Genomic DNA, 72,089 nt, shown 5'->3' with positions numbered 1-72,089 from the left:
AAACCTAAACCTAAACCTAAACCTAAACCTAACCCTAAACCTAAACCTAACTCTAACCCTAACCCTAACCCTAACCCTAAACCCAACCCTAACCCTAACCCTAACCCTAACACTAACACTAACCCTAACACTAACACTAACACTAACCCTAACACTAACCCTAACACTAACCCTAACACTAAACCTAACACTAAACCTAAACCTCAACCTAACCCTAAACCTAACCCTAAACCTAACCTTTACCTTAAGTTAAATCACCCTTCTGTCGATGTGCTGTTGTAAATTGCCCTTCTGTCGCCACGCTGTTGTCGGCGCGTTGATGACGTCGCGGTTTTAGCGACACGGTTTTGTCATGCGCGCTTTTGTTGGGTCACGTCCTGGGAGGGGCATGGTGGGCGGGGCCAGCCAGAAGTTGCATTTGGGGGTTCGCCAAACTGGGCAGAGTCCTAGCTAGAAGATCACTCAAACCCGTGCGAACCCCCAGCAGCCGAGCCCTGAGTTTAGGGGAATCTCACTGTCAGTGTTCTGTTGATAAGAGCTTCAGGTTTCGGTGTGTGAGGTGAGGGTCTTGTGCCAGGTCTCGTGATGGGTCAGCTGTGAGTCCTGAGGGAGTCTTGTGATGGGTCTTGTGATAAGGAGATTATCTCAGGTCAATGTCGTTGGGAGGTGAACTGCTGGTGGGGGAGAATTGTGTGGGTTGGTTGAGGATCAATGCTATCTGGTTCATTGTGTGGTTGATTTGGATTCTGAGGGGTTCGCAGCCTGGTTGTAGGTCAACATGTCTGCGAGTGGACTTGCTTGTGGAGTGCCAGGCTCCAATGAACTCACGAGTGTGGTGAGTGGTAGCGTGACCAATGATTTTTGTGTTGCTCCAATCGAACTGATGCTGTTCGGTGTCCGCGTGGGTAGAGGTTAACCATTTGGGATCGTGGCATTTGGCTGCCAGCTGGTATTCATGGATCCTGGTTTTTAATTGATGTGATGTTTGTTGCATGTAGTATTGGCTGCATCGGTTACAGTTGATTTTGTAGATTACATCGTTTCTTTCATCCGTCTGGCAGAGTGTGGCTGTAGCAGTGGTGAAATTCAAATTTGTTTACTACCGGTTCTGTGAGCATGGGTGTGGTTTGGTGGGCATGGCTTGGTGGGCATGGCTTGGTGGGCGTGGCAGAGGAAGGATACTGCAAAATCTCCATTCCCTCCCTGCTCTGGGGCCAGCCAGAGGTGGCATTTGCTGGTTCTCCGAACTACTCAAAATTTCCGCTATCTGTTCACCAGAACCTGTCAGAACCTGTTGAATTTCACCTCTGGGTTGTAGGTTTGTGGTGATTGTTATTCCTATAGTTTGGAGGATTCTGGCTGTCATTTCTGACATCCCTTTTTTGTATGGTAGGGTTAGTTTGGGACCTATTGGATAGAAAACCATTTTGGTCTGGGTGGATGAAGCTATTTAAATATTTTTTGAGTCTCTCTCCTAGTATAGATGCAAATAGCTTATAATCTGAATTTAATAAAGAAATTGGTCTATAATTCTTAGTTTGTGTTAAATCGGTCTCCTCCTTGGGTAGCAATGTAATGTATGCTTCTGACCATGATTTCGGTATTCTACTCTCATATATCACTTCGTTCATGACTTCTAAGAGTGGGAGGTTCTGTTTGGTTTCATTGCTTTGCCTGTTTCTCATTCTCTCCCCCCCTCCCTTTTTTTTAGAGTTAATAAAATTAGCACATTTCTTTAAAAAAAAATAGAAAAAAATGGAATTGAGTGTGGGAGAAAGTAAATTGGAGAGATTTGTCCACTGCTAGGATGTTATGGGACTTGAAGAGGATGTATAAATGTACGCAACAAGGGATTCCAGGCTAAAGTGAGAAAGTTGCCTTTGAAATCAAGCTTTCAAGAATGGAAATCTCTCCTCCTGCCCCCTTTCAAATTCCTTCATTGGGATCCCTTTGAGAACAGATGCTTTTAAAGATTGGGTTTTGTGTCTTTTCCTATTGTCATATTATGAGAGAGGGAGAGAGGGGGAGAATAGATAGAGATAATGATTTGCAATCATCTGCTCTAAAACAAATCCCTGTTAAAAGGGCACCACAACTTCTGGGGGAAATGAAACATATAAAAGGATAGAGTGCGCTTGTCAAAGATCATAATGGACCTTTGTAGCAGAGCTGGGAAGCAAAGCCAGATGTCCATAGTCTTGGATTTCCTGTACATCAATGAACACATTGAGGTTTAAAAATAAGGCAACGAAGAAGGGAAAACTGCCATCTCTAGATCCTTAGGGGGACAGTGGTAGGTTTTAATGTGCTGCATGATGTTCATGGAAAGTAAAGCTATCCCTGTTGTAAATCTGCCTGTCATACCTCTTATGCATGAATGAATTCAAAAGAAAGAGGTGGAGTGACAACAGCAATAAATATAAAGCCATTTTAAATCAGTTTGCCGGGGGGGGGGGGATCTATACACTCAATCATAAGTGTGCTATCATCCCTTAGTTCTATGTGTGAGAGAGAAAGAGAAAAGGAGAAAGAAATGGGGGGAAATGTGTGCTGTATCAGCATTCCACTTTCAACGCTAGAATACAGAGCTATTATATGAGCTCTCTGCTACTTTGCAACACAAAGTAGTACAATATTTATTTGTTGCCCTACGATTTGAAAAAAAAAAGCTTCATTCAATTTGGTAGAGGAAAAAAATCTTTCACGTTAGCCTGGCTCCTTCCCCCTCCCCCTGAGGGATTTTGGAAATGTCTGGAGCATTTTAGAGAAATTTATTTGAGTGGGATGTAAATGTTTCCCCAGTTATTACGAGACAAGGTGGCTCAGCTGTGTGTTGCGGCCCAGCAGGAGCCGTTGGAGCTGCTACCAGACTCTGTCAGCGAGGGGCCCTATGAGTTGGCTCTGGAGGATGTGGAGGACCCTGGACAGGGTTCCGACTCTGAGCAGGGCGCAGAGAGGCTGGTTGGCCACCAGGAGGCGCCTGAGCCTTGGACCAGTGGGGAGGAGACAAAGGAGAGTGAGCCAGATGCCAGCAGTGAGTTGTTCCTGGATGCATGGCATCAAAGAGCTAATAGGTGTCAGGAACAGTTGTGCAGTTACAGGAGGTAATTGCACTCAGCTGGTGGTCATTAGGCTCCTCTCCAGACTATAAAAGGACTGCTTATGCACACACCCCTCTTGCAGAAGTCAACACAGGAATTAATGTCGGAGAACATTATTGTGAGCTTGGCAGGCTGGATTGCTGCCAAGCCTTATCTGTGCTGGATTGCTGCCCAAGCTTGTCTGTGCCGGTTTGCTGCCAAGGACCTGTCTGTCTGTTAATTAAATGCCGTAACTTATCTTTGGCTCGGAGTGTGTGTTGGTGTGGGACGAGGGGGGTCAGAACAGGTGTGCATGTGTGATCATAAAGCCCTCTCCATTGTTGTAGAATCATCTCTCCAATGGTCAGAAGCCATCTTGGCTTCTTTGCTTTAATTAATTTCCAAGGAAAACACTGAGAAACAACACACACACACACACACACACACACACACACACACACACACACACACACATATATATATATATATATATATATATATATATATATATATATATAAAACCATTTGTATTAAAGTTTTAAAATACAAAGATAAAAATGAATGCTAAGAAAAAATAGCAATAGCAATAGCAGTTAGACTTATATACCGCTTCATAGGGTTTTCAGCCCTCTCTAAGCGGTTTACAGAGTCGGCATATTGCCCCCCACAGTCTGGGTCCTCATTTCACCCACCTCGGAAGGATGGAAGGCTGAGTCAACCTTGAGCCGGTGAGATTAGAACCGCTGAACTGCAGATAACAGTCAGCTGAAGTGGCCTGCAGTACTGCACCCTAACCACTGCGCCACCTCGGCTCTAAACATGAAGAAACAGACAAGGACAACGTGCAGAGGAAAAAAGGGGTGCAGAGGAAAGAATATTAGGAAAAGAGATACATAAAGAACTGACTTCGCTTTTCATCACGTCAACTGGAAATAATTTCAGGTTAAATCACCTTATTTAACATTTCAACCAAGGTTGCAAAGGTGCTTTTTTTCAAGAGGCAACTGAACTTTCTAGTTTTCCTTTGAAGCTGTTTCGCTTCTCATCCAAGGAGGTTCTTCAGCTCTGTAGCTCCTACATTCAGCTTCCTCTTCACAGCTGAAGAAGCTTCTTGGATGAGAAGCGAAACGTCTCCAAAGAAAAAACAGGAAGTCCAGTTGCCTCTTGAAAAAAGGCACCTTTGGGGACAACTATGTCCTGGATGATTGAGAATCTCCATAGATATTTAGTTCTCCATTTCAGCCAAAGACCTTTTCACCCAAATCTCATCTTTGAGAAGTAGAACTTAATTAGATCAGAAACTAGTTCAGCTAGGGAAGATTAGCAATAGCACTTAGACTTATATACCGCTTCAAAGTGCGTTTACAACCTTCTCTAAGCGGTTTACAGAGTCAGCCTCTTGCCCCCAACAATCTGGGTCCTCATTTTACCCACCTCGGAAGGATGGAGGGCTGAGTCAACCTTGATCCTGGTGGGATTCGAACTGCCAAACTGCAGCTAGCAGTCAGCTGAAGTAGCCTTCAATAGTGCCCACTAACCACTGTGCCACTTCGGCTCATCTAGTGTGGTGCTAGTGTGGTGTGCAATGGAAAGAAAAAACACACAAGAGTTCAATAATTCCACCAGCATTTTGATACTAAACTCAGCAATGAAAAGAAACTTCTAAGGGAAAAGAACATTGTCGAATATCAGGCCAGTATTCAGAAGAAAATGACCTGGGGGCAGCTGTATGTTGCCTATCCCACTCTGTAACAGATAGTATGACTTCCCTCACCAGCTGACGTGATTCTTCACCAGGCCCTCGGACACCATCAGGGCCGGATTTAGATGAAAAGAGGCCCTAGGCTATTCCACTTATGAGGCCCTTTCACCTCCCATTTTTAAGTTTGTAAATTACATGAGAGACAATAAAATACATCATTACTGTGATATATATCAATATATATCAATATATATAGCTGGCCTCCCGACGGAGGGCGGCTCTGCTCTGCGGCAAAGGCAGCGAGGCCAGCCGCCTCCCCTGCTGCGCTCAGCTGCCCGGCTCGGCCCCCTCGCCCTCACCTGCCTGGCCGCTGGTGGGCTCCGTGCCGACGGGGCGGCTACTGGGAGCGGCCGTGCCTCTCGCCCGACCGCCGGTGCCGGGAAGGTGGGCGGGCTCCCCAACTGCCGTGGCGCTGGAACGATCTTAACCAATACATTTTTATGTTTGTTTATTAGTCATATGTGTAGAATTTCTCCTTATTTTCGGTTCAGTGTTTTAGTGTTCACTGTTTTTAGAATAGTGTAATTTTAATTTTGCTAACAATTTGAACGTAGGCCCCTCTTGATCTCGAGGCCCTAGGCTGAAGCCTAGTTAGCCTATAGGAAAATCCGGCCCTGCGTGTGGGGAATGATGGTGAGTGTTATGTCTTCAGACCTTCTGCCAAAAGAGAAATCAGAAGCCTCAAGACTTTCCTGAAACTCAGAACATGCTTGGCTTCTACAAAATATTTTTTTCCCTAGTTATGTAAAAGAATACCAGATTAGAGCATCTCTATTTATACGTAGCAAATAGGTAATAAACAATAGGTAGAAACGAATCACTTCCGGTTTGCTTGTAGGGTCGTTTTTAGTCCTCCAGAGGCTTCAGGGAAGCCTCCTGAAGGTCCTTGAAGTCTCCTGGGGCCTTAAACTGACCTTATGAGCAAACCAGAAGTGGCAAAAAAGGTTTGCCATCACTGCTATATGAGCTTCTGAGAAGTTCCATATTCCAAACTTTAGTTTCATTTTTCAATGCTCAGTTGTGGTTTAGCTTAATCACCTTCACTCAAACTGAAATTAAGGGAGACAAGTGGTTATTTGGGCAAGCAGTGTGTGTGTCTCTCTCTGTGTGTGTGTGTGTGTGTGTGTACATGCGCACGTAAGCAAATTGGGTGTGGCCTAGTAAGTTGAAGAAACCCAGTGCTATATATAGTACTTGTACAAACTCACAATTCAGTAATTAGGTTTAACTTGTTCTGTAATGCAGTACATCCCTATCAGGTTTTATATACATCTGTGCATATGCGTCTCCAATTTATGTTTCAAGGAATGTTACTTTAAATTTTGCAATATTTTTTTTAATATTCAAAGGATGAAAATGTCACGGTTCATATTCCAAGTATGGTTTTATATAGAAAGAAAAAAAAACTTCAATTCACCAAAAAGGCCTCCCGTTCCTTTGTTTCCCCCCAGTCTAAATATAAACAATAACACCAAAACAAGTCTTTTCTCTTCATATGACTTCTAGCATCTTTTTAAAAAAAATCAGAAAGATTTTTCACGATTAAATATATTCCTGGTTATTTATATATTATGATCCCGCCTTTAGCGGGAAATAAATGCTATTCTGTAGATTGCAGCTATGTTATGCCCGTGTTCTTTTCATGGTGCAATCCAGCTTGGATGAATGTTTTATTTCAATGGTAGGTAATTGTCCTACCCAAAGGGGAGAATGTTCAGAATATAATCTAACGGTTGGGTTGGCAATATATAAATCATGTAACAATGCTATACCTGTTTCTTTAAATCATACTGTAAAATGTGATTGGTTGCTGTTTCCTCAATCGGCCATAAGAGGGAGCCAGGATGACTGTTAGCTCTCTGTTTGTTCGATGCTGGGCTGATCTGATCTGAGTGTTTTGGAAGCTGGCTGTTAGAAAGTGCCGTGAGCTATTGTAAGTTTCGCAACTGCTAGCAAACTTTGAGTGCTGAACTGATTATATGATACTGGACTACGTTATTTGGATTATCCCATAACTGAAAGACGTTGAGGACTGACTGTCTTATCCGTGTATGACTTGGACTGTTTGATGGACTCTGATACCTCTATTTCCACAAAAGTAAAAGCCTATTTAAACTGCAGTGTCTCTGTATGCTGGTTTGTGTGTTCTCCAACACAACTCTCACAACACTTCTCTGAACGCACTCGCTCTCCCAACACGGAGTTTACCCAACAGGACTTGTAAAAGAAAATAGCTTAAATAATAAAATATAGGTAGGATTTGGGTTTCTTCCTGCAACAGATATGTCAGATGTCTTTTGCTTTTCTCTCCCTCAATATGTTAATTTGGCTCCTGCGTTGACAGGTGTATTTTTTTTAAAAAAAGAAGAAGAAGAAGAGTGCCGTGGAAATGAAAATGCAGCTGACACGCTTTTCCTTTGAAACTTCCCACTTCGACGAGCGGGTCCTGATCTGCTCCCTTTGTGAGGAAAACTTCAGGTCCAGCTGGTTCATAAAGGCAGTGGAGCAGGGAGCATTCTCAGAACGGATCAGGAGATGTGCCTCCGCATGGTTGCCCCTGGCTACTGGCCCTCCAGAGTGGGCATTGTAAGGTTGGATAATTATCCCTCGCTCGCCCAGAGCCCCCGAGAAGCAGAAGAGAAGCAAAAAAAAAAAAAAGAGGCACACCTGGAAGAGAGGGCCTTGCCAATCACGCAATCAGACGGAGGCTATTTTGGCTTTGATCGCAACCCAGCAGCCCTAAAGGAAGAAGGCATTCTGAGTGCTCGGAGGAGATTGTCTCAAGCATCACAGCGTGGTGTGGTTTTGAAAGACTCCCTCCCTCCCTCCGCACCTTCGTCTCTGAAAAGACAAGTGGGGAAAAAGATTTCCTCCTTCTACACAATGATCTGAAATAATTATGCTTCCCCCCCTCCAAAAACAGCCTTAAATTTGATAATGCAGGTGAACAAGTCTTTTGTGAAGCATTCACAGGATGAATCTTAGAGAGGAACAAAGGGACCATATTTTCATCCCTTGTTTCATCCAAGAAAATCTTTCTTTCTTTCTTTCTTTCTTTCTTTCTTTCTTTCTTTCTTTCTTTCTTTCTTTCTTTAATTCTTTCTTTTTTTCTTTCATTCCTTCCTTCCTTCCTTCCTTTCTGTCACCATAACTATCTCTCTATCTTATTGTATGGACAAGGTTGTTTTCCATCTGATACATGCCATGCTATCTCTTCCCATGGCTGATGCTTTCTATAAAATTTACCTATATTAATACGCATGTCTGACAAACACCAGTGTTTTATATGGCTCAACAGTGCCCCCAAGAGCATTTATGACGTTGACCCCAGCTGGGAAATCTGAATAAATTAGAATTCATCCTTTCTATCCCAATATTCCTCTCCAGCAATCATTTCCGTACAATGCCTTCGAACAAAAACAAAAGCCAGCTAAAAATGTTATTGTTCAACAAAGAGCTTTAGGCAACTAGGTTCATCAATTTGATTTACTACATAGGTATCTTATATGAGGGGTGGGGGGAATAACTCTCCCCCCACCTATAGAAATGTGAAAAAAAAAATCTGTGGGGATTTCTTTTAAAGAAAAACCAAGAAGGAAACTAATAGCATTCAAGCAGGAGGCTAAGAACCTTCCGCTAAAGTAATGTTCTTTATACAGGTTTTAAAACCCATGGTCCTATTAAAACAAGTAATTTGCAATTAGGTTAATTGACTGTTGTTTTTGCTTGGGATTCTGTATGATTGTTGTCTTCTTTTTCTTGGTTTCCACCCCCCATAAATTTCTTTTAATATTTGCATATTTGTCTATATGAATGGAGGGCTTCTCATCAAAAGTTGCATTATATGTAGCACTACCCAGTTCAACAACAAAAACCCGTTTCAAGATCTGCCCAAGGCTGCTAAATTCCACATTCGGTAAAATTTCCTTTTGGGAAGATAAGAACAAAAAAGAATTGTTGTTCCTCTGAACAATTGAAAGAAGAGATCCACTAGTCGGAAAATATTCCAATCACAATAGCATGTTGACAACCCTGATTTCAGCAAGAACGTAATCCTGCAATGTTTTTCTTCTGCATCTTTATAATCAAGATTTCAAGTTTTTTTTTATAACAATTTTTCCCTACTGTTGACAATATACTTAAAGATTGCTTTTTTAACATCCCATAGATCCATCTTATCTTACAACGGTCCTACTTCTTCTTCCCTCCCTCCCTCTTTCCTTCCCTCGTTTCTTCTCTCCTACTCCCCTTCCTTCCTTCCCTCCTTCCCCTTCCCTCCTTCTCTCCTTCCCTCCTTCCTTCCTTCCCTCCTTTCTTTTCTCCTTCTCTCCTTCCTTTCCCCCTTCCTTTCCTCCTTCCTTCCCCCCTTCCTTTTCTCCTACATTCCCTTCTTCCTTCCCTCCTTTCTTCTCTCCTTCTCTCCTTCCTTCCCTCCTTCCCTCCTTGCTTCCCTCCCTCCTTCCCACCCCCTTTCTTCTCTTTCTTCTCTCCTTCCTTCCTTCCTCCTCTCCTTTCCCTTCTCTCCTTCCCCTTCCTCCCCTTTCAAGATTTAATGAATTTTTATGCCGCCCAATCCTGAAGGACTCCGGGCGGCTTACATAAAAACAATTTAAAAATACTAAAAAATACTAAAAAATTTCACCTTTGTCTCATCATTTCTATCTTAAAGAGTCCTTAGCTGTCCCCATTTTAAAGTGGTGTTTTCCCACTTTTGATGCAATTTTGGAGAAGGATACAATTTAGGGTGCTTCACTAACAAACACAGACAAGAGTTGGGCTCTGGCCAGCTCCTATTAGCCCTTTTAAATGAATACAAGCATGCCCCGCCCCTCCCCTTTGATCACTATGGATTGCTCTTTGTGGACCTATTGGTTAGAGCTGCAAGAGAGGCACAGGCTAGAAACTGGGAGACTGTGAGTTCTAGTCAGTGGTGGGTTCCAAATTTTTCTGGAACCTCTTCTGTAGGTGTGGCCTGCTTTGTGGGAGTGGCTTGCCGGCCATGTGACCGGGTGGGAGTGGCTTGCTATCCATGTGATGGGTGGGCATGGCCAACTTGTAAAATGTGGTGAAACTCACTTAACAAAGCTCTTGCTTAGCAACCAAAATGCTGGCTCAGAAACTTTGGCATTTGAAGCATGCAAGTCTTAAAGCTGTCAAGTTACAAGACCCTTGTACCCCTCACCCTTTAGAACCCCCCCCCAGGGGTGCTCAAACTTGACAGCTTTAAAACTTGTGGACTTCAACTCCCAGAATTCCTCCTCCAGTCATGTTGGCTCAGGAACTCTGGCATTGAAGTGTGCAAGTCTTAAAGCTGTCAAGTTACAACACCCTTGCACCCCTAACTCTTTACAAAAAACCCTCCAGGGGTGGGTTGACAGCTTTAAGATTGTGGACTTCAACTCCCAGAATTCCTCCTCTCGCTCTTCATCTTGATGATGTGTGGACAGGCGGGGGGAGGGAGCTGGAACCGGTTCTAAACGGGCACTGTAGATTTGTGAAACCTCTTCTATAGAAGAGGTTAGAACTGGCAGGGACCCACCCCTGGTTCTAGTCCTGTCTTAGCCAAGAGAGGCAGCTGCATGACCTTGAGCCAGTCCCTCTCTCTCAGCCCAACGAGAGGTGGTATTCAGCCAGCTTGGACCGGTTCAGGTGAACTGGTAGTGGTGATTTGCAGGTGGGCCTGCCCACCCACCCCAGGTCTATGCCGTCCTATTTAGCCATGTTTTCGAAGCCATGCACACAAGCAAAGCACATGCGTGGAAGGTACGCACGTTCACAAAGTGAAACTCACCTCTGAGCTCAACCCACCTCAGAAGGTTTCTGTCGTGGGGAAAAATTGAAGGAGGACGATTTGTAACAAACAAACATCTAACTTCTACGCAGACATCTGACTGGTGTTTTCCAGACAATTGTCAGATTGTGCAGAGGATTTTTAGTGCTTCTGTGAAAAATGCTAGACTTATCTCTCTTTTTTTAAAAAATCTGTTGTTTAAAAACATATAGTTTTTGCAAGAGACCACTAACAGGGTCAGTGTAAACCTGGAAAGAGTTGAATTCTGCCAGCTAAGTATTGCCAGTCCTGTCATCATAGAGGAAAAGTTTTCCACTGCTTCTGCCAACAAAGGATTTCATGTGGCTGTTTCCTTATTTCTTCTTCCAGCTTTGGTGGCACTCAATGCCCTGGTGATGACAGCTGTCTGTTGACGGTCTACTTCCAGGTGTTGCCAACTACAATGCCAGAACGAGTGAAGGACAAAGTGTGCTCATTATCGATATGTATATCTGCTTTACCTTCACCCCTTCTCTGTCCTTGTTACTTGTTGGCTGGGCTGTTTTTTAAACATGGGCTTGAATTCTTTTAGAAGAGTAGAAATTCTCTTCTTCCCCTTCTCAGAACCTGCCTGATAAACAGAGTTGCAGACAAGTGGTTGGATTGGGCAGGAGCATCCCCTCCTATCTCACCTAGCATCCTGTTCTGCACCTGCAACCAGTTGGGCACCTGGATGGGTGACTCAAGCTGCTGTTCTAGGATGCTGGCACCCCAGGTAAATGGCCATTATCAATGGTTGCTTGCCTGACAATACCTGGGATGAATAAGGAAGCCGGGAGACATCTTCTCTTTAGCAATAGCAATAGCAGTTAGACTGATATACCGCTTCATAGGGCTTTCAGCCCTCTCTAAGTGGTTTACAGAGTCAGCATATCGCCCCCAACAACAATCCGGGTCCTCATTTCACCCACCTCGGAAGGATGGAAGGCTGAGTCAACCTTGAGCCGGTGAGATTAGAACCGCTGAACTGCAGATAACAGTCAGCTGAAGTGGCCTGCAGTACTGCACCCTCACCACTGCGCCACCTCGGCTCTTTGACGTGCCCATTATGGCTGTGTAAAGATAACATCCTTCATCAGCCTAGTGCAGTGTTTCCCAATCTTGGCCCTTTGCGTAGACTTCAATTCCCCGAATTTCCTAGCCAGCCATGCTGGGGAATTCTGGGAGTTGAAGTCCACAGATCTTCAAGAGGTCAAGGCTGGGAAACACTGGCCTAATTTTTGTTGCAAGGATGGGTAATTGGGGGCAGGGGGGAGGTGTCAGAACAATTTATGCTGGCATATCTTTCCGCTGGCTCAAGAAGTAATGAATAGCTCTTGAACGCAGCCATGGGAAAGAGCCCCTCAGAATGTAGAATCTCTACATGATATGACAAGAACTAAGTAGATGTCACCATCCTGACTTAACAGTGGGGGGTTGTCTTCACTTGACTACGGTGAGAAATTCCTGCTTTACCTCTGAGCCTTGCGTTCAACGTGCTGTTTTTGGAATTATATTGGCCTTCTTTTCGCTCAAGTTTTTTTTTCCCCCTAGCTGTCCTAATTTTCAAAGACCTCGTCCCAGGCATGCTTTGCATGGCAGGCAGAGGCAGAAAGTGAAATACGAGAATAAGCGGGGTGGGGGGATGTAGCCAGGAAGACCTCAGAGAGGGAGCGCTTGCCAAAAACATGTTAATGCTGACAGCGTGCTCATCCACTCCCTGTATGCTAATAAAATGCCAGCTCAGCCTGTGGAAATGTTCAGGAAGAGATAAGCGCTGGTCATAATTCTTAAGAGAGGCACCAGACAGAAAGAATTATCATCAGCACAACCTGAAGCACAAGGCTATCGTCAAATTCCCTCATCTTGAGATGCTCAGGCTGGATCCGTGATTTTTACATTTAACTTGATGGATTGTTCCAAAACTATTCGAGAGTAGCCAGAACTCAGAGAACAAAGGGCCGAAGGCCCTCATCTTCCATGTAGGAGATTACAGCCCATATGGCTTTTGTTTTATATCACCAGGTTGAGACATTGGCACACACCCACAGATAGGATTAGGCAAGAGATAGAGGTATATCAACTACCATCAATATAAGCTTCAGAAATCCTCCCCCCCCCCAAAAAAAACAAATATGTGTTCCATGTTTTGCACATTTGGATTTCATCCTGAGCTGGGAGGGGCAGAGAGAAATAACTTCATCAGTTTTGCTACGGGAGATTAATATAGACATCCCTCTGGGAAAATGTTAAAGGGAAAGAAGTAGAGAAAATGGAAACTGATACAGATGAACAGATGAATGTTGGTTTAACATGCAAAGATTGGTTTTTATTCATCAACTAGCTCAGAGGTAGTCAACCTTTTTATACCTACCGCCCATTTTTGTATCTCTGTTAGTAGTAAATTTTTCTAACCGCTCACCGGTTCCACAGTAATGGTGATTTATAAAGTAGGGAAGTAACTTTATAAAATTTATAAAGCAGAGTTATAGCAAATCCCTACCGCCCACCATGAAAGCTGGAACGCCCACTAGTGGGCGGTAGGGACCAGGTTGACTACCACTGAACTAGCTGATAACCTGGTGTTACCCAGATATTTATTTATAGGGGGAAAATGTCCAGACCAAGCATAATTTCTAATGTTGGATTTTCCCCCTTACCAGAGAGAGCCCCCTTGTGGAGTGCTGTGAATCCATTACCATGGTAACTCCATTGTGCTGTACAGTAGAAGCCATTTTACAGCAGTACAGTAGAAGCCATTTTAGGGCACAACAGGCTGTATCTTAACAGAACACACAGCCTGAGGGGTGTTAGGGGTGACTTAACCCCACAATGTATGTATGTATGTATGTATGTATGTATGTATGTATGTATGTATGTATAAGGTTTGAGAATAGGAATGTTTTCACTTTCTACCTCTTCCCATTCTTTTTTCTCATATTGTGTTCCAGATGCTCTCCCCAAAGAACAGATGGATGAAGTTGGATCCAGAGTTAGCCCTGCAGATGCCGAGGGCCCTTAACATGAGAAGCCGAGGCATAAAATCAGAGAACTGTACAGGTAATCTTCAATTTACGACCACAATTGAGAACAACATTTCTGTGGCTAAGTAAGACATTGGTTTAAAGTAGTTTTGCCCCATTTTACAACCTTTCTAGCCATGGTTCTTAAGTGAATCACTGCAGTTGTTAAGAAGTAACAGGGTTGTTAAGTGAATCTGGCTTCCCCACTGACTTGGCGTGTCAGAAGGTCACAAAAAGTGATCACGTGACCCCGGGGCACTGCAACCGTCATAAATATGAGTCAGTTGCCAAGTGTTTCAATTTTGAACATCTGACCATGGGGATGCTGCATTGGTCATAGTGTGAAAAATGGTCATAAGTCACTTGGTTCATTGCCATTTTAACTTTGAATGGTCACTTAATGAACTATTGTATGTTGGGGGACTACCTGTTTTACACAAGGCACAAAATGTTACTTGCCCTGTAGAAAAACAAACTATTTCTATTTCACAGTGGGAGCCATTATGTACTACTGAATCATAAGAGTAAGAAATCAAAATAAAGGAGAGGGGAAACAAGGAGTTGTTAAACATACTTTCCCTCCCACCAATAAAAGCTACAGATATTGCAAACATGTGCTACAATTTAGAATTTACAATTTTCAAAATACAGCAATTTGGAGTTCTATCCCTGTCTTCATCGTGAGTTCCATTGCTGGTTCGATCATTGACTCAATCATTAACTTCATTGCTGGGGGCATCTTCATCACTGGTTCCATCATCCCTTTCATCACTGGCTCCATCATTGGTGTAGACACAGGCGGTGATTCCATCATTGACTCTGTACCCCCTTCTATTTTCCCCATCATCCTTTCCTCATCATTTCACTCCTCCATCAGTCTTATTCCACCACATCTTCCGGCTCATCTCATCTGAGCTCATTTCATCCTATCTCAATTGGAGCATTTTATTTAATTTGTCATTTTATTTCAAATTTTATATAGGGGCCTGTTCTGACCCCCCCCTTCTTTGCTCATTCACAGATGACAGTCAGACAGACTTAAAAGGCAATAACTTTATCAGTCCTGGCTCCCGCTGGCTGCGAGCCCAAACTAAACATAAATAAAGTCTCTGGCAAGAAGATAACAGAATGCAAAAACAAAGATCTCTTACGGCCAAACCAGGTGTACAGAAAGAAAGCAAATCACTTCTCCAAGTGTCTCTTTGAATCAGGGTTACAGAAAGCAAATCACTTATCCAAGTGCCTCTCACAAACAAACCACGACCGATGAACGATGAACCACGAACGAACGACGAACGTTGACTTCTGCAACCAGGACGTGGCACCATCAGTCCTTTTATCTCCAGAAGACGACACTAACGAGCCCCAGCTGCATTGTTATTCCTGCATCCCGACTCAACTCACAGCAAACTTCTGCTGAGTCACAACAGGGGCCCATCTTGTGTAACATAACTCAGTTCACGAACAGTTTTAAAACCTATAAAAATGATTTTTAAAAACCATAGAACCGACAGAGAAACTCACAGCACCTCCCCATGCAACATATCGCTCGCGCAGCCTCACCATACCCCAAAGGCTGGTGGGAAAATCCAGGTTTTCAAGGATTTTTTGGAAGATGAGGGGTCTGCCATATCTCAGGGGAAGAATGCCTTAAAGCAGGGATGCCAACAAGAGGAGGAAATAATTAGGAAAACCCCGACTTGTGTTGGAATGGATGAATTGACGTGGGGACTGAAAAATAAAGACGAATCAGAATATTATAAGATCTGGGACCAATTTTATCAATGGTTGGAACAAAAAAAAAAAAAGGAAAAACCCAAAATAAGAAATCACCAAGATTTATAGAATGGAGATTAGAATTATGTATGAAACTATAACAGTGAAAATGTATGAGATAAAAACAAAGCAACATGGTTGGAAATACAATATTTTTTTATATTTGTACATACAGGATAGACCAAATGGTGGTTATAATGTATAACTTTACATCTTGGTATGTATGTCAAAGACTTTGCCAGGATGGTTTACACGGTGTCCCATGTTTTAATTTGTGTTCAATAAAAAAACTTTTTTAAAAAAGCAGGGATGCCAAACTTGCAGCGACATGTTGTCATCACATGACATATCACAACTCCCCCCCCCCCCGTTTGCTAAACGAGGGCTGGACATGGTCAGGGTGTGAGGCATCCGGCCCGTGGACCACGAGTTTGACATCCTTGCCCTAAAGGAAAGAAGCTGCTATTGCCTAGATCCCATTAGATGGCAACAGTGATGGGATTCAGCCGGTTCGCACCTATCCGGGAGAACTGGTTGGTAACTTTCTAAGCAGTTCGGAGAACGGGTTGTTGGAAGAAATCTCCTTTCATTTTTTTCCACTTTACAGGGCTAATCCTGTAAGGAAGGCAGGAAGGAAACATTCTGGTGTTGTTTCTAGCCTAATCTTTATTGCCCTGCTTACAGAAACTGCCTCTCCAGTTAACCCTTATTACCATTGTAACAGCTAAGGTGAAGCACCCATTGACGTGAGTGATGTTGAGTTGGCCACGTCCACCCAGTCACATGACCACTGAGCCCCGCCTACTCAGTTGGTCATCAGGGCAGAGAACTGGTTGTTAAATTATTTGAATCCCACCACTGGATGGCAACATGTAAGGGATCTTGAGAATTCCCAGCTTCTACTACCTAATGGAAAGGTCGACTCTTTCAAGGAGAAACAGTCCTAAAAGTCACGTGGCCTTGTGCCAGGTCATTTCTCTCTCCGTATAGTTAAGCAGCCTAAGTTAACGCCTGACTGGTTCTCTGAATCAGCTGCTGAGTGCAAAATCAAAGAGCCACGGAGGGAAGTCATGAGAAATCAGAGGAGAGGGGTGTAACATAGCCATGATGGTGAGCCCATGGCACATGCGCCAGAGGTGGCACGGAGAGCCCTCTGTGCTGGCTTGTGTGCCGTTGCTCCAGGTCAGATCTTTGTGGCGTTTCTTACATGACCTTCTGTTTCCCTGCAAATAACGAAACAGAAGCTCGCGAAAGAAAAAGTTCTTACCTCTTGCCGCACTGGCGGGGTTGGGATGTTCCGCCTCCCGCCGGCCAGCTGGTCATGCATGCATGTCCTCCCACATGTCCTCGTGCATGTCCTCACATGTGCACAGTCGCACATGCGCACACCTTTCAGTTTCGGCACTCGGTCCCTAGAAGGTTCGCCATCGCTGTACTATAGCAATCCAAGGCCACCAACAGGAGCGCCACAGATCCCAGGCCATTCCACGTGGTTACCCTGCTCACGGCCACAGCAGCCTAAGAAGCCTGTTGGTCAAATTTCAGCTGTTTTGTGGTGTGGCCTGTTGGTCAAATTCCAGCTGTTTTGTGGTGTGGCCTGTTGGTCAAATTCCAGCTGTTTTGTGGTGTGGCCTGTTGGTCAAATTCCAGCTGTTTTGTGGTGTGGCCTGTTGGTCAAATTCCAGCTGTTTTGTGGTGTGGCCTGTTGGTCAAATTCCAGCTGTTTTGTGGTGTGGCCTGTTGGTCAAATTCCAGCTGTTTTGTGGTGTGGCGTGGCCTGGTATTTAATTGAGATTGATAATTCGTTTTCTTGTTTTATTCTTTTATTATGCACTACCAAGATCCTGGTAATTGTATTGGGGTGTGCATATGTGGATTTTTTCTTTTAATTTTGATTGCCAAAGGCTGTAATAAAAAATATTCACCCATTCAAGTTTATTTTATGTTATAGCTTTTTAATTAATGGCTGGCTGGATTTTTTTTTTTAACTGTTACTTGAAAAACTATGAAAGTGAACAGAAGACATCATGGTCTGGTATTTCCCCCCAAAATATTTGGTTTCAATCATTTTTAAAAATGTTATGTTTATGTTTTGTTTTCTTAAGCTAGAATAACAATAGAAAACACTTTGCTATTTTTTGTTTTGTTGCTTTCTATAAAGAAAGCAAACATTCTTGGAAAAAAGTTTTAAATTACCACTATTTAGTATGTAAAACACCATTAATTAGTAAAGAAAATATATATCCATAACACACCCAATCACCATCAATGATCACTCTTACCTACCAATGCATTGCTCTATGTACCAGTATTATGCATATATTTGCATGTTGCCTGTTAAATATTTCAGTAGGAAAGCTATTTAATATCCTTTTATATTGTGTGTAAAGGCTGCACCCTGCTGGTTTTCAATAAAATAAAGTGGAAGTATGAGGGATGCTTTGTTTTTTTAAGTTGCTTGTAAAAGAAATAGGATATATAGCACAATTTAAAAAAAATTCCGTTGGGATCCTAGCTATTTGCATTACCAAATAAATTATAAAATAACTAAAATTTATTGAAGAATTAAATACATACCTAAAGGCCTTTGGTTGGAAATGTTTTTCCATGTTTCCCTGAAAATAAGACAGGGTCTTATTTTCTTTTGACCTTTGAAATAAGCGCTTGGCCTTATTTTTGGGGAGGTCTTATTATTTTTGAGGTGCAGGAAGCGGTGAGCGTGGTCACCTCATGGCTGCTGTTGTGTTGCCATATTTTCAGAGAGGGCTTATTTTTGGGGAAGGGTTTATTTTCAAGGGAGGGCTTAATTTAGCGCATGCGCCCAAAAGCCCGATTGGGCTTATTATCCGGGGAGATCTTATTCTCAGGGAAACAGGGCAGCATATCAGTTCCCATTCAGAATATTTATATGACCCACCTCCCATCGTGCTGAAATAATAACTGAGAATCATATTCCAGGCTCGGCTTTCTTCTATGGCTGATAACAAACATGGCTACATCTTCTCAGCAGACATTAAAACAATGTCTTTTTCGGCTTCCTTCAACTCAATAATGAGCCGGAGGAGGGAGAAGAGGTGAAATTAAATCCAAAGAGGAGATGATATTGTAAAAAGCAATTGGACTTGGGGGGGTGGGGAGGGGAAATGGTGAGGCCTGTTTGGGATGGAGTTGCCCTCTTGTGTAAAGGACAGATTTGCAGTTTGGGGGTGCTTTTACACACCCAGTTTTCCCTGGATTTGATTAAGGTTGTGTTTGCAAAGCAAACCAGTTGTGGGATTCAAATGTTTTTACTACTGGTTCTGAGAGGATGGCTAGGTGGTCATGGCTAGGTGACTGGGTGAGCATGGCTAGGTGGTCATGTGACTGGGCATAGTTGGATGAGCATGGGTGGTCATGTGACTGGGTGGACGTGGCCAATTTGGGGGTGCTTCTTGCTGGCACCAGCTAGAATTTTACTACCAGTTCACCCAAACCGGACGGGACCGGCTGAATCCCACTACTGTCTTTTCCTGAACTGGCTGGACTTCTCTATGGTTATCCCCACTTGGTTACATTCTGTCTTGACAAGGGCCCTACATGCTCTGTGCAAACAGCTTTTTGAAGGGATCAGAATCGGCTGTTGCGTAAATTGCAACGGCTTGTTGACCAATCCTAAGTACAGGGATAGGATGCTCAACAGAGTCCCATTATTGAAGGGACTGGCTCCCCTGCTATGTTGTTACTTGCTCGGTTTCCAAGGTCTGTAGGGCAGGAAACTTTGAATACTTTCCCTGTCAAAATCTCAGCTATCTAATACAGGGAGTCCTTGTTTAGCAATCACAACTGAGACCATGAACTTGGTCATTAAGCAAAGCCATCACTAAGTGAAACTGTGACTGTGCTTATGATCTGACTTCAGATTTCCTTCACTGTACAGACCTGCAAAGGTCATAGATGTGGGGATTGGCCATAAAGTTGACTGTTTCATTACCCTCATAACTGCAAATGGTTGCTAAATGGAGCCGTCACTAACAAAGGCTATCTGCATGCAGAAGATGACCATTTCCTCAGTCTCACTCTGCTTCGTCTCTTGGGGTTTAGAGAAATGTCAGAAAGTTTTTTTTCCCCCACTACGCTTTTAATTCTTAGCGGAACGGATTTGATTTTAATTGGGTATTGATTTATTTCCGCCTTAATTTTAATTGCGCTTTTATGCCTAACGTTTTCTAATTCGCTAATGTTAATTATTGTAAACTCTCCTGATGATGTAAATGATACTGTAGCGTAAAGTTATGAATTTCATAAAGAAAGTGCAAAATGAATAAATAAATCTGTTCTGACATTGCAGGGAAGATACCCAGTCTAGTACTCGTACTTTTTTTCTTCTTTAAAGAGCTGACTGAAAACTGACAAACTTTGTCTGAGCCAGAAGTAAATGCAAAACAGGCCGATGCAAAATGTTTGGCTACGTCAACAGAAATGTGACTTCTGCTTCTGCTTTGGTCAGGTCTTGTTTTGAGTACTCTGTCTGTTTCTTGCTTTACACTGTAAAAATAATTTGGAGAAACCGAAAACAGATTCAGCAACTGGAGATGATCAGGGGACTAGGACTTAAGGAAAGTTGAAGGGGTCTTGGGGGGGGGGGGTAAACTGAAGTGGAAAGGAATATGATTTCCATACTCAAATGTGAAAGTGGTATGAGATCAATTCCAGAGTGCAGAACTCAGAATGGAAGGGTTTAAGTTACACGAAGAGAGACCCCAATAGAATGCTAGCAAAAGCTGAGAACAATTCGACAATGGAACCAGCAACCCACAACACAATGGACTCCCCTTGCTTGGATGTATAGGTAGTCCTCAAGATACAATCTAGGTACCTGCCTGGCTGCCAAGATCTGCAGGACAGGTCCATGAATATCGCCCCTGACAAAATCTGTTAAAAGAGATACTCCTCCTTTAATAGCAATAGCAGTAGCAATAGCAGTTAGACTTATATACCGCTTCATAGGGCTTTCAGCCCTCTCTAAGCGGTTTACAGAGTCAGCATATCGCCCCCAACAACAATCCGGGTCCTCATTTTACCCACCTTGGAAGGATGGAAGGCTGAGTCAAATTCTCATATGAGGCTTTTTTCCACACATGATTTACATACATCTCTTAATTTTTCTTTGAATAGCAATAGCAATAGCAGTTAGACTTATATACCGCTTCATAGGGCTTTCAGCCCTCTCTAAGCGGTTTACAGAGTCAGCATATTGCCCCCAACAACAATCCAGGTCCTCATTTTACCCACCTCAATTCAATTTAACCACTGCGCTCAAGGTGGCGCAGTGGTTAAATGCAGCACTGCAGGCTGACTGCTAGATCAGTAGTTCAGCGGTTCAAATCTCACCGGCTCAGGGTTGACTCAGCCTTCCATCCTTCCGAGTTGGGTAAAATGAGGACCCGGATTGTTGTTGGGGGCAATATGCTGACTCTGTAAACCGCTTAGAGAGGGCTGAAAGCCCTATGAAGCGGTATATAAGTCTACTGTTATTGCTATTATTGCTATTACCTCGGAAGGATGGAAGGCTGAGTCAAACCTGAGCCGGTGAGATTTGAACAGCCGAACTGCAGAACTGCAGTCAGCTGAAGTAGCCTGCAGTGCTGCATTTAACCACTGCGCCACCTCGGCTCTACAATTAATGATTGTAATTGGGACTGGGAACCTGGTCGTTAAGCAAAGAATTGACTTGTGGTGTTTTTTTTTTATGATAAACCTTTACTAAGTTAACCATTCAAAACTGAAACGTGCCTCAAAACACTGTAGATCATACTGGTCAACATTCCTTCCTCTTATTAGAGAGCAGTGCTGGCAAAGAAGTTAATTGTCCTCTTTCACTCCTTTTAATAATTGTCATTTTACAACTGAGAGTAGAAATATGGTGGCTGTTGATCGCCAAATATGCTCAGAGCCTTTGAAGCAGTTCTTCTGTCCTCCGTTAAAAGTTATTTCCCTGAATTCATTTTCATTTCATTCATACATTTCATTTTATTGGGTTTGTATGCCGCCCACTCTCGAGAGACTCAGGGCGGCTTACAGATAAAAAAGGAAGGGGGAACATACAAAAAATTAAAAAACAACTTTAAAATTCCACAACATTCACAACTTAGGATGGGGCTGGACAAATTCAACAGCCCCAGGCCTGCCGGAACAGCCAGGTCTTGGTCGTTTTGCGGAAGGCCGGAAGGGTAGTAAGGGTCCAGATCTCCACGGGAAGATCGTTCCATAGGGCCGGAGCAGCTACAGAGAAGGCCCTCCGCCGGGGGGTCGCCAGCCGACATTGACCGGCAGATGGAATCCGGAGGAGGCCTAATCTGTGGGATCTTATGGGTCTCTGGGAGGTAAATGGCAGGAGGCGGTCTCTCAGGTAGCCAGGTCCTGTACCATGTAGGGCTTTAAAAGTAACAACTAGCACCTTGAAGCGTGTCCGGAGACCAATGGGCAGTTATTGTGAGAGGAAATGACACAGAAATGTGCATATTGATTAAGACCCTCCCTTGTATCTTTATCCCTTGTAACACAAGCTAGGGAGGGGGCTGGCGGTTACTTCATCTCCATGATGAATCTGTTCCCTGCATATCCAAGCAAGCCCATACATGGATTTCCATGCATGCAAGCTGATGTCACACAGTCCATGTCCTTAGAAAAACTACTGGAAGGCTGAGGACAATGCAGGGAAAGCTCATTTCAGTTGAAGGGAAGCAAAAGACTGGATTGGCCAAGGAAACCTTCACTCTTGCTCCTGACAGTTGGGTAGGTTAGAAGCCACATTAAGGAGCCAAACTTCATTGCTAAACCATTCTTGGTTTATTTTCTCCTGGAAGCAAGCAGACAAAATGCAGTTTGTGATAGAAGGTCAAGCTAAAAGGTAAGGTTCAGGTTCTCCTCGCACATAGTCATTCCTGACTCTAGGGGGCAGTGCTCATCTCCATTTCAAAGCCGAAGAGCAAGCGCTGTCTGGAGACATCTCCATGATCAGGTGCCCGGCATGACTAGACACCGAAGGCCCATGGAGCGTTGTTACCTTCCCACCAACGGTGGTCCCTATTTTTCTACTTGCATTTTTACATGCTTTCGAACTGGCAGAAGCTGGGACAAGTCACGGGAGCTCACTCTGTTACACAGCACTAGGGATTCGAATGCCAAACTGCCGACCTTTCTGATCAACAAGCTCAGTGTCTTAGCCACTGAGCCACCGCGTCCCCCTGGTCAAGATACAATGGAATAAATTGATAGCTTTCTGGTTTATGAGCTTTCTCTTGCAACAGAATGGGAGTCTAATCTGAGGGGGGGGGGAACGGGACTCCACTTTTTCATAATCCAGAGAGGGGGAAAAGTCACAGAATGATTATTTCTCCCCATTTCAGACAGCTATTGGTGGCCTTATGCCAATTGAATCATATCTTTTTGGGCAAGACAAGGTGCTGAGAAGCTAGAGAAGGTAGCAGAAAGTGAGAACAGAATCACTATTATCTTTGGGGGCTTTTGTAAACAGGGAACACTGTCCATTACCAATGACATCACCATCCCTTAAGAGTATGAAGTGACATCACTGGCCACCACCACTTGAGCAGTAGTGGTTAACTCCGGTTGCACATAGGCACACTTCCAGAGTAGAGTAAGTTAAGGGCAGGGGGGAAGAACCCAAACAGACAGAAGAGAGATTCGTTTAAAATATCTATTGAAATTACAAATAAAACTCTTCGATATGATTCCAAAGTACAAAACAACATTCAAAGGCATTCAACAGCTCTTTTATACATCACAGTGTTAGTGGCACAGAATGTAGTTACATTTCAAATACAGGAACAAAATGTATTTCTTTTACTGTAAGTCGACATTGTTTATCGATATGTTAGGACTCTTCCATGCTTCTCTATACAAGATTTAAAAAAATAATAATAATCGTGGTTCAATGAGCAGGGATGATTCAACTGTATGGCACACACCTGGACCTAATATTTTTGGACTCCAATAAAACAGGATTACATGTGTAACAAAGCAGGAACCAGCAGGGGACTTTAGACACAACAGATGAGTTTTGTCGTTTGCAGAATGCATTAGCAAGCACGACGGCTAAAAAAATCCCTTAATGCCACTATTCCCATTGCACTCTGTTTTGCTAGGACAAAACCCTTTGTAAAACTAGTTTGTGGGGTATTTTGCATATGCACAAATTTACAATAGCTCTCAAACTGGCTCATGCTTTGGAGGGCCCCGGCATTCCTGCAAAATGATTCAAAGAGAAGCTACTGCAAATGCCTCTTGTTTCTTTACACAGGTGTCAGGAGGAGTGGGGACAAGGGCTGGAAGGTTAGTCACAATGGCCTTTGTGAGCTTGTACCGTGATATCCTGACACACATTTCATCGTCTTGACCTCACTGCGGGTAAGTAGCTCCTTGGTTTGCTTCTTAAAACAATTCTTTTTTTTTAAATTTATGCTAAATGTCAAGAACGTGGATGAGGTGCAAAGATTCCAGTTAGGATCACAATAAGAATATTTCATCTCTCCGATTCCCACTACTATTTTGAAAGGGTTGCTGTGTCTTGGATGGCAATTATGGCTAGATTTTTTCCCACTGGTGCCAGAGACAAATGTCACTCCTTACCTCTGCTAATCATCTAAAAAAAAAAAGATAAATGGGAAAACGAGGAGAAGTGATTTCATTTTTGTTACTAGCAAAAAAAGAGAGAGAAAAGATTAAGGCAATGCAACCAATGGATTAATTTGTTTGTTACGGGAGAACAGAAGTGGCCAGAATTGCATTAGGTAACGAGTACAAATCCTCAGCCCAATGGTTACGTCTTTATTATGCCACAAAAATATTTTATCTTTCAATTGTCTTACATATGTATGAAATATTTTTTTTTTCCATTTCCGGGTTTCAGTTGATGATAGAACATTTTCAGCTAACGCTTTCTCCTAATTTAATATCTACACTTTACAGTTCTCACTCAAAACAAAATAACCGATGGCGAGTTATCAACTGCAGCCAGATATCCGTTTTATGGCCCTTCAGAATAGGAAGAGAATTATTAGTCAGAATATAAGGAAAGGGGGGGGGGGCTATTCAAAAACAACGTTTGCTGTCACAATACGTCACAAAACAGAAGTAGTTTTTTTTAAAAAAAAAAGTGAATTGAATACACTTTTTGAACAGCTTTTAGAGCATGTATTATCACTGCACACTTTCTAAATAATTGAAGGAAAATAGAAGGGAGAAAACAGAACCTTAGATGGAACTGTAACATCTGTATATGATCCTTCTACATCCAGGCACAGCTTAACGAATTCAGCTGGGAGATCATAAGGTGTCCCTCTCTCTGGCTGATCATCAATACCCGCTGGAGAGTAGAATAGATGGGGGGGGGCAGGGCCGGATTTAGATGAAAAGAGGCCCTAGGCTATTCCTCTTATGAGGCCCTTTCACCTCCCATTTTTAAGTTTGTAAATTACATGAGAGACAATAAAATATATCATTACTGTGATAGATATCAATATATATCAATATATATAGCTGGGCTCCCGACGGAGGACGGCTCTGCTCTGCGGCAAAGGCAGCGAGGCCAGCCGCCCCCCCTGCTGCGCTCAGCTCCCCGGCTCGGCCCCCTCGCCCTCACCTGCCTGGCCGCTGGTGGGCTCCGCGTCGACAGGGCGGCTACTGGGAGCGGCCACGCCTCTCGCCCGACCGCCGGTGCCGGGAACGTGGGCGGGCTCCCCAACTGCCGCGGCGCTGGAAGGATCTTAACCAATACATTTTTATGTTTGTTTATTAGTCATATGCGTAGAATTTCTCCTTATTTTCGGTTCAGTGTTTTAGTGTTCACTGTTTTTAGAATAGTATAATTTTAATTTTGCTAACCATTTGAATGTAGGCCCCTCTTGATCTTGAGGCCCTAGGCTGAAGCCTAGTTAGCCTATAGGAAAATCCGGCCCTGCGTGTGGGGAATGACGGTGAGTGTTATGTCTTCAGACCTACTGCCGAAAGAGAAATCAGAAGCCTCAAGACTTTCCTGAAACTCAGAACATGCTTGGCTTCTACAAAATATTTTTTTCCCTAGTTATGTAAAAGAATACCAGATCAGAGCAGCTCTATTTACACGTAGCAAATAGGTAATAAACAATAGGTAGAAACGAATCTAGGTAGGTAAAAGGAAGGCACACTTGGACCAGGCTGGCAATCAGGGCATGGTGCATATCCCTGCCTTCCTCAACGTGACATCTTCCCAAAGTGGCATATCCTATTGGCCAGCCCCCAATCCTCCCAGCCCCTTCCCCTTCTCTTCTCCCTTGCTATTCCTCAACTGCCACGGTGCCAACTCCCAGCCTGGCATATTCCTGTTCTGACAACAGATTTTCTCTGTTAAATCCGAAGTCCTCTAAACTGAGATCTGTTAAATTAAGGATTTAATATCACCTTGATGTTTAAGAGAGTCTTGATTATGTAACAGTTCTGGGCCATATAACTCAACCATAAAACGTTAAAATCCTCCCTCCCATCCCTCAAGCAAATTTAAAATTAAAAAAAAAAAGCAAAATGCAGACATATCCACTTATTCAGCTTACATAGATTTTCAAATACTGGTCGGCAGGAATGGCACCTTTTAGTCTTGAAAATCTGAGGCCTGGGGCACCTATCTGGATGCCGTTGCTTTGTGTGAGGAGGAGGAGGATGGGAAGTGGAGATGAGACAAGAATGCTTAGACCTTTTCCCAATTGCAAATATTAAGAAACTGGTTTTAATAAACAGATATCGGAAGTCACATCTAAAATGAACATATTATAATTGGTAACGGTTTTGCAAAAACCACCTCTGCCGTGGGTAAGAACCTCTCCAAGTTTAATGTGAATAGATATGTGAAGATTTTCATCTGGGTAAGTGTCACTCAGTTCTCCAGAGAATGCTGTCCTCCAGAGAAGAAGGAATGACGCAGATCATCGATGCACATACTTCCAAGGTTCAAGCTTGTTTTTTTTTGCCAAGTCCTTAAACTGTTACCCATAATCTGACTGGTGGATAGGAAACTCTGGTATCAGTAGTTCCTGGAATTCTGGTGCCTCGTCTCTCATTCAAAGTGGAATAAGGCAAGACGCTAACAAGATTAAGTGCAAAAGGGGGGGGGGGGCGGCGCGGAGGGTAGGAAACTGACAACGATGATGAGCAGGTCCCTTCTTCATTCTCTCTAAGTAGGCAGAGGGTCATCGTCTCCTTTACTACACTTGCATTTGCAGCAGAGGACAAAGGGAGTCGCGAGGAGAAGAAACGGCGATGCCACTAGTAACAGCAGGCCAAATCCTGCAAAAATCCCCACAACCTGCATTAGGGAAAGAAAGAAAGTAACACAGGTGAAAAAAACGTTCTTCTATTCTGCTTAACAGGATGAGAATTGATAGAGCCCTATTAACTGAGGGCCGAGGTGGCGCAGCGGTTCGGGTGCAGTACTGCAGGCCACTTCAGCTGACTGTTATCTGCAGTTTGGCGGTTCTAATCTCACCGGCTCAAAGGTTGACTCAGCCTTCCATCCTTCCGAGGTGGGTGAAATTAGGACCCAGATTGTGGGGGCGATATGCTGACTCTGTAAACCACTTAGAGAGGGCTGGAAGCCCTATGAAGCGGTATATAAGTCTAACTGCTATTGCTATCTATCTATCTATCTATCTATCTATCTATCTATCTATCTATCTATCTATCTATCTATCTATCTATCTATCTATCTATCTATCTATCTGGGTGAAATGAGGACCCAGACTGTGGGGGCAATAATGCTGACTCTGTAAACCGCTTAGAGAGGGCTGAAAGCCCTATGAAGCGGTATATAAGTCGAACTGCTATTTTTTTTTCAAGAGACAACTGGACTTTCTGCCTTTTTCTTTTAAGATGTTTTCATCCTTCCATCCTTCCGAGGTGGGTGAAATGAGGACCCAGACTGTGGGGGGCGATATGCTGACTCTGTAAACCGCTTAGAGAGGGCTGAAAGCCCTATGAAGCGGTATGTAAGTCTAACTGCTATTGCTAACGGTGATATTTTCATCTTCTGGTGGAGGGCCACGTAAGAATAAGAGTTAACTGGAAAATTTGGTTTCCAATTGGAGGGTGCTCCCATTTCTTCCTCTGTCACCGAAGGTAGAGATGGAGGAAGACTAATTATATGTGGGGAAGGAAGCTTTGGGGCGAGAGGAAACAATTATTTCTGATATTCAGACACGGTCAGTAGAAATGCAAGAGGAAAGTTTTGAGATTCCTTTACACAAGGAAAACATCTCCCTTTCCCTTTCATTATTCCCTTTTCAAACATAAATTGTTCCCACTAGTTATGCACATTTCCAGGGCTCCCCCAAATCCCCGGACTTCTGGTGGACAAATGAAAAGGCATTCTGTGACGCCAAACTGGCCCTTGAGTCCTATACTGCATGAGTCGGAAAGAGGGCCGTAAAAATATTTACAGACCCCTCGCATCCTGGACATAAATTGTTTCAACTCCTACCCCCCAAATGATAGCAATAGCTGTTCGACTTATATACTGCTTCATAGGGCTTTCAGCCCTCTCTAAGCGGTTTACAGAGTCAGCATATCGCCCCCACAGTCTGGGTCCTCATTTCACCCACCTCGGAAGGATGGAAGGCTGAGTCAACCTTGAGCCGGTGAGATTTGAACCGCCGAACTGCAGTTAGCAGTCAGCTGAAGTGGCCTGCAGTACTGCACTCTAACCACTGCGCCACCTTGGCTCTATGATGCTATAGAACACCAAGACAACCAGACACAGGACAGTTTTTCCCCACACGCCATCGCTCTGCTAAACAAATAATTCCCTCACCACTGCCAAACTATTCAGTAAGTCTGCATTAGTCTCCTCATCGTTCCTATCGCCCATCTCCTCCCACTTATGACTGCATGACTGTAACTTTGTTGCTTGTATCCTTACGATTTATGTTGATATTGTTTCCTGATTGCTTATTTGTACCCTGTAACTATCGTTAAGTGCTTATGATTCTTGACAAATGTATCTTGTCTTTTGATTTGATTTGATTTGATTTGATTTATTTGCATTTCTATGCCGCCCTATTCCCGGAGGGACTCAGGGCGGCTCACAAACCAAAATGGGGCGGGGGGGGGGAATACAAACAGGGGGAAAAACAACGGACAACTACTACAAACAATTTAAAAACACTCAACAACCACACAATTCGAGCCGGGGCGGGGAATCCGTCAGCCCCAGGCCTGTCGGAACAACCAGGTTTTAAGGGCTTTGCGGAAGGCCTGGAGGGTGGTGAGAGTCCGAATCTCCACGGGGAGTTCGTTCCAGAGGGTCGGAGCAGCCACAGAGAAGGCTCTCCTCCGGGTAGTCGCCAGTCGACACTGGCCAGTAGATGGAATTCGGAGGAGGCCTAGTCTGTGGGATCTTATTGGTCTAGTGGAGGTAATTGGCAGCAGGCGGTCTCTCAAGTGCACTTTTATGTGCACTGAAAGCATATGCACCAAAGAAAAATCCCTTGTGTGTCCAATCACACTTGGCCAATAAAGAATTCTATTCTAAGAGCTTTGGAGAGTTCTTCTGTTTCAGATCACCCTCAACGGGGCACAGGGCTTCTCCATCCATGCAAACAGTGGAGGCTGCATCCAACAGCACTTACAATTCTGCAGCCAATAAATGCTCCTTCTACTGAAGGAAAAGTTACACAGTGATTCTAGCACTAAGACTAGGGACAGGCTGGGTTCCACAAGTCTCACAACAGAGACAGGTTTGGGGTCACCATCTGATCTAACAAGACACAAAGTGCAAGAATAAGGATAAGGATTGAAGAATTGCAGGACAAATTTGGCATTAGGCAGTATAGACAGAAAGGACCAGCGGGGATCTGTGTGAAGGTCATCCCTCAGTTCTGAAATATTTTAGCTTATGTTGATTCTGTGAGGTTGAACGAAAGCATCACAGATTTTGTTTGTTGTTGTTGTTTATTAGTTTTGTATGCCGCCCACTCCCGAAGGACTCCGGGCGGCTCACAATAAACAGGGAAAGGGAAATAAATAAGACAATACAAAGAATTTAAAAATGCACAACATTCACAATCGAAGCGGGGCTGGATATTTCAACAGCCCCCAGCCTGTCGGAACAGCCAGGACTTGGTAGCTTTACGGAAGGCCGGGAGGGTAGTAAGGGTCTGGATCTCCACGGGGAGCTCGTTCCAGAAGGCCGGAGCAGCAACAGAGAAGGCTCTCCCCCGGGGGGGTCGCCAGCCAACATTGGCTGGCAGATGGAATCCAGAGAAGGCCGAGCCTGTGTGATCGAATTGGTCTTTGGGAGGTAATTGGCAGGAGGCGGTCTCTCAGGTACCCAGGTCCGATGCCATGCAGGGCTTTATAAGTAATTTTGAATTTGGCAAGACATTAGATGTGAATCTTGAGCCCTACTTCATGCAGGACTCAAACCTTCTGCTGAGCTCACCAAGAGCTTCTTAAGCAAAAGAATGGAAAGTAGAATTTTCCTGATTTTACAAGGGAGCAGAGTGAGGGCTCAAACAGATTCCCCCGTCGCTGTTGAAATAACCTAGTCATATTTATTTTAAAGTCTATTTTCAAATTTTCTCCTTTCTCAAGGAAAAAAAAATTGAATCTAGGTTAACTACTTAATAATATTTAGAGTTTACTATTTTTTCATCAGGAAGTGAAAGTCCTTTTTTTGGCCGCCAGATGGCAGGGTTGAAACAACCTTCAGTTCGGGAGATTTAAAGCATGTTATGTAACGGCATACTTGGAAGTCCTATGCGGTTGCAAAAAAATCCACATTATTTTAATTTTTCTAACAATTCATTTTGCAGAGGGGGGAATTTATGACTGCTTCACTTCATGAAAAATATTACGGCTTCCTCCTTCACAGCTGGCTGGGTTACTTTATCCATAATAACTCCAGCAGCCACCCCTCTCTCCTTAGGTTGTTGCAATGCTTCCAGGAGTATTTTAATTCCTTTCCAAAAGAAAGCAGAGCACAATCCTAACCACTTTTCCCCCCTTCCGAACCACGAGGGAAGATGTTAAGACATGTTGAAATATTCTCTGGAAGGTCCCAGAGTCCAGCGGCAGAGGAGCAGCTGGATTCAGGCAGGTGAAATAATTAGAAGTGCTTCTCTAGAACAGGGGTCTCCAACCTTGGCGACTTTAAGCTTCAATTCAATTCAATTTGTTAGATTTATAGTCCGCCCAATCCCGGAGGGCAGAATTCTGGGAGTTGAAGTCCTCCAGGCTTAAAGTCGCCAAGTTGGAGACCCCTGTTCTAGAAAGTCCTCAGGAGAAAGGACAAAGATATTCAAGAGAAGAAGCCCAAGGAAAACGTTACTCAACACTTTCCATCCTGATAATCTTAGCAAGTATAGTTGGGAGGAGATAGTCTCTTCCCATACTCGCTGCTGTAAGTTAGGATTGCACTCTGTGATTCTTTGTGCCTTCGAGTCAACGTTGTTTCCTAGTAGCTGCCTAGATTAAACTCTGAAGTTTTCCTGCAAGGTTATTTTTTAGAAGTGATTTGCCATTGCTTCGTTCCTAAGGCTGAGAGGGAGCCAGGTAACTTAAGGTTGCCCAGCTGGCTGTCTACCTAAACCAGGACTGAAATCCAGAGTTTCCCAGTTTCTAGCCTGGTGCCTTAACCACTCCACAAATGGCTCTTGTGATTTTGCAACAAAGTTCATCAACAACAAAACTGACTGTAAAAATGTACAGTGACTGTGCAAAAGTAGTTAGCTAACATCATTTTAAAAAAACAGATCACTGACAAGAGGGCGAACGACAAAAGCACGCCCGACTAAACCGCAGTGACAAAACCGCCAGTTCTAAAGCGCTCCGACGAATGAGCGCTGAATCGCGCCGACAACAGCGCGGCGACAGAAGCGCGCTGTAAACCTAACCCTAAATCTAACCCTAAACCTAACGCTAACCCTAAACGTTAACACTAACGCTAACCCTAACCCTAACCTTAAATCGCCCTTCTGTCAACGCACTGTTGTTGCCGTGCTGCTGTTGGCGCGTTGATGACGTTGCGGTTTTAGCGACGCGGTTTTGTCGGCGCGCTTTTGTCGTGCACACTTTTGTCGGGTCATGAAAAAAAACCTATTTCCTATTTTCTTTGACTGATTTCTTTTATGAGCAATTACTCCATAAATGTGAAATTATTTCATAATCTTTTGAGCCAGAATTCTTTAAATTCACTTAATCTCTGCACAGTAAAGTTAGAGAATCACCTACCTGTGTTCTGTGCCAAATAACCGATGCCCTTGAATGGCCTAACTTGTTTCGGCAAGGACCTTTGTCATAATGTATAAGGAGAAAGTCATCCTAGGAAAAAGCAGAAAAAAAATGACTTTTTTGGAGGTTTGGATGCTGAATCATGGCACACATTCATGCTGCTTCTCCTAAGAAAGGCTGGCGATATTCATGTCTACACTCATACACGCACAAGCCCAAAATAGGCAAAGTGAAGTGAAAAAGTCACTCCCTCCAGATGATGGAGGTGCCCATAATGGCATAGCAATGCATCAGCAACATCATTATTATTCTTATTATCCTTGATTGTCTCTTGCAAATATGGGTGGAGCATCAATACGGTTGGCATGTATTGTTCTGTAAACTGGTCTTTGATACGTGACGTATTTCTTCAAAATTGTGATTCTCTAATGCCAATAATGCCATATGCTGTATATACTGTATACTGTATGTACAAATCCCAAACGTTAGCTTTTCAACTAACGCTGTCTTCCTGAAATGGTATCACATACCATAAATTCCTCGTGTGTTCAATCACACTTGGCCAATAAAGAATTCTATTCTGTTCTGTTCTGTTCCATTCTGTTCCGTTTCATTTCTATTTCTATTCCAATGAATATGTATACAATAAATTGTTACTTCTACAAATGTAACATAATAATAAAGAATTTAATATTTAAATGGCTAACTTATCAATGTTGGTCTATTCATTTTTCAAATTTGGAATATCCTACAAAAAGGGCACGAACACCCTTACTTAGCCGATACGCTTCTTCTAATAAGGGGGAGATAGCATCCATGTATGAGTTGACACTGTTCGTACTCTGATTGTAGGCCCTGTCCGTTGCTGTGAGCCATCAAGGTAGTCACCTGATTGAGGTGTTGAAAATGGCGGCTGCGACTACTCTGGGCTCCGCCCCCAGTCAAAATGGCGTTCGTGTGCTTTTTGGTTGATCTGGGGCAGCTAGGCCCACCAGAGGCTGCATAGGCGGTTCTGGATGGTTTGCACGGGGTGCACGAGCTCCAGGAGTGAAACCGTTTCGCGCCCAACCTCTCCGGCAGTCAGAAATAGCGTTGCGCTGCCTCATGTGCGTCCGGGTGATGGGAGAAGGCGCGCATAGCGCGGAAATGCCTGAGACAAACGTCCACTCCTTTCCCCTCAATTATACAGTCACGACGTGACAGTAGATAATCAGGACACACACTGGGTCGAGGCCCCTTGGCTATGAACTATGGCCTGGAATGGTCGGGCCAGAAGTACTCACGGCTCCAAACCTCAGAGCAGCATTCAGCCACTTGTCGTAGAACGTTCAAAGTCACAATTATAAGAGAAAGTTGGATAACCCGATTGTCCCAGAGTGGACTGAGTCGAAAAACTGGATGGAGTCACACCAGGATAGGGTTATTGCATATTAATTAGTAATCAGACTCAGTCCAATCAGAGTACGGACAGTGTGAACCCATACATGGATGCTATCTCCCCCTTATTGAGAATGGCATTTAAGGGGGTCTACTTTTGGGGTCCCGATTGCAGTAGCTTTAATGAACAATAATATTCTCATCATAAAACGAAAACTTACATCAAGTGATTCCAGACAATACCAGCAGAAGGCATGCTTACAATTTTTACACATCATTTGGGCACAGCCTTCATCCCTTTCAATATAAACTTTGCATTTCGGGCAGCGCTTGATTGGAGCATCGTCTTCTTCCATTTTATAAACAGAGCTGGGAGAAACAGATTGATTATATTAGTGAACAAATACTCTTTCGGCATGCGTCCCTTTCAAACTGAAATTATTTCTGTGTGGTCCAATGGTGGAAGACTCCCACCTCCCACTTGGAAGTTTGGGAGTTCAAACCGAGTTACTGGCAGATGTTTCTCTCTCCTAGAGTGCATAAAAAGGGAGATCTGTGATACAACCATATTCAAAGACAGATTCTAAGACCATCCTAGAGTTTTGTCATTCGATCTAACTGGATAATGCTAAAAAGTAACGTCTGCACAGTAACACGGGGCAAGGTTTTCATTTTTGGCGCATACTTATAATGCTACATTGCCTATAAAAGAAGGGAGGGTTTGCCCTGCAACATCACTACCCTTGAAAAGCGTTCGGAGACTACAGCTAGTCCAGAATGCAGCCGCGCGAGCGGTATTGGGTGTACCGAGATACACCCATATTACACCTGTCCTCCGCGAGTTGCACTGGCTGCCAATTGGTCTCCAGACGCGATTCAAGGTGTTGGTTATTACCTTTAAAGCCCTACATGGCTTAGGACCAGCCTATCTGCGAGGCCGCCTACTGCCATACACCTCCCAACGGCCGATAAGATCCCACAGGGTGGACCTCCTTCGGATACCGTCAGCCAGACCCTGTCGGCTGGCGGGCCCCCGGAGGAGAGCCTTCTCTGTGGCTGCTCCAACCCTGTGGAATCAGCTACCCCCAGAGGTCCGGACCTTACCCACTCTCATGGCCTTCAGGAAAGTCGTTAAAACCTGGCTGTTCTGGCAGGCCTGGGGCTGTTAAGGTCCAGCCCCGATTAGAACGTATCCGTGTTGTGAATTTTAAACTATTTTTTTTACTTATTTTGCTTTTCTTTTTTCCTTCTTTCGTTGTAAGCCGCCCGGAGTCCTCCGGGATTGGGCGGCCTATAAATTTAATAAATGAAATAAATGAAATGAATCATGATGTTGCTTTTATTTGCATCACTCTGAGCCCCGTGTCATCTGCTGTGGTTGTTACTGATACCAAGGTTAAAAAACATCCAGTCAACTAACAACACGCCACCTGAGACAACAGCGGTGAAACCAGCCTTGTGAAAGCGGAGTGAAAAAGCTGCTAGTAATACGTTGGGAATACAGGCACCTCACTCAATAGCTCTGTACCTTGTTTCCCCTGGAAGGAAGCTGACGGGCATATTCTCTTGGCATCCTTGTCCTGGATGCCAGTTAGATTTGCATGCTGAACAAAACTCTATGTCACAGACTTTGCACTGCACCAACTGGGGGCTCTGAGGTCCTGATTCCTGAAGCTGGCAAACTGCTTGGCAGGAAGAAGACGGGCACCAAGTCCGACAGGGATCCAAAAGCACTTCTGTTAAGGAAATAAGGCACAGTTGAGAAAAGCTGTAACTTAACAGCAGAATTAATACATTTAATTTGTATGGAGGGCTGGGATAATAGATTAGATATCAATAATCTGGCAGTTGCTTAAATTCCAATGACAAAGGTGAAGACTTGGAACTGTGGAACACCGTGACCCGACAAATGCACGCACGACAAAAGCGCGCCGACAAAACCGCGGCGAGAAAACCACAACATCATAAACGTGCCAACAATGCGCCGACAAAACCGCGCCCACAAAAGCGTGATTTAAGTTAAGGTAAGGGTTAGGTTCAGGGTTAGGTTTAGGATTAGGGTTAGGGTTAGGGTTAGGGTAAGGTTTAGGGCAGTGATGGGCAACCTTTTTGGCGTGGTGTGTCAAAAATCGGCAAAAAATCGAGCATAACTCGCGTTGTGTGTCACTTCGACAAAAACATAATTTTGCGCAATTTATAGTTTAAACTACAAAAATGTATAATTGCAATATATAATTGTATTTAATAAACCAAAAACAAATTATTTAACATACCTGCTTAGTAACTTCTTTCATCCTCACTTTTTTCCAAGAGCTGGGAATGATTAGTTTCAAAATGTCTATTTATATTCCACGTTCTGCTTACTACCGTTTCAGTACATAGAACGCAAAATGATCTGCCATATTTTCTATAATGCCATACATCTCGCTCCATGTCTCTTGAAAGGGTCGGCCACTGCCACTACCACTCCCTTTACTTAACCTTTGTTTTTTATTTTTTGGGTGCTCCATCAGTGGGCCAGTGACAGCAGATAGAATTATAGATAGCCAATTAGGGGTTAACTAGCCTAACAAGCTAACACAACCTCCCCCTCACTTATCTCAGTTATTGTGGGCAATTACAAGTCCATGGCACCCCAATAGTTGCTGCTAATGGCGCTCACAGTTCCCGTTGGCACTCCGCTGTTCCCTGCTGTGGTGCGGTCGTAACTGACAGTCCCAGGAGTAAACTCTCTGTGCCGGCCTGACTGGAGAGAGGCGCGCACTGTTCCCGTGCTCCTCTCCTGCGGGTCCTCCCTCGCCGCGCTGATGACGTGTGTGCGCACGGCACGCACGCCTTACCAGCAGCCCCTGCGCTCAGAAAGGGGCGGCGGCGATACAGTAAGTGAGTGTGGGCGGGGGAGATCACACGTCCCGCCCCCCCCGTTCCTCCAGCACAGATTCTTTCATCCTCGGCGGCCGTGCAGGAGCCGAGGATGAATCGCATGAAATCCTGTGCGTGTCACCCCAAATGGCTACGTGTGTCAGCACTGACACGCGTGTCATAGGTTCGCCATCACTGGTTTAGGGTTAGGTTTACGGTAAGGTTTAGGGTTAGTTTTAGGGTTAGGGTTAGGTTCAGGGTTAGGTTTAGGATTAGGTTTAGGGTTAGGTTTAGGGTAAGGTTTAGGGTTAGGTTTAGGGTTATTAGGTTGTTATTAGTTGTTTGTTGTCGGCGCGTTTCTGCGCTCATTTGTCGAGGCGATTTCGACCTCGCGGTTTTCTCGCCGCGGTTTCGTCGACGCGCTTTCGTCGAGCACGCATTTGTCGGTGAACCGTGGAACACAATGAGGAATGTCCAGTGTCTGACAACACTGCATTCTAAAGCTTTCACTAATATAGAATATGCAGGGAACAAGGCAAACATTTTATTTTCAAATATAATGGGAAAGCAAAAAAAAAAAAAAAGAGCTATTATTATTCCTGCCTCTGTTTCCTTCCGACAGTGTTCTACAACACCCCATGCAGAGTAGTTTCTTGGAAGAAGAATCCAAACTCATCAGAACTTGGTTTCCCTTAATAAAATAATGTTACATATGGTAAAAAAACCACCTTCTCATACCACCCTCACAAAGGAAAAAAAAACCTGCTTAATCACCTTATCCCCAGGAGTCCTTGGTGAGAAAAAAAAGAGTAATTGAAAAAACTCTTCGCAACAACACCTCTCTCTCCTCGTAGCCATGAAAACATTGCTTGAAACTAGTCTACAATCTTGATTTTTAATAACACAATACCAAAGACAGTATAATGATCCCTTACATAAATCTTCTTTGCCCTGCCTGTAGGGTGACTTTGTTTTAACTGTTTTTTTCTCCCCAAATTAGAGCCAACCAAATTTGGTATGGGCATGAGTTTGGTGTAGTGGTTAAGGCACAGGAACAAAATTCAGAACATGATAGCAATAGCAATAGCAGTTAGACTTATATACCGCTTCATATGGCTTCCAGCCCTCTCTAAGCGGTTTACAGAGTCAGCATATCGCCCCCACAGTCTGGGTCCTCATTTCACCCACCTCGGAAGGATGGGAGGCTGAGTCAACCTTGAGCCGGTCAGATTAGAACCGCCGAACTGCAGATAGCAGTCAGCTGAAGTGGCCTGCAGTACTGCATTCTAACCACTGCGCCACCTCGGCTCTGATGAGTTATAGTCTGCCTGGGTGACTGTGGGCCAGTCATTCTCTTGCAGGGTGTTTGTTGTGGAGAAAATAGGAGGCAGGAGTTATTATGGATGCCCGCCTTGAGTTGTACAAGATAAAGGCAAGATATAAACCTAATGAAAAACTAAATAAAAATCATCTCAAAACACTCCCTCTGATTTATATAACAAGATATATTCCAGAAAGTATTGAACAAAGCAGAATAAAGAATTGTTTTTTTAAAAAATGGAACCAAATTATTTCCCTAGTTTGGGGCGAACTATGGATTCTAGATTGTAGCCGCATACGATACCTCTTTCAAACTGTAGTTTTCTGTATCTCTGCATGATTTCTGATGCAACCATACACTCAATCTGTCGAGGAGAAGAGAGAAATAGCATTTAACATAACTATATTGTAACTAAAAGGTTATCAGATAAAAAGGAACGTAATAAAAAAATCATGATTTATAATTAGACGTGAGCGTGACCATAATGTGAAATAAAGATGTAGAGGGAACGTACTTCATTTTCTTGCAAATGCCCACGTTTTGGGCAAGCAGCATCAGGACAGCTAATTGCTGTTTCAAGGCCTTCCTTGATCAAAAGCTCCACATACTGTTTCAGGCACTGCAGAAAGTCAGGGAAAAGAACTATCAATGCCACACAGTGACTGGAAGATAAATACTGTAGAATACTGAATACTTTTTCAGATAATGAAGTCAACCTAAGCCTTAGGAGTTAACTCACAGGAGTAGCCTAATTGCGGTACATCTGAGTCCTTTTTGTGCCGTTATCTGCAAAAATTATTTCCAATAATTCTTTGTTAACAAAGATATAAGGTTCGCTGAGTGAATGCTTCACTCAGCAGGTAAGTCTAAGGAACTTGAATTGTTCCAGATTGGATATCATGGATCTCAACCTATAATTTGAAGTCAGAAATACCCATACTTATTATTTCCTTATATATGAGTTCCATCTCAGTTTCTTGTTTTAGGTTCTTTTAGTTTTAGTCACTGGGTCATTTTCATGTCTGAATCCCAGCCCAGCTTTCATACCACACAGTTTTGGTTTTGTGGTTGCACCAAGCCAACTTTTTTGAAGTCTGGCCTACTTTTCTTATCGAGCAGACCTTTTCCAAGGACTTTTTCCTTCCTTCCTTCCTTCCTTCCTTCCTTCCTTCCTTCCTTCCTTCCTTCCTTCCTTCCTTCCTCCCCTCCTCTCCTCTCCTTTCCCCTCCCTTCCCTGATTCCTTTCCACCTTCCTTTTCCAAACCACAATTGGAACAGTTTGCTTTGGTCTACATTGATGCAGCTTTCCTCTTCTGGTCTTTGCTTGAAGAAGAAGAGCTGCATGCAAATGAGATAACACCACCTAGTAGCAGAACCAGTCCAACGGCAAAATTTGGTCTACTCTGTTATCATCTAGTTATTAGCTGTTCAATACTTCAAAGGAAACATAAAGGCCACCAGAGACAGCAGGGTTTTTACATGGTCCATGTTCCCTGCAGGCAGTATAATATCAAACCTACTGTTCCTGCAGCTCATAAATGTCACTCGTTTCCTTACTTTCCCTCTGAATAAAAAAAGGCAAGAAACTTGGGAGAAAGAGGTTTAGGTTTATTAACATTTATAGGCCGCCCTTTTCCCTGAGGGGACTCAGGGCGGCTTACATAAAATCAAGGGAGGGATATACAAACAATAACGTAGACAAACATAGAATAAAATAATGAGCAACATTCATTCATCATTCGGGAGGGGCGATTATCTTTGTCCCCAGGCCTGACGTGCTAGCCAGGTCTTAAGGGCTATGCGGAAGGCCTGGACGGTGGTGAGGGTACGAATCTCCACGGGGAGCTCGTTCCAAAGGGTCGGAGCTACTACAGAAAAGGCTCTCCTCCTTGTAGTTGCCAGCCGGCACTGGCTGGCAGATGAAATTCGGAGGAGGCCCAATCTATGAGATCTAATTGGTCGCAGGGAGGTAATTGGCAGAAGGCGGTCTCTCAAGTACGCAGATCCACTACCATGGAGGGCTTTGTGGGTGACTAGTAGCACCTTGAAGCGCACCCGGAGATCAACAGGTAGCCAGCGCAGCTCGCGGAGGATAGGTGTTATGTGGGTGAAACGAGGTGCACCCACGATCACTCGCGCGGCCGCATTCTGGACTAGCTGAAGTCGCCGGATGCTCTTCAAGGGCAGCCCCATGTAGAGCACATTGCAGTATTCCAGCCTAGAGGTCACAAGGGCCCGAGTGACTGTTGTGAGAGCCTCCCGATTCAGGTAGGGTCGCAACTGGCGCACCAGGCGAACCTGGGCAAATGCCCCCCTGGTCACAGCCGTCAGATGGTAGTCAAAGGACAGCTGTGGATCCAGGAGGACTCCCAAGTTGCGAACCCTCTCTGAGGGGTGTAGAATGGAGTACTGGTCGAATTGTTGGGAGGGAAACACAACAGCCACTCGGTCTTTTCCGGCAGTTGAAAGAGGCAGTTGTTGTCCTCTGATTATGTGCCAGGAAAAAGAACATAGAATAGAATAGAATAGAATTTTATTATTTGTATGCCGCCCTTCTCCGGGAGGACTCAGGCCGGCGAAGAAAGGGGAAAAAGGGGGAACATAAAACGAAATACAGATAATTAAAATAAGCAAGAGTCACACAACCATACAAGTCGAGAGAGGAGGAAACTCATCACCCCCAGGCCTGCCGGCAAAGCCAGGTTTTGACGGCTTTTCGGAAGGCCTGGAGAGAGGTGAGGGTCCGAATCCCTGTGGGGAGTTCGTTCCATGGGTGCAGAATCACATATTGAGTGTGGCCATAATGACTAATTTAAGGAGAACTATACTGTATTACGGCATCTTATCTTAACAGCTGGAGCTGCTCCAGGTGCATTTCGCAAGCAGAATTTTGAAGAAATTGCTTGTTACCTTTATGAACTAAACCAAAATATGAAATATGATTCCATTCTGTGAAATGCGTGGCCGAATGGGCCATCTTTTTTTATGAGCTGCATTTAGTAAATATTAGTTTGCAAACTTTCAATGAATTCCCATCTCCCCATTCGTGTCAATGGAATCCCCAAATGTGCACTGTACATTTGTTATTCTCCGAAGAGGAAATTAACCTTTACATCCCCTGGATTTCCGTATTGTCTTCTTCTGACTGGGAATGACTGTCTTGTGCACAGAATGTGCAGTTCATTGCTTAGAAGCCAGATGGGAACTAATGATAATCACTTCCCAGAGTGAGACACCTGTATAATTATTATGCCCCTAAGATGGTAAAAGTTTTCTGTTTATATTGTAACATCCTATATGAGATATTCATTTATAAAAGTTAAGAATGTTGAAATACTTCTGATTAAACAACGTATTGCCTGATGAGGATATTCCTTTGTGATTAACTACTATAGTAGTGTTGGAGCTTCAGGGCTTCCACATTTAGTGCCTGGGAAAGAGGGAGAGGGGATAGCAAGGTGTTCTGACCCCCCCTTCTTCGCTCGTTCAAAGACGACAGGCAGACAGACTTAAAAGGGAATAACTTTATCAGTCCTCGGCTCAGACTGGCTGCGAGCCCAAAATAAACATAAATAAAGTCTCTGGCAAGAAGATAACAGAATGCAAAAACAAAGCTCTCTTACGGCCAAACCAGGTGTACAGAAAGAAAGCAAATCACTTCTCCAAGTGTCTCTTTGAATCAGGGTTACAGAAAGCAAATCACTTATCCAAGTGCCTCTCACAAACAAACCACGACTGATGAACGATGAACGAACGTTGACTTCTGCAACCAGGGCGTGGCACCATCAGTCCTTTTATCTCCAGAAAACAACACTAACGAGCCCCAGCTGCATTGTTATTCCTGCATCCTGACTCAACTCACAGCAAACGTCTGCTGAGTCACAACAGCAAGGAGTGGTGGAGGATTAGCCATAACGACATTCCTTTCTCTAAAAGTCAAGGGCATTCAGCCTGCGTCTGGATGGGAGTGACTGGGGATTGTCTCCGGTTTGGACAGTGAATTGATTGGACCATGTGATGGACCTGTGGGTGCAGGAGATGGATCTTTCACTTTCTTTTGGGTGGGAAAAACCCAGAACGCTCAGATTTGGGTTTTCCCAGATGTGACAATATGACATCGCTAATAAAATGGAACCTTTGAGGAACGTCAAGCCTCGGCGACTTCTTTCGTTGGATGTGTTACTTGGAACCCTGACACACGAGTTCTCATAACAAAAAGTATTATTTGACCATTCAAGATCAGTAATAAAACAATATAGCAATAGCAATAGCAGTTAGACTTATATACCGCTTCATAGGGCTTTCAGCCCTCTCTAAGCCGTTTACAGAGTCAGCATATTGCCCCCAGAGTCTGGGTCCTCATTTCACCCACCTCGGAAGGATGGAAGGCTGAGTCAACCTTAAGCCTGATGTGATTTGAACTATAGCAATAGCAATAACAATAGCAGTTAGACTTATATACCGCTTCATAGGGCTTTCAGCCCTCTCTAAGCAGTTTACAGAGTCAGCATATCGCCCCCAGAGTCTGGGTCCTCATTTCACCCACCTTGGAAGGATGGAAGGCTGAGTCAACCTTGAGCCTGGTGAGATTTGAACTATAGCAATAGCAATAACAATAGCAGTTAGACTTATATACCGCTTCATAGGGCTTTCAGCTCTCTCTAAGCGGTTTACAGAGTCAGCATATTGCCCCCAACAACAATCCGGGTCCTCATTTTACCCACCTCGGAAGGATGGAAGGCTGAGTCAACCCTGAGCCGGTGAGATTTGAACCGCCGAACCGCCGAACTAGCAGTCAGCTGAAATAGCCTGCAGTGCTGCATTTAACCACTGCGCCACCTCGGCTCAACAATCATCTTAAAACATTACACACAGACAAACACAGTCTATTGTTACAGAAATTAAATCTCTACGATGCTTTTGGTGACGCTGAAATTTTAGGAGCCTCAATATTTGCTGCAAAATTTTGAAGGTTCATACGAAAATTGTATGGATAACAGTGTGAATCAAGAAAAAAAACTGGTAGCTGCTATCCTAGTCAAGAGATCAAAGAATGGATTAGTTGTACATGTTTTCTATCACTTGTAAGGATGAGTTTACAAGTCACAAATCCAAAGAATGGGGAAACATGATCAAGTTAAAAGAACTCTCAGTCCATCTTCTCTTTATGTTCTCTATCCCAGAAATAGTACAGCTCAATACAATAAGAAAACTGCAAAATTCTGCCTAACCCCACAGCAGACAAGTCATTGTTTCATTCATGCAACCTCAGTACTATGCTAATCATTGTACTGGCTGGACAGAAGAAATTTCTTGCAAGCGTCACCACATGATCGAATGCAGTGGCATAATCTGTAGGGGATGGATGGCAAAAGAGTTTTTTTCTCTTCTCACAAGAGCTGTACTGGATTTCAAACTGGATCACTTGATCAGATTTATTGTCTGTACAACTGAATAGCATTTTCTGTGTGGAAATGCACTTGTTAAAAGTAAAATATTTCACGGCTTCCAAGAAACAACTTATAGCAATAGCAGTTAGACTTATATACCGCTTCTTGGTGCTTTCAGCCCTCTCTAAGCGGTTTACAGAGTCAGCATATCGCCCCCAACAACAATCCGGGTCCTCATTTTACCCACCTCGGAAGGATGGAAGGCTGAGTCAACCCTGAGCCGGTGAGATTTGAACAGCCGAACTGCAGAACTGCAGTCAGCTGAAGTAGCCCAGTGCTGCATTTAACCACTGCGCCACCTCGGCTCTTGGATGTAGATGGAGAGATGAACAGTTGAGAAACTAGATGGGATTATGGGCCAGTTTTTACGGCTGTTGACGATAGTGTTGCTGAAAATATTTAGAAAATATGCTTCTCGACTTTTAAGCTGTATTTGAAGAACTCACTTAAGAATGCCTGCATCTGATTCAGACATTCATTCTTATAATTTTAGGTAAGGGTGAAGGAGAAACTACCCATGTTGGCCCCATTCTTCCATCATCAACTGGCAGCTTTCATCTAAAACACAATAGGCATAGCAGCCTTAGAGAAAATGTGCACAATGTGTAATACTTATTTAGATTCCTAAGCCTCTAAAACAGTGTTTCTCAACCTTGGCTACTTGAAGATGTCTGGACTTTAACTCCCAGAATTCTGGGAGTTGAAGTCCAGACATCTTCAAGTTGCCAAGGTTGAGAAACACTGCTCTAAAAATATAACCAAATTGTAAGTTGCAATTTGAGAGAAGGGAAAAACTAAGTACAGTGTATTTTATCGATTCACTTTTTTCCCCATTCATTTCAATGAATTAATTGTAATTTAACATTCAATCCAGTTTAGGATTCTTGCTGTCGTTTCAACACCATACAAATGCCAATCCCCCTAGATCCATTCCACCATAATGCCAAATCACCCCTTGGCCTGGAAAAGGTGGTTTACCCTTGGCTCTACGGTGTAAATCAGAATAAGCCTGGAGCAGGCTGAGAGATAAATCATAAGAGAAAACGAAGGCGCCAAGAACAGCCTGTGCTCTGCAGACAATCCGTCCCCTCCTCCATTTCCATTCATTGCCACGAGGGAATACGCAGAAAGCAAGGTTTTGTATGTTAATTGTTTAGGAATACACTAATTGATCAACCGTGTTTGATAATTATTGTCCTCTGAAAAGACCGCTTCCTGCAAATGCTCATGAATTTTAATCCACAATCTCAAAGTGGTTCATGTCCTTTAAAGCAGGATCTGAATCCGGCAGGAAACATCAAAAATGACCCACTATATAAGTATAGTATAAGTATAATCTTTATTGTCATTGTACTTAAATACAACAAAATTGGTTTTAACTTCACTGGTGCAAAATTATAACAGAAACGATAAAAGAAAGAAAAAGAAAAAAAAAACTAGAGTGTGCATGGAGTGATTGTGGTTGTATTTAAAAATATCACAGCCCAAGGATATAAACTATCTTTAAACCTGTTTGTTCGGCTGGCTATACTTTGATGTCTTCTGCCTGATGGTCGAAGTGCAAAGAGACACTGATCAGGGTGTGAATCATCTCTGAGTATCTTCCTTACTCTGCTAAAGCAGCGATACCTGGCGATGTCATCCAGTGGTGTCAGAGGGCAACCAATGGTTTCTTGTGCCGAATTGATCCCTCTCTGTAGTGCCTTCTGATCCGCAGCTGTTAAACCAGCATACCATACTGTAATGCAGTATGTGAGCCAGTGGTGGGTTGCTAATCCCATTCCAACCGGTTCGGTTGGAACGGGGCCGGCGGCGTCCTCGTGCACGTGCGCAGTTCACGCATGCGTCTTAGCGCCTGCGCGATGCTCCAGCTGCTCGCGGAGACTCGTGCAGGCGCTGTATGTGCCATCCAGCTGCTCGCGGAGAATCGCGCAGGTGCTGTATGTGCCATACGCCTGCGTGGAAGCACAGAAGCCTTCAAAGACCGGTAAGGAGCGCGGGCGGGTGGGTGGGCCCTTCTCCGTTCCCGGAAGTTACTTACTTCCGGGTTCGCCGACCAACCGGTTCGCGGGGACCGCCGCGAACCAGTTGAAACCCACCCCTGATGTGAGCCCACTTTCTATGGTGGGCCGATATTGTCGATATTGTTCCAGAATAAAGTCAACCACAATCTACTTCCAGTTTCAAAGTGACACTATTGTGCTAATGTGAGAATTAGACTATTCTTTAAGAGGTTTTTATAATGGCTTTCCAAATATTGCCAAGGGAGTGAATTTTTTATATTTGTCATTGTCTGCCTCCCTAAAGGAAAGCAGCCTTGAAAGCTTCACACATACTACAGTTCTCACCCAGTGGTAGGTTTCAACATTTTTTACAACCTCTTCTGTAGGCGTGGCCTGCTTTGTGGGAGTGGCTTGCCGGCCATGTGACCGGGTGGGAGTGGCTTGGCAGTCATGTGACTGGGCGAGCGTGGCCAACTTGTAAAATGTGGTGAAACTCACGTAACAACGCTCTTGCTTAGCAACCAAAATGTTGGCTCAGAAACTGGCATTTGAAGCACCCAAGTCTTAAAGCTGTCAAGTTACAAGACCCTTGTTCCCCATACCCTTTAGAAAAAAGAACCCCAGGGGAGTTCAAACTTGGCAGCTTTAAGACTTGTGGACTTCAACTCCCAGAATTCCTCCTCTCGCTCTTCATCTTGATGATGTGCGGACAGGCGGAGGGGGAGGGAGTTGGAGCCGGTTCTAAATGGCACTGTAGATTTGTGGAACCTCTTCTATAGAAGAGGTTAGAACTGGCAGGAACCCACCCTTGTTCTCACCCCATGGGCTAAGAACCATGACAGCGTTGAGTAACTCTCATATATGCATATATGCAGTTCTATACAAAGTCAGTGAGGGGAGGATCCAAATTATCTTAATTTTAAAAATGTCCCAGGACAGATGTTTCTGTATCACTATGTCAAGGTAGAATCAACTTCAGCTCTCTGGAAAGGGTGGAGAGGAGAAAGATTAGGAAGTTCAAGGTCAGTGATGGCGAACCATTTTTCCCTCAGGTGCCAAAAGCGTATGTGTGAGAGCGTGATAGCATGCCGAGGTGGCGCAGTGGTTAGTGTGCAGCACTGGAGGCTACTTTAGCTGACTGCTAGTTCGGCAGTTTGGCGGTTCAAATCTCACCGGCTCAGGGTTGACTCAGCCTTCCATCCTTCCGAGGTGGGTGAAATGAGGACCCAGATTGTTGTTGGGGGCAATATGCTGACTCTGTAAACCGCTTAGAGAGGGCTGAAAGCCCTATGAAGCGGTATATAAGTCTAACTGCTATTGCTATTGCTATGCTCATGCGTATTGACACCCATAATTCATTGCCTCCTCGCAGCACCCCCCCCATGCATGCGTGAACCTCCATGCTCCCTCTGCCCCTCCACAGACCCCACACCCCATTTTGGTGCTAGCAGGCTTCACTGAAGCCTCTTAGAATCAAAAACAGCATGTGGGGGGCTGCTCCCCCCCGCACATGGTGCGCTTTTCCCAGCAGTGTCCCAAAAATTAGCTGGGCTGCGGGAGGCGTGCACGCATGCACAGTGGAACTGACCTGGGCGATGGCTCGCGTGCCTGCAGAAATGGCTCTGTGTGCCACCTGTGGCACGGGTGCCATAGGTCCGCCATCACGGCTCTCGGTGCAAACGCGCGCCACTTCCACTGACAAAACTGTAAACCACCATTTATGGTTTGTTTTCCAGAGGCCAAGTTAGGCTGTAATATTTATTTCTGTTTGGAATAATCCGTAAAGAGGATTTATTTACAATTCCCCCCCCTTGCCCCCAAATCTTATGACCAGAAGTATACTTTGCACTAAATTAATGCAACGTGGCAGTTAAAAACAAATCAGCAATTTGGGCTGACAGCAGATGGTAGATCAAAAAAAAGAGAAAGAAAATAGAGGACAACCAGTTTGTAATTGAGTTTTTGTGTGATACGAAGAAAAAAAAAAGCATATAGTATGTTTGGCCACATATGGTCACTCCAGAGCAATTTTCTTACAGGAACCACTTAAGACACGTGTAGCAATCAATGCAAATCAGATCCTATGCAATTTGTCAAACCTGGCACCCCTGACGTTCCATCTGTGCTTAAATTGTACTAAACACATAAACAGATTGATTATAATCATTGTTGCAGTTGTCCGAAGCCAATTTTTTTTTTTACAGAAACAGGAAGAGTCGGGAGAAAATATGCCTAACCGTAATTCTTATTTTCATTGCTAATATTTGGAAAATACTTCAAAATAACTGGGGAGATGGTGGAGGGAGATGGACTTATTCAATGCAAATCCCTGCAATGGTTGCCTAGGTGACACCAGAATGCTTTCTTGCCTCCCGCTGCTGACTCTGCAGTAAAGAAAGGTCATTTGACTATGCCAGGGGGCAACAGCATATATGAACCTAGTTAGAAGCTGCAAGGGGAATAAGCATCTCATAGCTATCCCTGAATGTTCAGCTGCCATTTGTTTTATCTAAGAGATGGAAAGAATGAGCAGGGTGACTACCTCATAAAGAATTAGAATTATTTCACACTTCACAGGTTCTGTATTTCTTCTGACAAACAGTGGCTAGGACAGTGTTTCTCAACCTTGGCAACTTGAAGATGTCCGGACTTCAACTCCCAGAATTCCCTGGCTGGGGAATTCTGGGAGTTGAAGTCCGGACATCTTCAAGTTGCCAAGGTTGAGAAACACTAATCTAGATACTTCTGGGAGGGAGGGGGGGGACTGCCTGGCTATCCCAGTGCAGTGTTTCTCGGCGTCGGCGGCTTTAAGAGGCGTGGGGAATTCTGGGAGTTGAAGTCCACGCCTCTTAAAGCTGCCAAGATTGAGAAACACTGGCCCAGCATGTGGCTCCCTTACTAGATGAGGGCAAAGATTCTGTGCTTGAAACCAATTCGTGACTTCCGCTATAAATAATACTGAAGCAACCCCCCCCCCCTTTTTTTAAATTGGATGGATACAGTTCAAGCCCCGCATGTTTCCCCATCGCTGTTGCTCTCAACACATTTATGCGTTTAATCCAGATGGATTTCCTGTTCTCTGGCATGTCATTCTTTGAAGCCCAGATGTCAGAGCTGCAGGCAGTTGTTTAACAAATTGTCTTTCACTTCTCTGCCTAAGAAGATCGTGTAATTTGCTTTATCTTCTTTTTTCTTTTCTTTCACACGTGTGGGGATATTTTTGCTAAGACAGGCAGGCAGGTTAATTAACACCACTCCCCAAATCAATGAATAAATGATAAAAAACACAAATGCCAAAACACATAAATGCCAAAAAACACAAACACAGACTTTCAAAATGCAGCTTTTAGACAGGCTCATATAAACATATATGCCTGTCCTGTTCTTATCTATCGCATCACCTTCCATGAAAAATACTCAAGAAAGTACATGTGAAAATGGAATAATAATAATATAAGAATGGCAAAGAAAAAGAATAATTATGTGAATGTATACCTATAACTGTATGTAAGAGAATAAATGACAGTAAAGATATAAAGCATAATATAGGTAAATAATATCTGGTCATAAGTAACTAAGTTTAAATAAATAAAGAAATGTAGATAAAAATGGATAACGAATAAGGAGATTATGAACGCAAGATAGAAAGGTATAGTAGGGGAAAACACTAACTGCAAAGAAACCGATTCGGAACTGCGGTATGATATATGATGGAACATTGTTCCTATGTTGTTTTTAAGTTATGTGTTTGTTTTTGTTGATGTGCTTATGTGTTTCAAATAAAATAAAATTATCAAGAAAAAAATAAAGTATAGTTGACAGTCAAAAAAGAAGAAGAAAGAAAGTACATGTGGGAATAGGAGGTTGTGTCAGCCTCTATACTGCTTGCTGGCTATCGGCTGCCGTAGTAACGGGGAGGGTGGGGTTTTTCAGTATTTGGGAAGGGAATCGTGCTGGTGGAGAGATCGCGAAAGAGGGAGGTTTGTTCTCACCATCTTCTGTGCATGCTGAAGGCTTGTGTTTGGGTTTGGTCAAGGCCAACCATCTCAGCATACCAGCTGGATGAGCCCAGCTGAAGATGCACCCCACATGACACACCTTGGGGGCTGGAGATTGGCCATGTAGCTCAGGGTTGTTGGGGGGAGGGATTTGGGTAAACTTTTGATATAGCAATAGCAGTTAGACTTATATACCGCTTCATAGGGCTTTCAGTCCTCTCTAAGTGGTTTACAGAGTCAGCATATTGCCCCCAACAACAATCTGGGTCCTCATTCTACCCACCTCGGAAGGATGGAAGGCTGAGTCAACCTTGAGCCGGTGAGATTTGAACAGCCGAACTGCAGTCAGCTGAAGTAGCCTGCAGTGCTGGATTTAACCACTGCACCACCTCGTGCCATTTAGCCTCAGATCTTGCTTTACTTTTGCTGTTTTCACTTCATATCCAGTAAAAGTACCTTTACTCTAAACCAATGGTATTCAACCTGGTCCCTACCGCCCACGAGTGGGCATTCCAGTTTTCGTGGTGGGCGGGAGGGGTTTGCTGTAACTCTGCTTTATACATTTTATAAAGTAAAGTTACTTCCCTACTTTATAAATCACCATTTACTGTGGAAACGGTGGGCAGTTAGAAGATTTGACTGCTAACAGAGATACCAAATAGCAATAGCAATAGCAGTTAGACTTATATACCGCTTCATAGGGTTTTCAGCCCTCTCTAAGCAGATTACAGAGTCAGCATATTGCCCCCAACAACAATCCAGGTCCTCATTTCACCCACCTCGGAAGGATGGAAGGCTGAGTCAACCTTGAGCCGGTGAGATTTGAACCGCTGAACTGCAGATAACAGTCAGCTGAAGTGGCCTGCAGTACTGCACCCTAACCACTGCGCCACCTCGGCGGTAGGTATAAAAAGGTTGACTATCCCTGCTCTAAACAAATGGAGTTGGGGGTTTCCTTTCTTGGTTATTGAATGAGGGATGTGTGACGCGTTTTATCTTCCCCAACTTCCTTGTGAGATGATTGACAGAAAATGGCTTATGCCTCGCAGTATGGTTGAATAGGGAACTAATTTTTTCCCATTCAACATTGCTTTTGCACAACTTTAATTTTTTTATACCGCTTCTTTTTTATACGCATCTTCTGTGATGTTACATTCCCTCCCCCAAGTAACTCTATGGAGTCTATTATGCTAAGAGGTCAAGGCTGGGTGATTCACGTTCACTCAAAAAAAAAAATTTCTTTAATTCGGAGGAACACATTCAAGTCTCTTATGATTCCAAGCAGGGAGAGAAAATCTTTCTTTTTTTTTTTTCATTTTACTTTATTTGTATGCCGCCCTTTTCCCTGAAAGGGACTCAGGGCGGCTCACAACTCAAGGGAGGGGAAAAACAAACAAAGTTACAAAACATAAAGACCATACACAGTTAAAAAAAAAAAAAGCACAACAATCATACCATTCGAAGTGGGGCTGCAAGTCTTTAGCCCCAGGCCTGTCGGAACAGCCAGGTCTTAAGGGCTATGCGGAAGGCCTGGAGGGTGGTGAGGGTACGAATCTCCACGGGGAGTTCGTTCCAGAGGGTCGGAGCAGCCACAGAGAAGGCCCTCCTCCGGGTAGTCACCAGTCGACACTGGCCGGCTGATGGAATTCGGAGGAGGCCTAGTCTGTGGGATCTAATTGGTCTAGTGGAGGTAATTGGCAGTAGGCGGTCTCTCAAGTACCCAGATCCAATACCATGAAGGGCTTTGTAGGTGACGACTAGCACCTTTCTGTAGTTTTTTTTCCCCCTCTTGACCTGGAAGGGGGGGAAAAAAAATTCAGCTTCAAAAGTTAGCCAACTAGAAATTTGTGCAACAGAATGGAGGACATTGGGACTTTGCAAGCTTTAACTTTATCTGACTAGTTTAGAGGGCAGTCTATATTGTGGCCATTTGAGTCCCAGCCGGGCGCTATTGGCAGTCAGACAGACACCTATAACTTGCAAAGACCCGGCGTTATCCATTTGGTTAGTTGGCTAACTTTTGGAGATTCCTGCCCCCCCCCCCCCCCGGTCCAGTTTAAGGAGAAAAGCTGCAGAAAGATTTTCTGTCCTTGCTTTCTTGCTTCCGCTACTCTCCAACCTGAAATCAAGGTACGGGATAAAGATTAGACAGCAGAGGGTGGAAGAGTTTAGTTTTGGCACCTAGGAGCCGAGGTGGCGCAGTGGGTAGAGTGCAGTCCTGCAGGCCACTTCAGCTGACTGTTATCTGCAGTTCAGCGGTTCTAATCTCACCGGCTCAAGGTTGACTCAGCCTTCCATCCTTCCGAGGTGGGTGAAATGAGGACCCAGATTGTGGGGGCGATATGCTGACTCTGTAAACCGCTTAGAGAGGGCTGAAAGCCCTATGAAGCGGTATATAAGTCTAACTGCTATTGCTATTGTTAATTGGGGTGGGATTGGGGAAATCGATAAGTCTGTCCTTCCCAGCTTCTTCTTTTAAAAGAAAATTGTTTGTTGAACAAATGTGGCTTTCTAGAAGAGAGGGAAGATTTGGAGAAGCAGGGAAATTTTTTTTTCGGAAGCTCGTCCTGAAACTGTCACCTTTTATCCAGGCCTGGCAGAAGAACTTTGCAGCCTCTCAATGCTCCCAAGCTGATCAGCAACCAGCTCCAAGACACTTTTATTTTGCCCCCAGAAAGGCAGAGTTCCCTTGGCAGGAGGAATGGCAGGGGCAGAATTAGGAAAGGCAGGCATCCCTGTTGTTTCTCATTGGCAAGACAAAATATCTGTGCGGTGGCTGGCATTGCAAGGCACTCAAGGGGCGGGAAGTGGAGCATGGGGCATCTCGGGGGGGGGAGGCCTCGAGAGGCCTGAAGCAGGTGGGCTTGTACCTGAACTAAGCCCCCCCAGAATCTCCCCACCCTTAAGCTCCACTTAACGACCCATGCATTCATTTAACACACGAATGGTATCAAACTCAATCGTGTCATGTGAACATATCGTGACCTATCACAACATTTTTCGCCTTTGCGGAGCCGGGGTGGCTGTGTCCTGCATGGGACGCATCCAGCCCGTGGGCCACCAGTTTGACATGACTGGTTTAACAAATGCACTGGAGAAATCAGGGATGGCGGGTTATTACTTGAGGCGGTTCATTTAACACGGTCCCAAATTCTGACCTAATCGGCAGGTTCCATTATAATTGTGACTCGATAACTACAACCACGTATGTAACATGTTTCCCCCAAAATAAGACAGGGTCTTTTTTTTTTTCCACCCGCGATATAAGCGCTTGGCCTTATTTTCTGGGAGGTCTTATTATTTTTGTGGTGCAGGAGGCGGCAAGCGTAGTCACCGCATGGCTGCTGCTGTGTTACAATATTTTCACGGGAGGGCTTATTTTAGCGCATGCCCTCAAATGCCCAATTTGGCTTAATATCCAGGGAGGTCTTATTTTCAGGGAAACAGGGTGCTCGTGGTTGAACTGTAGAGTCCTGGGTGCTCTCTGAGCTTGGCCTGCAAAGAAACAACCACGCTGTCAGCCTCTGCTTTGCTGTTGCTTCGGCTGCCATGAAACGGGGAGGGGGGACATGGTATTTGGGTGGGGTTACTAATTGTGCTGGAGGAAGTTTCTGGAGCTCAGCTGCCTGTTGGACTACGCATGCGGAGGAGGTTCCCGCCAAGGCTAATGGCACCGATATTCCATCTTGGTGATGCCTTTCAAAGTTATCTCACACCTGACACTTGGGAGAATTATGATTGGACTGTAACTGTGATGCCAAGGGGTGGGGAATGGGCTATTCTATATATCCATCGCTTTCGCGCCTAAATAATCAGACTTCGCTTCGCTATGCCTTTAATCATTTATAATTAGTAAAAGTACACTTGATTTCTATTCATGGAGTCTCGTGGTCTTCTTTCCTAATTACCTAATGGAGAGGTCCTGACACACGCTCAGAGAGGACTAAAGACTACACAACGATTAACAATATCTCACAGACACATCTAACCTGGTGAACAGCCAGGTCTTAAGGGACTTCTGAAAGGTTATCATGGATGAGGCCAATCTAATCTTGGAAGGGGATGGTGTTCCAAAGGGCAAGTGCCGTGATGGAAAAGGCTTAAGGCCTTGTGTAAGAAAGGTATTTCTTGGCAACGCACTGAAAACTAGGTGATATTACAACTGGTATTCTTCCATGTTTAGAAAAACCTAGAACTAAACATTGGTATCTGATCCAGGAAGCTTTCAGTATTAGCCTTAGGAGAATTATGTATTTCCTGGAGGTAAATAACATCAATCTTTTCTTGTTTATAGTAAGTAATGACTTTTGATTGTTCAACTGATTACCCAAACTTTAAAAATAATTGGTAGACGTTCTCAGATTAGCATAAGAGATGTATAATTTAATGGCATCTACCTCAATTTATATTTTGTTCTTCTTATCCAGTGTGCTTTTTAAAATTTACTCTTTCACAGATAATATTTCGAGCGTAGCATTTTTAAGAGAATGAAAAGAAGAAACATCCAGACAAAAATAAAATGCATTAAAGAGACAAAAACCCTTCACTAAGAGGACTCTGTGGGATCATATTTTCCAGATTTCATCTCCTTAGGTCGTGTAACTGAAGAAAAAAAATTGCGCTGACTTTGGTGGGAAATGAAAGAAAGCAAAGGAATTAAGCTTATAGTATGTTTAATGCAACTGTAAATTTAAAATATGCCTCTCGAACAATGCCCCAAAGAATAAAACATGGCCCCAATATTGCCTCCCACCCTTCTTGATTTCTCTAACTTCTTGATTTTACTGCCTAACCTGCTTCGATCTTCAGGAACTTAAAAAATAAAACAGCAAATAACAATGAAATATGTTCTCTTCCCCAGCTGTAAAAATCGCCCTTCCTTGTTCCAGTACCAGTTTTTTTAAAAAAACAAGGAGTGTGATTGTACAAACTGCTTAGGTAATGCTGCCAAAAAGCTTGAAACATGTTCTAGAAAAAATGTTTTTTTATTTAAATCCTATCTTCCCAGTGTAGACTTAATAAACCTGACCAATGACAAAGTTTGGGGTCCTCCCTAGATAGAATCCTCATTCTCTTTTCTAATTTGTTTGTCTAGAGATGAACAAAAGTATAACGGATAAGAGCCTGTGGCCTAATGGCTAAGATGTCTGCCTAGTATGTAATGTAGCCCAGGTTCGATTCCCAGCAAGGGTATGGCTAGCTGATGAGAGCTAAATAGCTTGAAATAGATCTATCCTAGTCTCCCTTTATTTATTTATCAGCACAAATACAACAGAACAAAAGTATATATATATATAGGAAATATATAGCCTATGTCCAGGATAATATAGCACTTATAGTTGTCTAAAGATGTATAAAAATGTATGTGCTCATCATAAATGCTGCTCCTCCAACTACAGTACAGGTAATCCTCAACTTATTCATATAGTGGCCATATGAAGGCACTGAAATAAGTAACATGACCATTTTTCATACTTATGACCATATGCAGCACCTGATCAAAATTCAGATGCTTGGCAACTGGTTCATATTTATGACGGTTGCAATGTCCCGGGGTGATGCAATCCCGGTTTGTGACCTTCTGACAAGCAAAGCCAATGGTCAGGCCTGCAATTATATTCCTTTTAGAATTTTGGCCTGCCACATTTTCTCTTATTTCATTATGCTGTTTCATTAGTATAGTTGATGGGAGGGGGGAATAGACAGGGAGTAGGATTGTGGAATGCATTGTTGTCATTCTTTACTAGAAGCCAAGGTCATCTTTCGTCTCCGCACTTTTACACCTGACCGGAAGCAGCTGGGTGGAGAACACCAGCGTGGAAGAAGAAGATTGGACCATGTGATGGATTTGTGGGTGTGGGGACAAGATCATGAACTTTTCACTGGGTGGGATTCTGATGCAATTTCCAGAATTGGGATTTACACAGATGTGCTAAGATGTCTGATTTATTAAACTGGAACTTTAAGGATCATTTTGCCTTGGACTCTGATTTAATTCTACATGATACGTGGAACGCTGACACCAATGGGGAAACAAGATTCACGTAACAACTGTGTTACTAATTTAACAATCGCAGTGATTCACTTAACAAATGTGGCAAGAAAACCCGTAGCACAGGGTGAAACTCACTTAACAAATGTCTCTTAGCAACATGAATTGTGGTCATAAGTTGAGGACTACCTATATTACAATTTTGCCTACGGATATACAAACGTGACTCTTGATGACTTGGATGGCAGTTTATATGGAGGTGGGCCACAGAATTCTTTGACGTTCACTAACCAGTGTACAGAAGATGCATTGGCATTGTGCTATTGTTGTCATCTGCTCCACAGGAAACTCCCCAAGGCAGAGTTTGCACAACACAAGAGGATCAAGCACCAAATCCCAAGTAGGTCTGTATCTGGCTGTAGTCATTGCAGAATAATCTGAAAAGGGAAGGGAAGAGTATATCAATTTTTGAAAAATCTGTCACAATTTCACATTTCCGTTATTCTGAATATAGTAAAGTGTTGTCCAAACAATTTTTTTCAAGCAGACATGAGCAGCATGAAGGTCATAGATAGCCCTATCAACATCCTTTTATTTGTCATTCTTGGGTTTCCAGATTTGGTACTGCCAAAATAATAATCCCCCCTTTTTTTAAAGGCAAAATATACTTTGATGAAGTTAACACACTCATTTTATTATATCCCATCATTCCCAAAAATTTAAATGTTGCTGCTGTTGTCAGTCTGTGGGCTTCGGCCTGGGCCTGTCCTACAGGATGACTAATTTTACTCAACAATGGGAAAGCTGGATCAAAGGAATAAATTGTCCTAAATAGCAATAGCAGTTAGACTTATATACCGCTTCATAGGGCTTTCAGCCCTCTCTAAGCGGTTTACAGAGTCAGCATATCGCCCCCAACAACAATCCAGGTCCTCATTTCACCCACCTCGGAAGGATGGAAGGCTGAGTCAACCTTGAGCCGATGAAATTTGAACAGCCGAACTGCAGATAGCAGTCAGCTGAAGTGGCCTGCAGTACTGCACCCTAACCACTGCGCCACCTCGGCTCTTCCATTCACAAATCAATGGAGGAAGTCAAGGGAAAACCTATTTGTTGCTTACTCTAAATGCCAGTTTGGTACCCTGGCTGTGTCCCTAAAGGTGTTTTAACCAATCAGAATATTAATCACCTCCATCACACCACCATGAAGACCATCAACATTTCTGTTTTAAATAGCATTTTGGATGTCAACATTCAAAGAAACTCTAATGCCTCTTTTTTCATATCACTACCGATTGTAGGCAGAAGCTTTCAAGCATTACACAATCACTTCTGCGATTTCCTCTACTTGCTAAGGAAACAAGAACTAATATTCAATTCTTGGCCACAAAGAGGTATGGGGTTTGTGTTTTTTTTTTTCATTACCACTGGCAACAACTAGATAGGAAACAAGACAGGGAAATGGAGGAAAGGTCAAGCAATCTTATTTTCTGGGGGTGTTTCTTCTTGAATTTTGTTCCAAAGGGGGGAAAAAAAAGAAAAAAAAAGTCATTGAACAAGATACTAGCTTCAACTTGAAAATCCACTGTGATTATGTGAAGTTGTGTGAAAGTGTGCTATGTCTGTACAGGAAGGAGGAGAGGGAGAGGGAGGGATGAGAGAGAGGAAGATGGAATAATTATATGTATATTAAACCACAAGCTCTTCGTTTTCTCCTCCTCCTCCTCCATAGATGTAGGGCTTAGGATAATCTAAGTTTGAGTCAAGGAAACAATTAAGTGACAGCAACAAATATAGCAAAGATAACCATGGTGGAACTAAAGGAAACTTGGTGCTTTAAATGGGATATTGTGTACATCTATTTTTGTTTTATTCATTCTTGACCTTATCATTTCCCATTTTACAACATTTCTTAAGTAAGCCATTCCTATTGCACTTCAGTTTATTATTGTATATGGTAATACTACAGTAACTCACCTTTTGATGTAAGGTAATGATTTGAGTAGAAATGGATGAGACTTTTCTCACATTTGCAATTTCCGGTATGATTTTGTAATACAGAAATTGTATGTTACATGTGGGAACAGTTCATACTGTTGGGAAAATACTGTTGTTTCTTTTTCAACTATCATTCATTCCAGGCAATAGCCCAGGTCCTCTCTACAACCTTTCTTTCAAAATCTGAAGGTCTTAAAATGTTCCCATTTCCTCTTATAACGAGATTATGTTTTCTAATAGGTCCTCATTTTTCCAACAGTATGAACTGTTCCTACATGTAACATACATTTCCGTATTACAAAATCATACGGGGAAATTGCAAATGTGAGAAAAGTCTCATCCATTTCTACTCCAATAATTACCTTACATCAAAGGGTGAGTTATTGTAGTATTATCCAGTACGGTCTGCTTATTAATAGCAATAGCAGTTCGACTTATATACCGCTTCATAGGGCTTTCAGCCCTCTCTAAGCGGTTTACAGAGTCAGCATATCGCCCCCACAGTCTGGGTCCTCATTTTACCCACCTCGGAAGGATGGAAGGCTGAGTCAACCTTGAGCCGGCGAGATTAGAACCGCTGAACTGCAGATAGTAGTCAGCTGAAGTGGCCGGTATATAAGTCTAACTGCTATTGCTATTGCTATTCTTTCTTGCTTGTCCACCAAAATCAATCCTCTAATTCTGACAATCACTCCCTTTTTGCAAGCCGAAGTTAATCTACTTTGCTATTACTCTGGCCTTTTGAACAGCTATTTTGCAAATCCAAAGATAACTACTAAACTAAATATTGCAGGTATGCTATTCTAAAACCTGTTTTTCTGTTGTTAACTATGAGTAGAGAATCCTGCAAAAGACGATCAAGAAAGTATCACAAGTAGTTCCAAGGAAAAAACAGATGACAGGACAGTTAAGCCTTCATTTAAGACCCTCTGCCTTCTTTCCTACTACAAGCTATTTCCTCCCAGAGAAGTTTTACAAAATAAATAACATTTGAGCTAACTTTACACATGGCTGTCCTTTCTTTAATAAATGTGAGCCATCCCTCGGACAGCTAAAAGGAGATAGAAACATAGAAAAAAAACGATACGTAAATAAATATTCCAATGAACTCCCCAACTCAGTGCAGAACTGCGAATCCTTAGAAATTAAATACTAAAGTAAATTACCATTTACATTTAATTAATACTGTCATATAAAAAGGGTGATTCAATAACATTTCTGATGCAAATTTGTGGTAAGAGTTTCAGAACTTTAGAATATAAATATTTTGCTCTTTGTCCCCAGAATTCAACCACTGATTTCTTGTTTGTGAATGGTTCAACCAAATCCGCTTGCTGGTTATAATGCCTGAACAACTAACATACAAGCTCTGTGTGTTTATTTTTTCAGTGGTTGAATAAGAAAATATTGTTTGGGAGAGAAAATAGATTTCAGTAAGTATTGTATATACATATAAATTTAAGATTCAAAGTAGTTATCTACTGTATGTTGTATTACTAAGATTAAATAAATGAATTAAAAATCAGAAAACAATTCAGCCACTAACACATAATCTACAAAACTCACATAGGGGAATTAAAATCAGGAAAGTAGATGGCCTTTAATAAACAAATTCTCAGGGACAGTGTCTATGCCCCCATCCCAGGCCTGTATCTACTGGGATATTGTGACTGTAATTGGGACATCCATTGTTATAGTCAAAGACAACATGGAAACCTAACAGTGGTGGGATTCAAATAATTTAACAACCGGTTCTCTGCCCTAATGACCAGCTGGGTAGGTGTGGCTTGGTGGTCATGTGACTGGGTGGGTGTGGCCAACTCAGCATCACTAACTTCAATGGGCACTTCGCCTTAGCTGGTGCAATGCAATAAGGGTTAACCGGAGAGGCAGTTTCTGTAAGCAGGGCACTAAAGATCAGGCTAGAAACAGCTCCAGAATGTTTCCTTCCTTGCAGGATTAGCCTAGTAAAGTGGAAAAAACCAAAATGAGATTTCTTCCAACAACCGGTTCTCTGAACTGCTTAGAAAGTTACCAACCGGTTCTCTCGAACAGGTGCGAACCGGCTGAATCCCACCACTGGAGCCTAAGTAGGAAATGATGCCTCACCCCCCCCCCCCCTTTTAACATGCACTGCTGCACATATCACACATGTATAAAAGGAGACAAATCTTCCGTCTTCTCTTTGTGGCACCATTTTGATGCTGTTGATGAAGGTAGCTGAATTAACTAATGTGGGAGAGGGAGGGAGGGAAAGAGGGAGTGGGAGAGAGAGGGAGGGAGAGAGAGAGAGAGATGACACCAACAGATAAGCCATAGAATAAATTGTAGTCTGTTGTTCATCTTATTTCTCTCTCCCTATTTTTGCCTGCATTTTGTCTCATTTTTTGCTAGTTATTTTTTTAATGCTTGCTGATCTTTACTGAATCAACACAAAGCTATACATATATTTTTTTGTTATTTGAAATGAGTAGCATCTGTGCATGGTTTGATTGGCGTGTATCTGGGGAGTGACTGGGAGTGTGCCAGGTGCAAAATAAACTGGAAATTACAACCAGTAATTATCCAAGATGTCTGAAACGTTGCATTTACAGAGCTTCTGCTGCTTAAAACTTTCTGGCTCTGCATGTTTATTTTTTCAGTGGTTGAATAAGAAAATATTGTTTGGGAGAGAAAATAGATTTCAGTAAGTATTGTATATACATATACATTTAAGATTCAAAGTAGTTATCTACTGGCCTATTTACCTGGGGAAGTCCAAGCAAAGGCCCTCCTGCTTCCAGGTGCAAGGCCCTTTAGCGCAGGGGTCTCCAACATTGGCCGCTTGAAGACTTGTGGACTTCAACTCCCAGAATTCCTTAGCCAGCAATGTCTTCAAGCAGCCAAGGTTGCTGGCTGAGGAATTCTGGGAATTGAAGTCCACAAGTCTTCAAGCGGCCAAGGTTTCTGGCTGAGGAATTCTGGGAATTGAAGTCCACAAGCCTTCAAGTGGCCAAGGTTGCTGGCTAAGGAATTCTGGGAATTGAAGTCCACAAGCCTTCAAGTGGCCAAGGTTGCTAGCTGAGGAATTCTGGGAATTGAAGTCCACAAGTCTTCAAGTGGCCAAGGTTGCTGGCTGAGGAATTCTGGGAATTGAAGTCCACAAGTCTTCAAGTGGCCAATGTTGGAGACTCCTGCTTTAGCGTCACAGTTTGGAATGTCTAAATGGAAACCTAGTTTTTGCCACTCCATTTTCCAGTAATAGTTATTTGAAAATTTTCCAGTGTAATAAATTCATAACTGTACTTTTCAAGTTTTATAATTTGGGAATTATGCATAAATTGCTACAGTCTGATTCTTTAAAAACAACATTACTTGGGTCTGGATTAAACATTACCCTATTAAATGCAAATGTTTCAGTTACATCCATTTAAACAAAATGCACGACAAATGGGTGTCAAACCCAAATATCCAGGATTTTTTAGCATGAATTGCAGGAAAGCGTCTAAAATTATTTCCTCCAAATAAAAAACACTGAACCTTCATGAGAAATAAATGCAACCAGGGGAAAAACAATGTGATTTCTACTGAAGGACTCTGTGATATGAGAAGGTATCTCACAAAACATTGCTGAACCTCCTAGAAACACTGCGCATAGGAAAGGGGGGAGGAAACAGTGAGAGTATTCTAAACGAACTTAAAAAGAAATTATTCATAGAATCTCAGCTGGAAGGAAAATCATAGCAGACCAATTCGTATTCCCCAAAAAATCAATCCACTGAAATGACTACTTTTGGTAATTTAAATTGCAATCCATTAGTGTTGTGGCCCAGCAGGAGCCATTGGAGCTGCCACCAGACTCCGACAGCGAGGGGCCCTATGAGTCGGCTCTGGAAGATGTGGAGGACCCTGGACAGGGTTCCGACTCCGAGCAAGGCGCAGAGAGGCTGGTTGGCCACCAGGAGGCGCCTGAGCCCTGGAGCAGCGGTGAGAGCCAAAGGGAGCGTACTCCCGAAGTCAAGCCTTGGAGCAGTGGGGAGGAGACAAGGGAGTGTGATCCTGACATCATGCATTGGAGCAGTGGGGAGGAGACAAGGGAGTTGGTCCTGGATGCCCAGCAACGGAGGGCTAATAGGCGTAAAGAACAGTTACGCAGTTACAGGAGATAATTGAACTCAGCTGGTGGTAATTAGGCTCCTCTCAAGACTATAAAAGGAATGACTTTCCACACGCTCGGCGCAGGAATCAACGTATTCATTAGAGCTGGAGAAGCTATCGTGGCTGTTTTGGGAGGTTGGATTGCTACCAAGGTTAGTCTGTGCTGGATTGCTGCCAAGGTCTGGTCTGTGTGTCAATAAATCCTTGAAGTATCTGTCTCAGGAGGGGGATCAGAACACATTAGCATCTAAATTGCCAACTCAGAAGGAGGTGGAGGTGAAAGGCCTTACCCACCTGAGAATCCCATGGCCATTTGCAGAAGCAGCAATTTCACAGTAAATCTGCAACTTACACAAACCAAATAGAACCTGGGCCTCAAGATTATCTAATGACAGCATGTGTGTGATGTCACTGCATATATTTTGGTGTCACTGGGCTTGCTGCAGATGAGACTCAGTTCTGACTACACCCTTCCTGCCAGTTTAACCATTTGTAGGCAAAAATCATATCCACTCTTATATTCAGGGTAGCCTTACTGATACTGATGGGATCGATTTTTAAGCATGCTTTATACTGCAGCCTTATTTTAATATCAAGTATAGTTACTTTCGCTGAGTACCTCTCCTTCAATTAACAAAAAGTCCTCAAAAAGTCGGATGACTTATTTGTTTTATCCTTCTTCTAGTACCACGCCTTCTGTCCAAACAGAATTAAAACATTTGGGAAGTACCGGGGCTTTTTATAGGTTTGTGCACACAAGCTACAAAAATATCACACGGGTACTTCACTAGAATGGCCAGGAATCATGTCCTTACAGTGATGCCCATATCTTGAAACCTTGCCCAACTTCAGTTCATTTGCTCCACCTTCCTTTTTGGGATGCACCAAAAAGGCTAACACATCATGCCACGGTGTGCTGGCCATGCTCTGCAAAGCAGGACACGTTGTCCTGCCAAAAAACTATTCTGGGAATAATTTTCCTTTAAGGCTGTTTTACCTTTGCAAGCCTACCTATGTCAATGGTAATAATATTTGGGACCGAGGGAAGAGTGCCAACACAGGGCCTTCCTTTTTTAAGCCACTCTGCTTATGACAAAGCAGGTGCTTGTGTGTTTCATAGTTCTGCATTCCAAGGAATGAAGGGCCTGTGGTAGACCATCAAATGAAATCCTCCTTTGACCGTGTCCCGGTGTGACATCCAACATGTCCGTACTTGAGCCTCAGTTAGCCACAGGTTTTTTATTTTAACGAGAAAACAGATTGTGTAACTATTATTACTTCTTTTGGATTCCATCACCTGGGGGATGGGGGGGGAGGTAAAAATACTAAAGTTATTTTAGTTGTTTACCATTCAATCCTATTCAGTTCAGTTGGGAAGAGCATGAAGGACCACAACTTTAAAATATCAGCAGCTGGCATTCTTTTTTTTTTCCCCTTCCAGGAAAAAAAAAAAGGTTGTTGAATTTCTACTTATTTCAGAACCTTAACCCTGGGAAAGCTAGGCCAATTAAGGTTGAACCACAAAGAATAGTAGCAATGTATAGGATAAAAGCAGGCAGGAAAAATTCCACTTGCCTCCTAACAAAACAAAGAGGCTCATTGTGACCAATGCTTTTATGTCTCATAGTTGTAGGTTTAGGTTTATTGGCTACTGTGAATGCTACGTGCAGAGAAGGGATCAGAGTAGTATTTTTAAGCCTCAGCAACTTTAAGATGTATGGACTTCAACTCTCAGAATTCCCCAGCCAGCATGAAAAACACCAAGTTAAACAAATGCATTTGTGCAGCTGGGAAAGCCAATCATAATTAACAAAATCTGGTCTTTTCTGACCTCTCCATAGCCATTTCGGGGAGTGCCTAGAAAAGGTTGGCTTCAAGCCCCACCCCCCCCCCCCCCGCAACAGAGTTTGGAGAGGTTACAGTTGTCAGGCCTGGAAGACATCTTTTGCATTAGGCATTCAAGCCTGCCACATTTTTCTACTGTGGGAAAATGGGAGGGGGGATTGTATGGAGTATGGGAGATAGATGGTCTAAATAACATTCCTTTCTCAGAGAGTCAAGGCCATCTCGCCCTGCACCTGGAGTGATGTGACTGGGTGGCATCTCCAGTTGGGACGGTGCCTGATTGGGCCATGTGATGGACATGTGGGTGCTGGGCAGGGTCTTGAACTTATAGCAATAGCAGTTAGACTTATATAGCGCTTCATAGGGCTTTCAGCCTTCTCTAAGCGGTTTACAGAGTCAGCATATTGCCCCCAACAACAATCCGGGTCCTCATTTTACCCACCTCGGAAGGATGGAAGGCTGAGTCAACCTTGAGCCGGTGAGATTTGAACAGCCGAACTGCAGTCAGCCGAAGTAGCCTGCAGTGCTGCATTTAACCACTGCGCCACCTCGGCTCTTTCATTTGGGTGGGGAAAACCTGGAAGCTTTCAGATTCAGGGTTTCCCAGATGTGCCAATACGACATCTATAATATAATGGAACTTTGAGGAAACTCAAGTCTCGGATTCTTCTTTCGTTGGGGGTGTTACTTGGAACTCTGACACTAACCCGATTCTGAAAGTTTCCAGTTGTCAATAAGATCTAATTCAGGTACTATTTCAAAGCCTGTTTTCTAAAAGAGACCGTCAGGACTATGCTTCAAATGCTTGCCTTTTTTCTAACACACATCAAACAGGAGTGGTTGTCAATCAGCAGGTATTATTTCAGGAAGAAGGAAGACAAAACCTTTTAAATAAACATTTCATTGGAAGTTATTAAGAGGCCACGGCTCCGACAAAACCAAAAAGCACATTCTAAAAGACAGCATTTGAGTGAGGTGGCGATTTAAAACTCAAAATTCAGTTTAGGCTCTCCGAGGTCAATCTAAAACCAAAACCCCACCATGCCCTGCCCTCTCTTCTGAGAAGACCACAGATGGAGAAAGACCCCAGTAACCCCTTTGAGTCATGTGGTAGAACAATTTCAGCTCTGGGGGTATACTCAACTATTTAAAGCAATCACGTTTTGCCAACGACGAATCTTTTTCTGGGGCACAGCTTTTTCATTATTGCCTTTTCCTATTTACTTTAATGACCACTGTTTCCTTAAGGACAGCTTTATGGCACAGAATTACCATCCCCGGTGTAAAAATAGACCTTGGCTTCCAAGAGGGCACCACCTCAAGTTTTCGGTTTCTAAAACTGTACAACCTAAATTACACTGGATTGCTTAAGTTGGCATTTTCAAGTTTCCCCCCCCCTCCCTGCAAACCTTCTCACTAAAAGGCACCGCTAGGTCAATGAGAACAAGGATGGTAGGACACCACCAGTGGTGGGTTTCAAAAAATTTTGGAACCTCTCCTGTAGGTGTGGCCTGCTTTCCGGGTCCACTGGTGGAACCTCTTCCAACCGGTTCGGTAGATTTGACGAACCGGTTCTACCGAATAGGTGCGAACTGGTAGGAACCCACCTCTGGACACCACTGTCTCATTTCTGCCAGTCATCAACAAGTATGGTCAATGCTACCTCACTATTATGTCCCAGTCTAAAAACCCTGTCCGAAAAGGGACCCCCAGATAATCCATTTCCTCTGAAGCCACAACCTGATTACCATTTCCCTAAAACTTGAGGAAAAATGTTCAGAGTTGTTAGGGCCAGCAATGAAAATCGTCCATGGCTATTGGATCATTCAAGACAGGAAGGACCATCCCCTCTGACCAGAAGGCCATCACTGCTGTTTATTCCCATACTGTTCTCTACAGCAGTGGCCTCCAGGGACCAGTGTCAGGCCTGGCAGCCATCTGCAGGAAGAATTGGGCCTCCAGGACTGTCACATTCAATGCTGTGGGAAAATGGGAGGGGGGATTATATAGCAATAGCAATAGCAATAGCAGTTAGACTTATATACCGCTTCATAGGGCTTTCAGCCCTCTCTAAGCAGTTTACAGAGTCAGCATATCGCCCCCACAGTCTGGGTCCTCATTTCACCCACCTCGGAAGGATGGAAGACTGAGTCACCCCTGAGCCGGTGAGATTAGAACCGCTGAACTGCAGATAACAGTCAGCTGAAGTGGCCTGCAGTACTTCACCCTAACCACTGCACCAACTCGGCTCTGGAGTATGGGAGATATATATAGTCATAATAACATTCCTTTCTCAGAGAGTCAAGGACATGTTGCCCTGCACCTGGAGTGGTGTGACTGGGAGGCATCTCCAATTTTGGATGGTGCTTGATTGGGTCATGTGATGGACATGTGGGTGCTGGGCAGGGACTTGAACTTTCACTTCAGTGGGGAGAAGGACTTACCTGAATGGTAGGTCTCTGTGCACTGCGGGAGACTCTATACATGGGTTATAACTTCTGCCTATTAGCCCCGATACTTTGAAGTGCTCAGACACACCTCCTAGCCTTGACTGGATCTCAGTTCTTAACGAAGGGGTAAGTCAGAGAAGGTCATCTTAAGTCTTTAGAATCTGACGTGGATCCTGGACTGGGTCCTCCGGGAGGGAATTGAGTCTCCCGCAGTGCAGAGGGAACTACCGTTCAGGTAAGACCAACCGTCCTTCTCCTGTGCACTGTTTGGAGACTCCATGCATGGGATGTACCCAAGCATAGATATTTAAGAGTGCTTGATAAAAGGGTGATGGTGAGGGCCCAGGTTACAGTCCTGCAAATGTCCTCCTCAGACTCCTGAGTTGCCCAAGCGGCAGTAGTGGTGGCACTTGGCACTACATGTCGAATGCAGTGAGGTATGGCTCTGGAATTCTGCTAGGGGTATGCCAGCCCTCAACCACCTACCCATCGTAGCTGGTGAGACTTTCCTGCCCATTGTGGCAGGCTGGAAAAACACGAAGAGACTCTCAGTGTGCCGGAATTCAACTCTTCGTTTTATGTAATGATGAACTGCTCATTTCACATCTAACTTGTGCCATCTCTTTTCCGTCGGGCGGATAGGGTAAGGACAAAAGTCCGGCAGGATGACCTCCTGTGCTCTGTGAAACCACGTATTCACCTTCAGAAGAAAGGACGGGTCCAGTCTTAGAATAATCCTGTCCAGTCGGAAGAGGCACAGGTCTGGATGGACAGAAAGAGCTGCTAGCTCTGAAATTCTCCTGACCGATGTTATGACCATGAGAAAGACTACCTTGATGGTAAGGAGCCTGAGAGACATGGATTTTAATGGTTCAAAGGGAGGGCCTGTAAGGGCTTGAAGGACAAGGGAACTGTCCCAGGAGGGATACCTGTAAACTACAGGTGGGTGTAGGTTGATAGCCCCTGAGAAAACTTTGTACCTTAGGATGGTGTGATAGGGGACCGGAGCCCCTGACAGGTAGAATGACAGTAGCAATGGTGGCCACTTGGCTCCGGAGCATACTGGATGCCAGGCCCTTAGACAGTCCATGTTGCAAAAAGTCCAACACTGTGGGACGGTAGCCAAAGTAGTGTTGATGTGTGCCCCTGTGCACCAGTTGCTAAATGCTCGCCACAAGACCTCATAGATTCGGGTGGTCAAAGCGTGTCTCGAGGCCTGGATGGTAGAGATGACATCCTTGGAGAAATGGCACCTCACTAAGAGATCCCAGGTGGTTAAGTGGAACTCCAGTTCCTCCTGGCTGAGAGAGATTCTGTGCTCTGGTATCCTCCATGGGGGAATGATGGACAGGGTGAGTAAGTCCACGAACCCCGGTTGTCACAGCCAATGTGGGGTGACGAGGATAAGATCTTTTCTTTCAGCTATTACTTTCCTGACGACCCTCGATAGAAGGGGAGGGGTGGGAAGGCGTACAGAAGGCCAGGCGGCCAGTGACTGTGGAAAGCATATGTGGCATCTGCCCCTGGGGCAAAAAGAAGCGTGTCAGGTGAGTGTTCTACGGCACCACAAATAGGCCCACTGCTGGTTGACTGAACCTCTGGGTGATCTCACAGAAGAGCTCCGAGTGCAGGCATCACTCCGTGTGGTCGATCTTGGCCCTGCTCAGCCAGTCCACCTAGATGTTGGTCGTGCCTGATATGTGCTCCACTAACAGAGGTAGGAGGTTGGTCTACGCCCAGAGGCATAGACGTTCGGCCTCGTGCATCAACACTCTGGAGTGGGTGCTGCCCTGATGGTTCACATGTGCCTTAGTGGCAACGGTCCATCGTCAAGATGATATGGCGGCCGGCTATGCAGTGATGGAACCGTCAGAGAGCCAGGTGTGTGGCTCTGAGCTCCAGCCAATTGATGCTGTTCTCCAGCTCGTCTTGAGACCAATGGTCAACTGAGTCTGGAGATGGGGCCCCCAGCCGAAGAGGCTGGAGTCCAATGTGACAGTGACCCGAATGGGTTCCCTGAACAGGTTTCCCATTTGGATGGCCTGGGACTTCCACCACCGTAGGGATCTGAGGACACTCTGAGCGTTGCTAGAGACATGGCACCTCCCATTCTCTGGTAGAGGAGAAGGAGCCATTGCAATGGGCATGTGTGAAGGCGAGGCCATGGTACTGTGTCTATGCAAGATATTAGCTTCCCTAAGAGACAGGACAGCAATATCAGGCGTACCTTGCATCGAGAGGTGACAGTGTCCACAAGAATCCTTATGCTGGTGCAACGGTCCTGGGAGAGGAAGACCATGGACAAGTCGGTATCAATCACTGCATCCAGATGGAGAAAGCGGAAGCTGGGAAGTAGGTGACTTTTCTCTATCTTTACAGAGAAGCCGTGACTCGCCAGGGACTGGAGAACGATGTGTAGGTATCATGTACTTGGTGAAGAGAGGACAATTGGATCAAAATGTCGTCCAGATAACATAGCAGGCGAATGGGAATTGACCTGAGTTGGGCTGCCACAGCTGCCAGGATCTTGGTGAATGTCCTGGGGGCTGAGGAAAGGCCAAAGGGAAGAGCCCTGCATTGGTAATGGTGGTTGTTGTAACAAAACCTGAGGAATCTCCTGTGGGAAGGTCTGATGGGAACATGGAGGTAGGCCTCCTTGAGGTCAATGGATGTCAGGTCTTTCTTTCGAGTACAGGCAAGGATAGACCGCAGAGATTGCATCTTGAATCATCTGTAAGCTGCATATCTGTTGAGCCCTTTCAGATCCAAGGTGGTCTCCATCCCCACCTCCCACCCCTGAGCTCTTGGGAACCAGGAAGATGATGGTTCCCTCGTGGCCCAATGGCACTGGCTGTATGGTCCTAATGTTCATTAGATGGAGGATCTCTGTTTCCATGAGTCCCTTCTTCTCTTTGGGGTTGGCAGGGCATTGAATGAAGTTAGGAGGGGAGGTGACACAAATTCTAGGGTGAGCCCTAGGCGGATGGTCTGCAGAACCCACACATCTGTGGTTGCCTCCCACTGAGTCGTGAAGAACTGCAGATGACCACCAATGGGAGTGTTTAAGGAGTCACTGGGACCTCCGGAAGGGCCTATTGCTGGATCCCCTGAAGAGTTTGCTGAAATAGGATTGCCATTGTTGCTGTCTGCCCCTGTCCCTGAAGGAACGTCGATCGTGGAATTGATCGACGCCCTGGGAATAATTGCGCTGATAATGGTGGGGTGGGAACCTAGTCTCGGCCAGTCTGCACTCAGACTTTTTGGTACGGGAAGGCAGGACCGTCTTTTTCTCCTTTGTTTCTATAAGGACTGGATCTAGAGCCTCATTATCAAACAAGTGACTTCCCTTAAAGCAACCACCATTTGGATTTCATGTCGGTTTGCCAGTGCCTAAGCCAGGCCAGTCGATGGGATGTTACATTGGCGGCCAAAGCTCTGGAAGCAAATTTGGCCCCATTTAAGGTGGTGTTGGCAGAGAACTCCGTGGCTGCTGTCAGCTTGTTAAGGCCTTGGCGCAGTCTAGTGTCCCCAGCAGGAACCCTGTCTAAGATTTGGCACAGTCACATCAGGGATGCTCTATTAAAGTATGGTGTGGCAGTGATCGCCCTAATCACCCAGGCGGAGGCCAGATGAGCCTTTCGAAATGAAGCTTCCCCCTTTTTGTCCTCCACCCTGAGCCCTTCAGCCTCATAAGACGGAACGAGACCCGAGAACATGAGGGTGGCCACCGGGGCATCCACTTTCAGCCCTTGGAGTAGAGTCTCTAATTCTGGAGCTGCAGAATAGAACCTCTTATCCGTGCCACTGGGAGCTGTAGAAGAGTTGGGTTGAGCCCATTGACATTGAACGATGTCAATGAATAGCTGAGGGGATGGAATGGAGTCCTGGGGGGCTGTAGGTTCAGGAAACAGCCTCTCACCTGGATTCTTTACCTCCCTACGGGGCCTAGAGGAATCTCCCGCTGCCACTAAGGTAGTGATGGCCTTAAAGAGGAGAGGCTTGAAGAGTATCGGGGCAAACAAGCTTGAAAACACAGGTTTGTAAGGCTCCATACCCTGATCCTCGGACAGTTCTTGCGCACCAATCTCTCCTTCCTCCCAGATGGAATCCCCACTGTGTTCAGAATAGTGAGAGCCCTCACCATCCTCCACCGCCGCTGGTTCCTGTCTAGTGCTGCTCCTGGTAGACAAAGTAGGACACTTGGATCTGTGATAGAAGGCAGCCTCAATGCCCTGGAGGATGAACTCTGCAATGTAGTCTCTCATTTCCTGAGTAAATGGAGGATCGGCCTGCTTAGAAGGTTGGACCGTAGGCTCCGGAGGAGAGACATGCGTAGAAGGAATCGGGTAAGTGTCTGACGAAGTGCTTTCCATTGGAAAGCAAGCAAGAGGAGCAAAGGAATCATTGAAACAGGCTGGCTGTGTAGTAGGAGCAACAACAACGTCAGGGAACAGCTCACGATGTTGTCTGTGTGTAGTCTGGGAGGATCCCTGGTCATTTGTAGATTTGCTGGCCTGCAAAGCAGTGGTCATTTGAGGCTGTGTAAATAGCTTTTCCAGTGCTTTTTGAAGCCCAGCAGAAAACTTGTCTGAAGAGGAAACTGATTTGGAAGATGATAAATGCCGGGTCTTGGCCTTGGCCTTACCAGGCCCAGGTCTACTCTCAGCCATATCTAGTGGAATTCACTGTAAAAGATCAAGATGGAGAGCAGTCAGATAAATTAAACTACAAGCACTTAGAATCCTGAGATGTAACCAAGTACTTGGACAGTGACCCCAGGAAAGGTAGACTAATTAGATTTCAAAAATTAGGCGCTCAGGAGCAACAGCGCCCTGAGGCTACCAATAGACTGCTAATCTGTGAAGACCAGGCAATTCAAGTGAGGATCATGAGGCCTGAATGAAGAGTGAATCAAAATGGCGGCCGTTAATTGCCAAGTATCCCTTAGGAGAACCAGGCCAAGATGTCTTTGTAAACTTTTTTAAAAAAGACCAGCCAGGAACCATAAAGTTAACACGACACCAGCCCTTCAGGAGGGTGTCGTGCATTATGAGGCACAGTAGTAACTAGCTCCCCTAAACAGCACAGCTTGCCAAGAGGAACTGACAGCCAAAAATGTTGAGGACTCATAAAGTCCTTGAGTTATGACCGGGAGGCCAGCAACAGACCAGGCTGCGCCCTGATTGGCTGAGGTGCAGCATGGCCTGTTGCTAGCCGGCCGAGCCTACCCGATTGGACAGGACGCTGCGTCAGCAGTTGCCAGACACTCCTAAAGCGCCCATTGGTCCATCTATTCTAACAGCTTGTATAAATACCTTGGCGCGGAAAAGATACTTTTGAATCACTGTCAAACTTCTAGAGAATAAAGCCTGTGTTTGTTGAAGTCCTGGCTCTCGCGTCTTCTCTACCCTCGATCCATTAAAAAAAACCCTCACAAAATGGTGGCACCACTTCGAATAGCTCTAAATGGCCACCTCAAATTACCTCAAGACTTGGAGCACTCTGCAGGAGACTCTTGACTCGTTGGGGCAATCTGTTATGCCCTGAAGCTTCTGAAGCCGGAAAACGGTGTTTAACGGCTCCGCGCTCACCTTCGCGCCCTCAGAAAGTGAAAAAGATGTTTGCGCTCCAACTGCCATTTGCATCAATAGGAATAGCAGCGTGGCGGCGAGGCAACAGCGCAACTGGCAATTTCATTCAAACCGCCATTCGTGCTCAAGAGAAGCAGCATGGTGGCGAGGCAGCAGCAAGGCGGCCATGAGAGAAACGGCCCCCTGGATTGTGAGCCGCCCTGAGTCCCCTCAGGGAAAAGGGCGGCATATAAATAAATAAAGTTAAAATCCAAATCCAAATGGCTATCCAACTAGCAAGCAAAATGGCTACGAAGACTATCAAAGCGATCAAGCCGAAAGGAGAACTCATGGCGGTCTCTCCAGAGGCCACCCAATGAAGGCTTACCTCAGAACGGTCGCTAGAAACCTGGCGACCATTCAGCTTCTTCTGGAAACTGAATTGAGGTCAGTATCAGAAAGAGAAATAATTAAAGTATTTACTGGTTGAAGAATCCAGTGATAAAGTTCTAAGTAATGCCTAACACACCTCGGAGAAGAGTTGGAATGCATCTCGTTGGGCTTAGATTGAGTTAAGAACTGAGATCCAGTCAAGCCAAGGCGGCGTGCCGAAACACTTCAAACTCAGTCTCAGGGCTAACAGGCAGAAGTTATAACCCATGCATGGAGTCTCCAAGCAGTGCACAAGAGAATGAGGAAGCTTTCAGATTTGGGTTTTCCCAGATGTGCCAATATGATATCTCTAATAAAATAGCACCTTGAGGAAACTCATGCCTTCTTTCGTTGGGGGTGTTACTGGAACCCTGACAACCGGTTCCATGGAGAGAAGTTTTTGCGTGGCTTGGACGGAGTGTGATTTTGTGTGCTGCCTGCATCCTGTGGATGACGCTTCACTTGTTTGCACGGACGACTTGCTGGCATGCCATGGACCAGTGTCGGCCCATGGACCGGGAGTTGGGGATCCCTGCTCTATACAATCCGAGCCATTGGATAGCTAGAATATTCCTCAAAACAGCCTTGCAAGTGATTCTGCAGCTTCTCTTCCTCCAGGAAGGACTAAATCACTTTTGGCCAGAGCCACAAGATGCTTTTCTGAGAATACAATAAAATGAGAGAAATAGCTACATTTAATTCCTCTAATCGTCACCATATAATCCTTAATATTGGCTTTCTCTAATGGAAGTCTAGGAGTCCTCAAATGTTTAAGAGCCGAGGTGGCGCAGTGGTTAGGGTGCAGTACTGCAGGCCACTTCAGCTGACTGCTATCTGCAGTTCGGCGGTTCAAATCTCACCGGCTCAAGGTTGACTCAGCCTTCCATCCTTCCGAGGTGGGTGAAATGAGGACCCAGACTGTGGGGGGGCGATATGCTGACTCTGTA

At 44.2% G+C, this 72,089-nt stretch overlaps 1 protein-coding gene across 1 annotated transcript; it reads right to left on the bottom strand.

Moving 5' to 3' along the window:
* Window positions 1-26,192: 26,192 nt before the first annotated feature.
* On the bottom strand, window positions 26,193-55,142 carry RNF144A (ring finger protein 144A). The gene is made up of 7 exons (XM_032214141.1): window positions 55,002-55,142; window positions 37,782-37,886; window positions 37,571-37,631; window positions 34,613-34,820; window positions 33,306-33,453; window positions 31,708-31,797; window positions 26,193-26,788 (listed from the first exon to the last, which is right to left on the bottom strand). The coding sequence occupies exons 1-7, from the start codon at window positions 55,134-55,136 to the stop codon at window positions 26,657-26,659; spliced, it is 879 nt and encodes a 292-aa protein (XP_032070032.1). The 5' UTR covers window positions 55,137-55,142; the 3' UTR covers window positions 26,193-26,656.
* Window positions 55,143-72,089: the final 16,947 nt, after the last annotated feature.

This window comes from Thamnophis elegans, chromosome 3 (assembly GCF_009769535.1).
Source record: "Thamnophis elegans isolate rThaEle1 chromosome 3, rThaEle1.pri, whole genome shotgun sequence".
In the NCBI taxonomy this organism is placed as follows: domain Eukaryota; kingdom Metazoa; phylum Chordata; class Lepidosauria; order Squamata; family Colubridae; genus Thamnophis; species Thamnophis elegans.
The sequence above is the reverse complement of the archived record's forward strand: the minus strand, read 5'-3'. Positions and strand labels throughout refer to the sequence as shown.

Excerpts from the sequence above, each read along its gene's own strand:
- RNF144A (XM_032214141.1), bottom strand. The coding sequence starts at position 55,136 with ATGACTACAGCCAGATACAGACCTACTTGGGATTTGGTGCTTGATCCT. Across the intron at positions 37,887-55,001 it reads AATGCATCTTCTGTACACTG|TGCCTGAAACAGTATGTGGA; the intron begins GTTAGTGAACGT and ends GACTTTCTGCAG. Across the intron at positions 31,798-33,305 it reads ATTGTCTGGAATCACTTGAT|GATGACTTTCTCCTTATACA; the intron begins GTAAGTTTTCGT and ends GCTTTTTCCTAG.